Source organism: Helianthus annuus, chromosome 13 (genome assembly GCF_002127325.2).
Source record: "Helianthus annuus cultivar XRQ/B chromosome 13, HanXRQr2.0-SUNRISE, whole genome shotgun sequence".
In the NCBI taxonomy this organism is placed as follows: Eukaryota; Viridiplantae; Streptophyta; class Magnoliopsida; order Asterales; family Asteraceae; genus Helianthus; species Helianthus annuus.
In genome coordinates this window covers 73,112,131-73,184,219 of record NC_035445.2, presented here as the reverse complement: position 1 = coordinate 73,184,219, position 72,089 = coordinate 73,112,131, and the positions used below count along the sequence as shown (strand labels likewise).

Sequence of the window (72,089 nt, the reverse complement as noted above, 5' to 3'; positions counted from 1 at the left end):
TCGCACCAGGTATGAGATCAATACGAAAATCAACAGATCTAGGAGAAGGAAGACCAGGAAGATCTTCAGGAAAGACATCAGGGAAATCGCACACTACTGGAACGTCACTTATGTTCTTCCCTTTGCCCTTTTGTTCCACCATGTGGGCCAAGAAGGCAAAGTTATGTTTATGTAAGCATCTGTTCGCTTGAGTGCATGACATCAACTTCAGTCCTTTCGAAGATCGGTCTCCATAAACATGCAAAATATCACCAGACGGCAGAGGTAGACGAACAAACTTCTCGTGACAGGAAATCTCAGCATGATTCTTACGCAACCAATCCATACCGATAATGACATTAAAACTACCCAATTGCATGGGTATTAGATCAATAGCAAATACGTGGTCGTTAAGAGTCAAGGAACAACCACAGAGGATAGAATCGACTAGAATAGACTTCCCATCGGCAATCTCCACCGAAAACGACTTAGGTAACTTAGAGCGTGCATAATTTAACAAAGATTCAAATTCAACGGACACAAAGCGTCTGTCGGCACCAGTATCAAATAGAATCGAAGCATAAAGGTTATTCACGAGAAAACGTACCATTAACGACGTCATTTTCGTTCCAAGCCTGATTAGCATTAAGATTAAACGCTCATCCACGAGCGGCTGGCTGTTGGTCCTGGTTCAGCTGAGGACACTGGTTACGAAGATGAGTAGTATCTCCACACTTGTAGCATGCGCGAACATCATTGACTGGCCTCGGATTCTGCTGAGGAGCTGGAAGAGCTGGTAGGGCTGCCTGAGCTGGGGCTTGCTGAGCTGGTTGAGCAGGATTAGCTTGACGACATTAAGGAGTCGTGTGACCATAGCGGTTGCAGTTGGTGCATAAACGACATGCAGAATTAGCAGGATGATGAAAGTTGCAAGTTGTACACTTGGGGTAAGACCCAGAGTAATGCTTTTTGACTTCAGGAGCAGCAGTGATTGGATCAGGAGCAGGTTTAGCAGCAGGGTTTGTAGCAGGAACAATAGCATTACATCCTGAACCCTGTGACTTTCGCCTCTTGTTCTTGCTGCCAATTGGCTGCTGGGTAACTTGATGTGCAGACTTAGAAGTAGAAGAGGTAGCAAACTGCTTATCACGAACACGGTTGTTGTTGAGACTAGCTGCAAGACGGTAGACTTCCTCAATAGTTTCGAGTTGAGCTGCTTCAATAGAATCACGCATAGCAGGAGGTAGACCATTGATGTACTTGGTTATCATTCGCTTAGGAGTAGAAACCAAGTGAGGAACGATCAAGCTGAGCTGCTTGAAACGGGTAGTATAAGCCAGATTATCATCACCAATCTGCTTCAAGTGCCAGAACTCTTCTTCAAGCTTCAATTGTTCGTGGGGAGGACAGAACTCAAGCATCATTAGTTCACGCACCTCGGCCCAAGGAAGAGCATAGGCCTCTTCATTCGAACTAATGTTTCTCTCATTAGACCACCACTCCAACGCTCTGCCTTGAAACATTCCAGTCGCACTCCTAGTCTTTAGATGATCTGGGCACTCGCTGTTAATGAAGGTAACCTCGATGCTTTCAAACCACTCGAGCATGGCGGTCACCCCATCACTGCCCGTGAAAGGCTTAGGGTTGCAAGAGATGAAATGTTTGTAGCTGAACTTTGTAGGCTTTAGCTTCTCGGCCTTTGAGTCCACATAGGATGGAGGAGTGTTTGATCCTTGGATTTCGGAGACGATCTTTGGCACGACTCGAGCAATCTGGTCGGCCATGAAGGACATCATCTTTTTCTGAGACTTTTCCCTGGATCTCTTGAGAGTGTCAGATAGCTTACGAGAAGACATCTAAAGATCCAACAAGAGGATCATATAAGTCTAAGGTCTCACAGTATAGATTCACACACGATAGTTTAAGACTCAAGATGCAATAAGATTCACATAGATTAGGATTCAAATTTCACATGGATTCCAATAGACTCAACACCACAAACCCACGACCTTCGCATGGCACGTTGTACGAAGTTTGGCAACAATGTCAGAAATGCTTATATATAGGAAGTACCAGCGGCATATCCACCACGCTTCGGGCACATCGCTTCCGCCTCGTACTCGGTGTCATGTTACGTGTCGCAAACACACTCATCATCATCATCATAGATTCACATAGATTCTAATAGATTCCAATAGTTTCCCATAGATTTAATAGTTTCACATGGATTCTCATAGATTAGCGTTAACAATCCATAAACAACGAAACCCCGCATGGCACGTGCTATGAAAGTTCAGCAACATGACGAAAGCACTTATATATAGGAAGTACCAGCGGCGTATCCACCATGCTTCAATCATGCCACGTCCGTCTAGTCATCGGTGTCATGCTTCGTTAACCACAACATTAGATTTCACCACTTCTCAGAACATAGATTAACCAAATAGATTCAACCACATAGATTAACCAGATAGATTCCACAACTCCAACTCGAGCCTACAAAACTACAAACTTCACTTAGCACGTGGTACGAATGTTCGGTAACATGCCAGAAACACTTATATATAGGAAGTACCAGCGGCGTATCCACCATGTTTCGGACATGCCACGTCCGCCTCGTCTTTGGCGCCAGGCTACGTTTCGTATTTTGTTTCTCAAACAACACATACTTAGATTACACGTAGATTATGCTAAAGTACACATAGATCACGTTTAGATTTCACTTAGATTACACAAGTAGTTTCCCATTGTTTAAGAATTCAACCACCTCATAACCGGTCTGCAAAACACTAAGTTTCGCATGGCACTTTGTACGAAAGTTAGTAACATGCATGAAACACTTATATATAGGAAGTACCAGCGGTGTATCCACCATGTTTCGGACACGTCACTTTTCCCTCGTATTCTATGCCATGTTACATTTAGTGTCTTACCACCACAATAACACATAGATTCATTAGATAGATTCACATAGTATCATAGTCGATCAAGATTCCCACATAGATTAGCATGATAGAATAAAGCTTCATAAATTTAGTTTGATCATGAGATTAGAGTTAACGTTTTAGATTGCGGACAAACGTGCAAAATTTGTGTAAAAAGCCTCAAAATAAACAAAGGATCAAGATAAGCGAAGAATCGAGTTTAAAACCACACATGAAAATCGAGATAACATAAAAGATAGGCTCATAAAAGATAGGATTGTTCCGGGTAGAGGAACGGTGACTAACCAAAGTGATTCGAACCCCTTTCGAATTGAGGTAACGTGTCTTGACTTACTTAGACAAATACGTCATCAATGTTAGGCCTACTATATTCGTCCTTTTGGTCATTTCACGTTCCTAATTGAATGGAAGTTTCGAGACTTTGGCGAGACATAAAACGTTAGAGAGTGGGACTAGTTATCAAGGTCTGAGTTATCAAGGTCTGAGCTTCACCTCTAACTTGACAACATCGTACCCTAATAGTGTCGGTACTTATCCGTAGATAAGACCAACTAGAATAATATGGAGGTTTTTCATCAAGGTTCGGATGTCACTCCTGACTTGAGGGTAAACCTTGTGCAAAATACAGACACTGATTAATAGTGTTTTCAAAGTATCAAGTGTATATTGTATCAGCCTTAGGAAAGGCATGTAAGTTTAACAGGAAAATGTGCTGCTAGGAAGCAGATACGGTAGAATGCATAAGTCTTAAACAACAAATAAGAATCAAGATTCCTAGAACTATAGACTAGGGCAAGTATTCCTACTTATCCTAATTCCCTATAGTTATGGCTCTGATACCAATCTGTCACACCCCAACCGATGGCGGAAACATCGGGGTGCGGCACTAAGCGTTTAGATTGCTCATGCGATTCCATAACACTAGATAGTTTCATTATAAATTAGATTGATTCAAACATTGTCTAAAACCAAACAACCATCACAAAGTATCAAAGTACGTCAAGTCTCAAATATTGTTCAAAAACTTAATTATCTAGATGAGTTTCTAAGCATCATCCTAGCTTGATTCCAAGAATCCTAACATCCTGTCAGCCTGCAACATGTATTAAAATATAGTCAGTACAAATGTACTGGCGAGTATACAAGTTTGAGTAATAGTATAATAGATTAAAATAACTCATATCCATCGTGTAAATGTTAACAAAATAGTTTCAGCCATGCTAGTGTTCGTAGTCCAACAAGTGATAGCCCAAGTATCCCGATGCTTTGTTGTTTTCCCAAGTCTCAAGGAAAACTAGAATCATCCTAACAATACCCCCGAGAATAATGGGGAGGTGCATCTCCTATAGCGCTACTATTGTTAAGGCGGAACTACACACCCTGGATTAAACGTCCACATAGCACAAATAGATACAAGAATCACAAGTTTCACATACACATAGGATAGAGTTTAGTTTCAAAAAGTCTCAAGTATCATAGTCTAATAGAATACATGTTGCATCCCAAAGTTTAAAACAAAACGGGGATCGAGTATACTCACAGGGATTGCTTAACAAATTAACTGTTATTGGATCAAAGGGAGCTCTTTAGGTTTAGCCTGTTTAGATTACAACAGATGAGAGTCGGGCAAAACAACGAGATTACGCGAAGCGTTGAGTCCGTCACTGGATCGGATGGCAATTCGATCGGATGGCTATCCGATCGGATTGCCATTCGATTAATGTGACTGTTGTGTGAGAGACGAATTACCATCCGATCGATGTGTAGATAAAAGTTGTACAAGAATCTAGTATAAAACGTACCAAAATCGCCGAGAAATGAAGGAAAAGTGGAGTGCGTGCTTCTGGATCGAGTGAGGCTGTCACATCAGTGAGAATGATGTGACAGGCCTATTTATAATGTGAGTGGAATGGAGTGAGGCGGTGTGCACGGATCAGGTGGTGCTTCGATCGAGTGGCCATCCGATCGGTTGGCCATCCGATCGGATGGTCATCCGATCAGATTGCCACTCGGCCAATCCCATCCTTTCCGTGTTCCCGTCTTTGATTTGATTTGCGGGTTAGATTAAACGTTGCGTTGCGTATTATTGGCTAATAGTATCACATAACTAGATTATATTATTAACACAAAAGTTTCTGTAGTTTCCATAGTTTCCGCCAGTGACAAGACCCCAGTCCCTCGTTCAATGTAACACCTCGAAATTTTGCATCCAATAATGTATTGACACGTGTCTTGAGTTTACACGTGGTATTAAATACAGAATAAAGGATTAAAGTTGACAAACAAGGAAAGTATGTAAATTCGAGGGTTAAAAATGTCAACGAGGGATAAATACATTGTACAGTAACCCTAAATGATGCTCGTACCTTCAAACGGATAAATCATGGATCGTACGGAATGAAATACGGAAGAAAGTGAGAGATTACAAACTACAGGGGTTAATTGTGCCAACATGTTTAAGTGATACCTCTGAGTGACCCTTTAACATACCCGAGGTTTTGTAACAGTAAATTACGCTCACTAGAGTATACGATATAAATTTCGCGAAGTTCCGTTTTAAAACGAGAAAGTTATGATCAATTTCGTATGCAAGGGGTTAGAAGCGTCAACAATGAAAGATAAGGCTTTTCGGATAGTAATTAAACTAACCGGGGACTTAACGGCGCGGGTAAAAGTCACGAGGCCCTTATTCGTAAATAAACGAGGCCCAAAACGCAAAGTTACCCCTTCGAAACCGAAAGGCCAGGGCATTTATGGCAAAAGATTTGAAAATCTTGAAAATCAGGTCTCAGGCGACCCGCATTAGAGAAACAAGGAAGCTCACGCGGGCCGCGAGCCATGTAAAGATCCGGTGCCTGACATTGGGATTCAGGCGACCCGCATAAGCCTTAGGTGAACTCTTATGCGGGCCGCGTCAAGGCACCAGATGCAAAATTCGGGGACAGGTTCACTGTTTGCTATTTTAACCGCCTTAGAACGCAATTATGGCAGCATGGGCGCCCCCTACACGTCCCCTAGCACTCAGGGATAGCTGCTGATCATCCATGAGCAATTATAGACTTAGTTGTGATGATCTTGTGCTCAAATTTTCACTATAAAAGGCCATGTAGTGCACACATTTGAAACACACCTCAAACCTGCTTTCTTGATCACTTCTGGAGCTCAAGAGCATTCTTCTAACATCTCTGGTCGTGCACCAAGCTTCTGTAAGTTTGCCTAACCCTTTGTGGTTTAGTTTTTACATAGTTTTAGCTTAAAAGTCAATCCGTCGTAATTAACGATTGACTTTACGATATATCACAAATGGTCCAGTGGTTTGTCGAATAAAAGGTAGTTATATGTTGGTAATCATGTGGGCTTTAAACCCCTAAAAGGGCAGGCTCAGATTCCCAATCTAACTAGTCCGATGGTCGAGTCAAACTTGCTTAGAAAAAGTCAACAGAATGCTATTTTGCGATTTTATGCATAATCAGTAATGTAGATGACGTGTAACTTGTTTTAACACTCATATAACATGATAATAAGTATATTAACTAGTCTAAGCTTGTTTGATCCGACCATTTACTGTTTTGACCTGGTTCGGAACCGAAAGTCGCAAAACTTTGACTTTTGCTTTGACTTCAGTTCTGACCCGTTATGGTATGTTTTAGATATGCCTTAGGACTCTCTTAGGACCAGGTTACATGATGGTATAACCCTCTATGACCGGTTCGTTGTTTGTCCAAGTCTTTAACACATTTCCGTTAAATGCTTAAAAGTTGACCGTAACGCCCTTCTCACTTTAAAACGAGAATTTTGGACATGTGAAAGGACAATAATCTTAGTTACTGATTTCTAAGCATGTCCCTAAAATTTCACGTCAATCTGAGGTCTAGAATGGGAGTTATGCTAAATAGCGCAATTACGAAAACTTTAGTAATTAAATGGCGCAATTAGCATAACGCCTATCTAAACCCAAATTTCGACACCAAACCTTTTACCCACTGATGTAAAATAATATTTTGAGATTTTTAAAGATTTTTAGTGATTTTTAACCTGCTCATAACCTGCAGTTATGGCATCGGTTCGGTAAATACCGAATATACCCTTTTCGAACATAACTTGAGTTCTACAAGGTATTTTGACCCGATTCCAGTTGCTACTGATTTTAAATAATAAATAGAGTATTTTGGACTTTATAAACTGTTCAGAAAACTCAGATTTCCTGTAGAACTCAGAAACCTCTTTTATAATCTTTAAAAATGACCGAAATACCCCTACGGGGCATATAATGGATTTAAACTCGTTACGGGCATTATGGAAGGTATCCTACTGATACCACAACCTCTTTAAAGCATATTGACTTAGGAAACTTGTGTAGGACTCTTACAGTTACCCGTTACGCCTTTGCGCGCACGGTTCGGTTTATGTAACTAGTTTACATAAACTAGCCGAAACGGGTCAAACATTATTGTTTTGACCTCAAAATCCAGAGTGTGGTTATATTACCCATATAAAACAAGTCTTCAAACTTGTTGGGTCCAAACCACATTCCATTCCCGGTTTTCGCCTTTCACGCGATTAAACCGTAATTATCCTTTGAAACTTACCGGTCTAAGCTAAGGCTAAATTAAAGACCCGTTAGGATTCTAATAGGTTATTTTTAAACCTTCGTTCCAGAATAGAAGACCAGTAAAAGAAACTTGCATTTGTTTATTAAGGATTATTAGTTGCTCAGGTAAATACTTTTAACTTATTTTCCGTTATACGGGCTTGGGTTACGGTATATAAAATACCGCTTGGTCGGGCATCAAATCTTCCATCATTTGGTGGTTAATTGAATAATTTGATCGGCTCGTTTAAACAGTTTTGTTTACTTAAACGCCTTTGGGGGGTTAATGACCATGTCCCGGATATCCTTGGCAGCATTTTACGAAATGGCCACGACCTAAGCGCGGAGTGTAGGCGTACACTCGTCAGTGCATATATAGTTGATGTGGTGTGTCTATTGATCTTTAACCCGGTACGTCCGGGCTACTGAACGCATAAGGAACATGTAATTCGTTCACAAGATTATAAAATTAAATAATTCTCCCAAGTTATAAAGAGTTTGCGCCTTGTGCATTCAAATCAATTTTTATTAAACCTTTTACAAAAAGTGTCGGTTGAATGTATTTACCAGTGTAAACTGACGTATTTTTCCAAAAAGATTAAATGCAGGTTCTAAGCGTAATTGGCTGGATATTTCTCCTTAGCATCAATAAAGAGTCTCGCAAGCTTAAGATGCCTACGTCTGTTGAACAATACTTATATTTTATTTTGATCCTTTGTGGATTATATTTCGACGATTGTGATACTTTGATATTACATTCAATGGTTGAAATATATTTATCTTTATGTTTCCGTTGTGCATTTATATATTGTGTGGTTTGACTATATTGTTGCCAACTACGTCACGGTAATCACCCACCGGGCCCACCGGTGATACATGTGGAAATCGGGGTGTGACATTCAACCAAGTCTCAAGTTTCACGAGCCTCAAGAGTCAAGCACCAAAGTATCAAGAGTCAAGAATCTAGATTCCAAGCATCAAGAATCATAGCTTCCAAGTATCAAGTATCAAGAATCATAGTTTCCCAAGTATCAAGTATCATAGAATCATAGCTTCCCAAGTATCAAGTATCGTAGAAGCATAGTTTAATAGCATAAGTTTTATCAAGTATCAAAAGTATCAAGTATCACATAGTATAGGGGCTAAAAGTGACAATTAGCTAAAAGTCTAGGGACGCAGGCGTTACAAACGCCACCCTTCGAATCCTTACACTCGAACCCTCATCCCCAAGACCCCAACTTTGTTGGTTGGAGTGATAAGTATGGGAGAAGGATAGATATGAGTATGGGTTTCTTTTGGCGCTGACCCGTCTCGCGGCGTTATGTCTTTCGCTCGTTTCAAACATTCATTTTCTTGCTCTGGAAGATCTATAACCTCTTCCACCACATCACCATCAACCATGGTACCATTAGCCAAAACATCCCGCTCGCGTTTAATTTGCGCTATTTCCTCCGTTAATTGACCCACTTGCATCACCAATACTTCATGGGCTTTATCTCTCACTTCATTCGCTTTCTTCATATCTTTTATATCCTCGTGATATCCTTTCGCCATGTTTATGAGAGCATCAAGCTTGGAGTGCATCGAATCTTGAGGTTCTTCGAATGTCGGTTGAGGGTATTCATTATAATAATCATCATACTACTCCCGGTAACTTGAGAAATGTGGCAATTCGGGTTCATAGTTGTTATAACCCCGCTCTTGCTCATAATGGTAATCGATCTCTGAATAGTAATATTCTTGATAATTTGGTGGTGGTGGCGGTCTATCGTATGGATAATGTGAGGATGGACCATTGAAATCTTCATAATTCACTCTCTCATATCCGTACAATCCGCTGAGGTAGTCTTCCCGATCCTTGTATGCTTGAACCTTCTCGTAGAAAACAGAGCAATCCTCTAATAGATGCTCCCCGCTTCCGTAACACTCACACGGGTCATCATCTACCCAATTCATATTTAAAGATGGTGCCTGGAAAACATGTACCTGCATAGACAAGCTCGACCACCCAAAGTAAAATCACAAAAATACAAGAAAGAAAGAAAACTAACACTAAAATCGAACAAGTAATGAAATACTAAGCGCACTAGCTCCCCGGTAGCGGCGCCATTTTGACGTGACCATGTCGTCCCGATCAGTCAAAAACCCAATTAAACCTAGGTAGCTAGGGTAAGTCAGGATTGTATCCACGAAGAGCATGTGGTAAGTATCGCACGACCTGTTCGACTAGTTAGACTATTTACAAAAATGTACAATTTGATTATGAAGTTTGCTAATTTTTATAAGCTTGTTTGATTTTTAAAAGAACTCGGAGTGAACTGACAAATTGATATTATCTAACACAACTGCTTACTAACTAATATTGCAAACTAATTTATTTAACTGAAAACAAGCATTGGGAATACGGATCACACCCGGTTCGATAAATGTAAGACCTAGGGTTCCTACATGTTTTAACTTGATTCAATTGCAGATAGTGATTAACGGGTTTCTATCACGAAGCTTAGGTTCCAATTGCTATCAACGTCATAGACAACGGACCATAATGCACTTTATTACCTCGGACATGTAAATCCTAACCTAAGATAAGACATAAGTGCACAAATTCTTTTCGCAAAGTCAAATTTTATAATCATTCGACAATTCACAAATTCAATTCAAATGCACGATAGTTATCAAAGGGTTCAAATACTAAACAATTTGTCACAAAATCAAATCAAAATACAAATGCATAAACCCTAGTAAATTTTACAAAAATCTACACCGGGGTGAAACCGAAGAGACTAGCCGCTCATGGTTGAATGGACGCGATCACCGGGCGAGGAGCGCGAACACCGAGCCATGATCTTTGAGTCTTTGAGGAGTGGTGGAGGTTAAGGTTTGAAGGTAAAGGTGGAAGAATGTAGATGATGGTGTTGGTGATGGTGGGATTGATTAGGGTTAGGGGTGATGGAGAATTGGTTTGGGTTTTGGTTAGATGCGAAGGTTAGGGATGGATTAGATGATACGGAATGTGTTAGATGATCCCCCAAGGTGTTTTTATCATTCCTAACTCGTAACCCCCGAATCTTGGTCAAAACAAAACATATAACCCGTCCCCAATCATTAAAAAACAAGTTTCAGCGTCTTGTATATAGAGGAGGTGTCGCCGACGGCCTTTTGGGGCATCCCCAACGGCCTCTGGTTGTTCCCAATTTATCCGACAGCTTAACCCGCTGCCTACGGAGGTTTTTCAGCAACGGAGGGTTCTGGTTGGCGTTGCCGACGGCCATTTAAGGCGTCGTCGACGTTGCCTAGTTTTGTCAGTTTCGTCCGAAACTGTTTTTTTCGTACTTCTTCGTTATAGCTCCGTTTTACTCACCGTTTTCGCCCACTTACTCGTAATTCAGCCCTCTATCATGCCATCTTTCAATATATTCATTTTAAATCCATTAACATTCCCCAAAAGACATCCAATCTTCGTGATTAACCTAGTTTTGTTCATTTCACATCCCTGGTTGATCCCGTTCGCTCCCGGTGCTTCGTAAAGCTCCCAAATAGCTCCTTAAACTCCGTAAGACCTGCAAAACACAAATTCCATTAAAAGTAGGCTATTCGAGATTAAAAATTAAGCAAATACATGAATTTAAACATTAACGAACATCGGTTTTCGATCACGTATCACATTGTCAATGAAACAACCACATATGGTGTATTGAAAGCTTTGTCCAACATGTATGAAAAACCATCCGCGTCAAACAAAGTATTCCACATCCGATAATTGGTTAACACCAAGATAAAGGAAGGCATGTCGGTTACCGCTCACATAAATGAGTTTAACTCGATTATCTCTTGTTTAGCCTCAGTTGAAATAAAGTTTGAAGATGAAGTACAAGCGCTACTCCTTTTATCATCGTTGCCCGACAGTTGGTCAGGCACAGTTACAGCTTTTAGTAGTGCATCTGGCACTACCAAACTCACTTTCGAGAGTATTCGTGACTTCATAGTAAATGAAGATATCAGAAGGAGAAGCAATGGTGAGACTTCTAATGCTAGTTCTTTATTGCATACAGAAAGTAGTGGAAGAAGAAACGAAAGAGGACATAGTCGAGGCAGGTCCAAGTCCTGAAAAAGGGGACAGTAAAAGAACAGAAAAGACATTGAATGTTAGAATTGCAAAGAAAAAGGTCACTTTAGAAGCCAATGTACAAAACCAGCTGCAAAGAAAGAAGTAAACAGTGTATTCTCGGAAGAATTAGGTGATGCTCTCATCTGTTCTATTGAAGATTCAGTTGGATCTTGGATTATGGATTCAGGAGCTTCTTTCCATGCTATCTCATGCCCAGATATGGTCAAGAATCTATGAACTGGTAACTTTGGTAAAGTTCGTTTAGCAGATGATCAAATGCTTGATATCACAGGTATTGGAGATGTAGACTTGAAGACCTCATTAGGAACTATATGGACATTGAAAAATGACAGGGATATTCCTGAGTAGAAAGTTGATTTCAGTTGGTAAACTGGATGATGAAGGGTTTAATGTTCATTTTAGGGGTGGACAATGAAAAGTGATCAAAGGCAATTTAGTGATTTCCAAAGGAAAGAAGAGAGGCACTCTATACTTGGTAGAAGTTTCTGCTGAAGGTGTTCATGCAATGACCACCGGTCCGAGTCCATCAAATTTATGGCACAACTGACTCGGACACATGAGCGAGAAGGGATTGAAGATGTTGGCTTAGAAAGGAAAGTTTCTAGACTTGAAGAAAGTGGAAACTGAATTTTATGAACCTTGTGTTTTTGGAAAACAAAAGAGGGTTACTTTTGTGAAGACAGGGAGAACACCGAAAGCTCAGAAATTGGAGCTTGTTCACTCCGATGTATATGGACCAACTTCAGTTTCATCTCTAGGAGGCTCGAGGTATTATGTTACCTTCATCGATGATTCAACACGCAAGGTATGGGTATATTTTCTTAAACATAAATCTGGTGTATTTGTTACTTTTAAGATATGAAAATCTGCTGTTGAAAATGAAACTAATTTGAAGGTAAAGTGCTTAAAGTCGGACAATGGTGGTGAATACATAAGCAAGCAGTTCACTGACTATTGTGCCAAGGAAGGGATAAAGATGATCAGGACAGTTCTCGGAACTCCTCAGCAGAATAGAGTAGCTGAGAGAATGAATAGAACTCTAAATGAGAGGGCTAGAAGCATGAGGCTAAATGTCGGGATGCCCAAGACATTCTGGGCCGATGTAGTTAACACTGCAGCCTACTTGATCAACCGTTCACCAACCGTTCCCTAAGATTTCAAGTTGCCAGAAGAAATGTGGTAAGGAAATGAGGTAAGTCTCGAACACTGTCGCAACCCCCGTCCCCTAACAGTCCCGGGAACGGGCGGCCGCGGCCAGTTTCAGTGGTGTCTTGTTTTTGTCTAATTTGGCAGCGGAATTTACATCAGGACCGTAGTTAGGAAATATTTTATCAGAGTAAAATACCACATTTTCATAGTATTAAACACATGGGATAAAACCCAAGTCTTCAATACACACATTTTTATAGGAATAAATCCTATTTTTATTTAGTAAAAACATCTATTTCTTTTAGGTAACTTTATTGCCACTTTTCCAAGCCTTCAGTGCTGTCCAGCTGGCTTCTAATTGGCTTTCATATTTTGTTACCTGAAACGCGTTTAAAAACATTTTGTCAGTGGGAAATCTGGTGAGTGAATCCCAGTTCAATCAAGTTTTAATAAAAACCATTGTACAGTATTGAGAGCGATTCCGCAATTACATTTGTTTCCAAGTCATATCAATTACCACCCACGGTACTATCGTTCTAACTTATGGTCATGTTACTCCTCGCAAGGCAGTAACAAATTTTTAATACAAAACCCCAAATTTACCGACTGTAATTGTATCCTTACAAATACTCAATAACTGTTTAATATATAATTAATTAAGTGAGGTTTTGTAAAAACAATTTGCAAAAAGGAGATTACTCACATTGCTGTCTTAGATTATCCTTTAGGGTTTCCTGGTGACAATCTATAAGTTACACAAATGCACGCGTGTTAGTATAATAACCCAATTTAACATTAGCAATACCCTCCCCGAGACGGCATTCCAACGACTACGTCGGGCAGAACCACGACAGCCGTTACGGAACCCTAGATCAATCAGGCAGAGTATCTAATACGTATCCAGGGGTTATGATACTTACAACGGATTAGAACCTCGCTATTTAGGGGGGTATTATACCCGTGTATAATGCCTACTGTGAGAGATTTTCGCTTAGAAAGAAAGAAATGAACGAGTTTTGATGAAACCCGATGCCTGCTACTTATAGTGCCACATTTCGAATTTTACGCGGCCTGCGTAAACATAAAGAAAGGGCTACGCGGCCTGCGTCAACTCTGGTCAACGGCGTAGGTGATCCGGGTCAGCTAGTAGGTTCAACACGAGTCGGACACGTGTCAGCACCGGGCTGCGCCACACTTTTGATCTCTAGCGGCCCGCGTAAGATCCCTAAGGGGTTTACGCGGCCCGCGACAAACCCAAAAATTGATTTTTTATTTATTTTTAATAATATTTAAGTTATTTGGGGTCCGTTTTCACGTATGGGGTGTTTTTAGGGACGTATTGGGATATTTTAAATATTTTTAGGGTGTCGGTTTAGGGTTATTATATCCTCCCCACCTTGTTTTAGAGCTCGTCCTCGAGGTCTACTGGAACAAGTGTGGATATTTCCTTTGCATTTCTGATTCAAGCTCCCATGTGCATTCGGGTCCTCTTTTGGAGTCCCACTTTACTTTGACCAAAACTAATCTCTTGTGCTTGAGATTCTTAATCTTTCTATCTTCAATCTGTAGAGGCCTTTCTACAAATTTGAGTTGTTCATTTACCTCTATATCCTTAAGAGGTACCATTAATGATTCATCAGCTAAGCATTTCTTGAGATTAGATACATGGAATACATCATGTATTCCTGCCATTTCCTCTGGCAGTTGTAGCTGATAGGCTACAGGTCCTATTCTTTTAATAATCTCAAAAGGTCCAACATACCTGGGACTTAGCTTTCCTCGTTTGATGAATCTTACCACTCCTTTCCAAGGAGAAACTTTTAACAATACTTTATCTCCTACCTGGAATTCCAATGGCTTACGTCTATTATCAGCGTAGCTCTTCTGTCGATCACGTGCTGCTTTAGTCGTTCCTTGACTTGAGTGATCTTATCAGTTGTTTCTTGTATTATCTCAGGTCCAGATAGTTGTTTTTCCCCAATTTCTGCCCAACAGACCGGGGTTCGGCACTTTCGTCCATAAAGTGCTTCGAATGGTGCAGCATTGATACTTGTGTGATAACTGTTATTATAAGAAAATTCTATTAAAGGTAAGTGATCGTCCCAATTACCTCCGAAATCAATTACACAAGCTCTAAGCATGTCTTCCATTGTTTGGATTGTCCTTTCACTTTGCCCGTCCGTTTGAGGATGGTAAGCTGTGCTTAGATTCAACTTAGTTCCCATTGCTTTTTGGAAACTTGACCAAAAAATGAGAGGTAAAACAGCTATCTCTATCAGAAACAATTGATAAAGGAATTCCATGTAATGAAACTATTTCATTTACATACAATTTAGCTAGCTGTTCCATGCTGAAAGTTTCCTTCATTGGTAAGAAATGAGCTGACTTGGTTAGCCTATCTACAATTACCCAGATTGTGTCATTACCTTTTCTTGTTTTGGGTAATTTGGTAACAAAATCCATTGTTATCAATTCCCATTTCCACACGGGCATTTCTAGTTGTTGCAGCAATCCTGAGGGTTTCTGATGTTCAGCTTTAACTTGGGAACAAGTTAAACATTTAGAAACATAAGCTGCTATATCCTTTTTCATCCCTATCCACCAGAAATTTTTCCTTAAATCCTGATACATCTGATCACTTCCTGGATGCATCGTATATTTAGACTTATGGGCTTCTTCTAATATATGATGACGTAGGTTTCCTAATTTAGGTATCCACATTCTCTTTTTATGGAATCTCCAAATTCCATCAGTTCCTTGTTCTAATTCCTTAATCATTCCTTTTAATTTTTCAGTATCATCCTGGATTACTGATTCTTGTGCTCTTCTAATCTAATCATTTAAATCTACTTGTAGATTTAATTTAAGAGAACGTACCCTTTTTGGCTTTTCGTGATACTTTTGGCTTAACGCGTCCGCCACTACATTGGCTTTCCCTGCATGATACTGGATATTACAATCATAATCACTAAGTATCTCCATCCAGCGTCTTTGTCTCATATTCAGCTCTTTTTGCCCAAAAACGTACCTTAAACTCTTATGATCAGTGAATATGGTAAACTTACTACCATAAAGGTAATGTCTCCAAATCTTAAGAGCAAAAATTATGGCTCCTAATTCTATATCATGGGTTGAATAATTCTCTTCATGATTCTTAAGTTGTCTAGATGTGTAAGCTATAACCTTTTGGCGTTGCATTAATACACATCCATAACCTAACTTAGAAGCGTCACAATAGACTACAAAATCTTCAGTTCCTTCTAGTAATGCTAGTATAGGTGCATGGGTTAGTCTTTGCTTAAGAATTCTAAAAGCTTCTTCCTGTTTTGGTCCCCATTCAAACTTAATGGATTTACAGGTTAACTTGGTTAAGGGAATGGCTATTCTAGAAAAATCTCGAATAAATCGTCTATAATAATCGGCCAATCCTAAGAAACTTCTAACCTCGGTTGGTGATTTAGGGGTTTTCCATTTGGTAATCGCCTCGATCTTTGTTGGATCCACTTGAATTCCTTCATGGTTAACTAAGTGTCCAAGAAATTGTACCTGTTCTAACCAAAACTCGCAGTTTGAAAACTTAGCATAAAGCTTTTCTTTTCTTAATAGACTTAAAAGTGCATGCAAATGCCTTGCATGATCCTTTTTACTCTTAGAGTAAATGAGAATATCATCAATAAAATCAATTATGAATTTATCCAAATATGGCTTACATATTCGGTTCATCATGTCCATAAATGCGGCTGGGGCATTGGTTAAACCAAATGGCATGACAGTAAATTCATAATGGTCATACCTTGTTCTAAATGCGGTTTTAGGAATGTCCTCTTCCTGTACCTTTAGTTGATGATATCCTGATCTTAGATCGATTTTAGAGAAAAATCGAGCTCCTTACAGTTGATCGAACAGATCATCGATCCTTAGTAATGGGTATCGATTCTTAATCGTGACCTTGTTCAATTCACGGTAGTCAATGCACATACGCATTGATCCGTCCTTCTTTTTGACGAACAGTATCGGTGCTCCCCATGGCGATGAGCTTGGCTGTATGAATCCTTTCTCCAACAATTCGTCTAACTGTTTCTTCAGTTCCTGCATTTCGGCAGGTGCCAAACGATAAGGTGCTTTAGCAATCGGTGCCGTTCCTGGTAGCAGATAGATTCTGAATTCAACTTCTCTGTCTGGTGGTAGCCCTGGCAATTCTTCTGGAAATATATCTGAAAACTGAGACACTACTGGAATGTCTTTTAGTTCTTTTTCTTTAGTGTTAGTGATTATAGTAATCAAATACACTATAGATCCTTTTCTTATATAACTTGCAGTTTTCATCACAGAGATGAATTTAGTGGATCTAGATGGTTTATCTCCCTTAATTGTGATCTTTTCACCCCTTGGTGAATTTACTTGAATTGACTTTTGATTACATAAAATACTGGCTTTATTGGCTATTAACCAATCCATTCCTAAGTCCTAACACAATATCAAATCCTGCCAGATTCATCGGGTAAAGGTTTGCAATAAACTTTTGGTTTAAAATTTCTATTCTTGCCTCCTGTAAGATTTCAGAAATTCTAACGGTTTCTCCATTTGTTGTCTCTACTAGACATTCTTGTGGAAGTTTAGTTAATGATTGATATAGAAGTTTGCAAAACAAAGTATTAATAAAACTTTGGTTTGCACCAGAGTCAAATAATACTTTAGCAAAAATATCATTAACTAAAAACGTACCGGCTATCACGTCCGGAATCATCTTGGCTTCATCTGCAGTCAGAACGAATGCTCTAGCATTTTTAGTATTCTTGTTGTTTTCAGCTGGAGCCAATTTCAGACAATTTGGCTTAATGTGACCTTTTTCCCCACAATTGAAGCACAGTCCATTAGTAGGTTTCCTTCTGCAGGTTTCTTCCTTGTGTCCTGGTACTTTGCAGAAATTGCAGTAAGTGGAGCATTTTCCAGAATGCTTCTTTCTGCAGGCTTTGCAGTATAGTGCAGAGGTAGAACCTATGTTCCTACGGTTGGAATTTCCAGAACAGAATTCTTGAGTAAGCCTTTGGGTTAGGTTTCTCCTTTGGTCTTCTTCTCTAGTACGGATTAATTCATCTGTCAAGGTGTTTGCTAGTTCTACAACTTCTTCTATAGTTTGGGGTCTAGCTGCCTTGACTACATGTCTAATTTCTCCAATTAATCCCCAGATATAACGAGAGATTAATACCGGTTCAGGTGATGCAAGGGTTGGTACTATTCTAGCATATTCAAAAAACGTGGTAGTATAACCCTTACTATCTACTCCGATCATCCTAAGGTTCAGAAACTTATTTGCTATCTGTTCCTTTTCATTGGGAGGGCAGAATTTCCTTTCTACCATATTTTTAAATTCTTCCCATTCCATGTTGTAAATCCTATCATTTCCTCTTGACTGGAGGATAGTGTTCCACGACTCTAATGCTGAGTTCTTAAACAGATTAGAAGCAAACATTATCTTGTCTTCTTCAGCACATTTGCTTATTTTTAAAACAGCCTCAGTCTTTTCTATCTAGCGTTGAGCTGCAATGGGTCCTTCATTGCCCGAGAATTCTATTGGTTTGCAGGACTAGAATTCTTTATAAGAACAACCATAAGGCATGGTTCTTCTTCTTTTGGGAATGGGCACTTGAAGTACGGGTCCATTGTCTACGCTGTGTTCTGGTTCAGTTGGTCGCTTACTGCTATGCTTACTTTTATTTTCTGCTGCCTTAACAGTTTGGATAATAAATGGCATTGCATCTATGATTCCTTGTGCCACTATATGTTGGAGGGCACTATTATCCACTTGGTTTCCATTGTTATTGTTGTTCGGATTCTCATTATTCAGATTATCATTATTTGGGTTGTTATCATTCTGGTTTTCGTTGTTCAGGTTTTCCTGGTTCACTCCATTGTACATCTGAATTTTAAACATTTACCACGAATTAATATCACAAATAATATTTAACATAGCCAATCACATGACACGCACTTTGGTCAAAAGCGTCGATCATTGCGACTTTACTCTATTCATATAATATGCATCTATTACACACCAGTACTGAAATTAAAAATTACAATACCAACTGAAATTTAAAGCTACACTACTAGTAATAGGCATCCGTAGTTTTTTTTATACAGATACACACATATATTATATTATTATTATTATAACCTTCTTTACCATTACTTCTATGGATATGGATTCATCCAGAAATCCATATTGCGCTCGTCGTACTTCCAAACGAGTCGTTCTCCCACCCGTCTCATTCGCTCACTATTCTCTAGAATTTCCTCACCAGATTTCCTAAGTTCTTGTATGTTTTCTGCACTCATTGGGGGTGCAGGTTCTAGGACTGGGTTCGGAATGTGGGGTGCAGGTTCCTGGTATGGGGCCTGGTATGGGTAAGGATTTTCTAGAATCTCCCTAATGAATACATCATTATCGTAATAGGGATCTAGAGGATCTAACCCTGGGTAGGCTCCTAGGTTCGGTATGGGCATGTCTTCATGTATCGGGTAACGTTGCACATAGTCCCTATTGTCGTCCCACCATGGGTAGTAATTTGGGTCTAGGGGATTTGGTGCGGGTATCCTAGGTATTTCTTCCGGATTGAAATCATGCATTTCTACTTGATTTTCAGGGTTTTCTATCTCCATTGGTTGGTCAGGAATTGGTGGTTGTGGTTAGGGTGCTAATAGAGGTGTACAATAAAACTGATTATCCAACCGAAACCGGAAAAAAAACCGTAACCGGTTTTTTTAAAAACCGTTTTTTTTTTGTAACCGGTTTGACCGGTTATAAAACGGTTAGTATATTTTTCAAAAAAAATCAATTTTAAAACCGGTTATTAACCGAATGAAGTAAAAAACCGGTTAGAAAAGCAGGTTAACCGATAACGTTATAAAAAAAACCGGTTAAACCGGTTTTTTGTGCCTAGCTATAAAAAACGGTCATATGACCGTTAGAGGCTGCATATAGCCGTTTTTTTGTTTTTTTTTTTTTACCAAAACTCATCTCAAACTTAGTATAAAAGGGTGGTGGGTGTTTAGGTTCAATCACAACACTTGAGAATCTTCAAAAACTCAAAAAAGTCTCTTATTCTTGTTCGATAACTCTCAAAACGCTATGGCAACGTCTAGTGCCCATGATTCGGTCAATGTTGGCGAGTCTACAACCGAAACGGTGATTCGTGTTGTTCCAATGAAACGCAACCCCGAGGTTTGGTCACATTTTGATTTGTGCGAGATGGCAAACGGTAAAAGAAAAGCGCGTTGTCATCATTGTCAAGGTTTTTACGCCGAAACCGCAAACTCCACGTTGAAGCAACACATCGAAAAACCGTTTTGCAAGGCGTTGAAACAACAACACGTTAGTGGTCAAGCTTCCATGGCAAGTGATGGCGCTAATATTTTCAACTACAATTTCAATATGGTTAGGGATGAAATGGCGAAGTTTGTAATCCAAGAAAGTTTGCCGTTCAACCACTTCGACAACCAACGCTATACAAAGATGGTTCAACGAACTCTCCAACCACGATACACCCATGTAAGTCGTGCTACTCTTAGAAGGGATTGTTTAAAATTGTGGAAAAAAGCTAAACTAGAATTAATTTCTTATTTTGAAAAATTAGAAACCGGTGTTAACTTGACTAGCAACGTTTGGTCCGCACCGCACGGTTCACCCGAATCGTATATTTGTGTCACCGCCCATTGGATTGAACCGGCGACGTGGCAAATGATGAAATGCACGATTTTGTTTAAATTATTCGATTACCCTCACACCAGTGAAGCTATATATAAAGTAATCGACAAATGTATTACAACATACAAATTGGAAAATAAAGTGTTTTCAGTATCTTTTGATAACGCCTCAAACAACACGAGCGCGGTTATGCGTTTAAAATTAAAATACAATCCGATTGTGAGGGTACTTTTTTCCATAGCCGATGCGTTGCACACATCATAAATTTGGCCGTTCAAGACGGTTTAAAGGTTATTGAAACACAAAAAGAAGCTTTCAAAAGAATGTTACGAAGTATATTTAGTAACACTCAAAGACATTCAAAATATATTAAAACTTGTAAGGAAGCGGGTCGAATATGCTTAGGACCCAATTAGGACGTTGCTCATAGCTGGAACTCGACTTGCATTATGTTTGAAAAAGCTATTTTGCAAAAGGAAAGTTTAATAGAATTTCATAACCTTTTGGCTAGTCGTGGAAAGTGTTCGCCTTACCACCCATCGGGTTGGGATACTATTGAAACTGTTACACAAGTGCTTCAAGTTTTCAAAACATCAACAAAGACTTTGCCGGGGGTTTATTATCCAACAAGTTCATTGATTGAAACTGTTACACAAGTACTTCACAATTTGTTTAAAATGTGTTTGAAAGTAAACGAGTTGTCGGTTAGAGGTAGACCATATTGTGACATGGCGGATACAATGAAGGAAAAATTAAGAAAATATTTTAAAGAAATACCGACGGTTTTCACTTGTGCCTCCGCTCTAAACCCTTGTTTTAATATTTTTGGAACCGGGTCTTTGATTGAAAAAATTGCACACCAATTGAATTTAAACACCACTCAAGAACCAAACTTTGGTGAAGTCGCAAAATCTCTTTTCAACGATCAACTTTCAAAATTGTTTGATGTTTATGTAACAAAATATGGTTCAACCTCGTAACACATTCACGCGTCAATGAGAAACGCCGCTTTCGGTAAAGGTTCAAGTCAAATGGAAGATACCGATTTGTATGTTTATAACCAATTGTATGATGAGTCGAGTCAAATGCATTGTGGTAACACTAGTAGTAGTGAACTCGGTCGGTATGGTGGGTCGAACTTTCTACAAATGATGAGTTCACAAGAGTTTAAAAATTTTGATTTGTTGGCTTGCTGGAAAAGTAAGGAAGATCAATTTCCGATCTTAGCCACAATGGCCCGAGATTTACTAACGGTCCAATCTTCCATGGTAGCTTCGGAAAGTGCTTTTTCTATTAGTGGTAGGGTGATTTCGATAAGGAGGACTCGACTAACACCTAAGGCGGTTGAGATGTCGATTTGCTTAAAAGATTACTTGGATGCGACGGAGAGAGTTCAAGACAAACGTTCACTCGAGGAAGAATTAGGCCCTGTTTGTTTGCATCTTATTAGCCTCTTAATACCCCATGTCTGACTGAGTCAGATGTCAGATTGTTTGTTTCATCCCTCTTAAAACTTACACAGCCTCTTATTGGTCTCTGACCCAGTCATACATTGAAAGGAGTCTGACCGCCAAACTTTCCACCAAATACCTAAAAACCCCACACCACTTTTTCTCCCCTTTTCTACTCATCATGCGCCTCCTTCCCTAGGGTTTTTTTTCCTTTGCAAATCTACAACAATCTGTTACAAAGGAAGCATCAAAGGTATGTTCTAATCACTTTAACAACTGATTTTGTTGATGTTGTTGATGTATGTAATCTTTGTTCTTCGATTTCGTATACGCCCTGTTGGTTGTGTGAGTTCATCTGTGATTTTAACAGCTGATTTGTGGTTTGGTTGTGTGAGTTCAGTTGATTGCAAGTTCATCTCTCACCCTCTTACCCACCAGCCACCACCGAAACCCCCCTCTTCGGAGCTGGAAAAAGATCCCAACCATCACCATCCTTCAAACTCGCACAACCAAACAACAAATCGAACCAGTTGATAACTCGCTGATTGTAATAATATGAGCACATTAGGGCCTGTACTAGGAGAATGAGATTTGAGTCACATCGTTTTTTTTTCAATTTGGGGTTTTTTTTTGCTGTTAGTATTGTTTCAATTAATTGCACTTTGGTCTTGCACAAAGTCTTGAAACCGGTGGTGGTTGAATAAATAAACCAATGGGAAAGTGCAGCATTTAATGGCATTAAAGTTTTTTTTTTCTTTCATTAAAAATATCAATTTCTCAATGCTTTAACGTTATTCATTTATATCAATAATTTATTACAATTATGTTTTCATTTTCTACTCATTTATTATTTGGTGTATAGACAGTTTGCTTTTTTTTTTCAAAATGATAACACAGTTTGATGTATAGACAGTTTGATCACCAAAGAGTTTATTATTTGATGTATAGATAGTTTGATTTATTATTTGATGTAAGACAGTTTGATTTATTATTTGATGTATAGGCAGTTTGATCACCAAAGAGTCTTGATTTTTAGTAGTTGTTTAATTAGAATTGATCAATATTGATGTTCAGTGTTTAGTTATTTAATTAGAGTTGTTTTTTTAGCAAATGGTAGATTCTACTAAAGAAATGGCTGACAAAAAGATTAGGATTAATTGGAAGCAAGAAGGAGTCGGTAAAACCTTTCTCGAATCATGTATTCATGAAATTGCACTTCATGGACGTGAGGGTAGTAGCCTGAAAGCAATTTCATGGAAGAGAGTTGCTGAAAATTGAAAATAGAACATGATTTTATAGTGGATCAAAAACAAATGAAGAATCGCTATGATTACTTGAAATCAAAATTTGCAGCTTGGTCAAAGCTTAAGAACAAAACTGGAAATGTTTATAACCCTCAAACAAACACCTTTAACTTAACGGAAGAGGAATGGCAACTTGAGATCAAGGTATTTCTTTATATATACATATATATATATATATACACACACATTTCAATAACCTCATAGTAATTCTTAGTTTTTTTTTCCACATAGTCCAACAAATTCGTAGAAAAGTTGAGAAGAGTGCCACTTGATTATCCCGACTTGTGTATTCAATTGTTTGAAGGATCTACTTCAAATGGTTTTGATAGTTGGGGGACCATCTTCTACAATTCCTCATCCTTCTATGGAAATGATTGATCAAATTGCTCCCGTGGACATTGATGGCACTCAAATGGAACATGGGGCTAGTGAAGAGTCTTCTAATCGGTCTAAACAAAAACGAAAATCATCAAATGAAGATGTTAGTTATGAGTCATCGGGTCGGTCTAAAAAAGGGAAACAAACATTCAATGCACATCTCATGGAAGTTGGGGAGGATATAAGGAAGGTGGCACACATGTTGCTTGAGAAACACAACCAGTCTAATGATATACATGCATGCATGGAGAAGCTTGAGACTTTGGGATGGGAAGAATTTGATGCGAAACATCAAACGACGCTTTTGCTTTTTGGTGAAAGTGCTGATTTGAGGAAAGTGTGGTTAGAACTTAAGCCGCACACTTGTGAAATGTGGGTTAAGAACGCAGGAGCGAAGTATGGATTATTTTAATGTTGTGTTCTAGTTGCCTTTTGATAGCTAAACTTTGAGCTATGGTAGTATGTGTTTTTTATAGCTAAACTTTAAGCTATGTTTGTATTTGTCTTGTTGAATGCTAAAGTCTGTATTAGATGCTAAACTTTGTATGCTATGTTTTGGAATGTTATTTGAATTATATGTTCATGCAATGTTATTTTGGATTCTATTGTCTTGATTATTTTGGGTGATAGGTAGCCTATGGACTCGGATGAGGAGATTATGCTTTTCTTGATGCTTTGTTGGCATTGGCTACAATTAGCCTCGGTATTGACCAATCATGAAAGGATAAGAGATCTGAATTCGGCATTGACCGGTCATGATTACACACAAGAATTGTTGCATGGCACTTCTACACAATGTCATGAGATGATGCGCATGTCACGTGAAGCGTATGTACTATTGTGCAATCATTTTAAGCAAAGAAATTGGTTGCAGAGTAGTAGGTCAATAACCTTTGAAGAAAAGATGGCTATGTTTTTTATTGTCATAGGACATAATGAGCGATTTCGAATGGTTAAGCGAAGGTTTCAACACTCAACAGAAACAATTCATAGATGTTTTCATGAGGTCTTAATTGCGATGATGAATTTCGCAAGAGAACTTATAGTTCCGACATCTTCTAATCCAATCGCGAATGCTTCAGAAAACCATAGAAGGCTAAAACAAATATTTCCTGGAGCAATAGGTGCGTTAGATGGAACTCTTGTACATGCAGTCGTACCTGGTGATCAACAGACTCGTTACAGGGGAAGAGGAAAGGGTGAATGCTTTCAAAATGTATTAGGAATCTGTAATTTTGATATGATATTCACGTTCGTATGGGCCGGATGGGAGGGTATTGCACATGATTCACGTGTTTTGAAAGAAGTTGCATTTAATCCGAGTTCCGGCTTTTATTTCCCCCCACCAGGTTTTTAACCTTTCCTTAAATTTGATGTAATTGTTTATCTGAGTAGGAGTTGGGTGGAAAGTGTGTTTTTCCTAGAAAGTCTAGGAAGCAATAAGAACGCGACATGTGGCATTGAAGGATTTTATCTAAAAGGGCATTTATGTACTTTCACAATCTATTTTTATTTTAGGAAATTATCTTCAATAACTAACTATCCATAAATTTCGGAATTTTTTGTTTTCGATTTTTTATCTCACTTAATATCAATCATTCCTTCGTTTTCTTGCTGGAATCTATCAGCATGTTCTTGGTACTGTGTTTTAACATTCAGATTCATACAGCTGTGTTTTAACAGCAAGCAGATTAATACAGTTGTGTTTTAGCATTCAGATTCAAACAGTTGTGTTTTAACAGCTAGCAGATGCATACAGTTGTGTTTTAGCATTCAGATTCATACAGTTGTGTTTTAATAGCAAGCAGATTCATACAGTTGTGTTTTAGTATTCAGATTCATACAACTGTGTTTTAACAGCAAGCAGATTCATACAAATGTGTTTTATCATTCAGATTCATACAACTGTGTTTTAACAGCAATTCAGATTCATACAGTTGTGTTTTAACAGCAAGCAGACTCATACAAATGTGTTTTATCATTCAGATTCATACAGCTGTGTTTTAACAGCAAGCAGATTCTTGATGCTGTGTTTTAACAGCAAGCAGATTCTTGACGATGTGTTTTAACAGCAAGCAGATTCTTGACGCTGTGTTTTAACAGCAAGCAGATTCTTGACTCTGTGTTTTAACAGCAAGCAGATTCTTGACGCTGTGTTTTACATGCCTCTCTACAATCATCAATTAAAACAGAAAAAACACAGCCAAGTTACAAGCAGATTAAGACCGAAAACGTATATGCACTTCAAGAACGTTAATCACAACACAAGATATGAATACCTAGTGAAGAAAAAGGGTATCAACAAGCCTTGGAACCGAAATCTGAATGCTTTTGGGGTCCTCTTTTGCGTCACCAACAGCAAGGGGGAGTAGAGATCGCAGGTTTTATTATGTTTAGGGTTGGATTGGAGAGAGAAAGAGAGAAAATCAAATCAATAATGGAGAGAGAGAGGGAAAATCCCATGAAAGTAGGGATTGCAGTTATCTAATTGATTTAAAAAAAACGGTCATTTGACAAAATTGCCCCTATTCATTTAAAACAATCAATTAATTAAACTCAAATATTACAAGATTGCCATTGATTTAATCTCAACCCTTAAACACACCAATCGGATGGACCAGATCGCTTCCTAGACTTTCTAGGAAAAACACACTTTCCGTGCGAACCCTACTAGTTTTTTATTTAATAGTTTTGATACTAACATTTGCAGAAAAATATTACCTTTGCGATGCCGCATACACCAACACTCGTGGGTTTATGACTCCCTACCGTAATACGAGGTATTGGTTAGCCGATTTTCGACGACAACGTGCATTGACTAAGGAAGAAAAGTTCAACCATGCTCACGCACAACTCAGAAATGTGATTGAACGCACATATGGTGTTTTGAAGGCAAGATTCCCAATCCTAAAACAAATGGCCCCCTTTTCATTTCCAATACAAAGAGACATAGTGATTGTGTGTTTCGCCATCCATAACTTTATAAGGAAATGGAATATTCATGATCAGTTATTTGTGGAGTACAACGAGAACACTTTTTTTGGAGAAATGCAACAGGAGGAAAGTGATGGCCAGTCTGTTCACGACATGGAATGGGGCTCACAAGGCATTGAATATATGACTACTTTGCGTGACGAGATAGCTACTCAATTAATGTCAAATGCTTAAAACCCAAATTATACGCGAGTTATTAATTTCTACTTGGATTAGTATGTTTTCAAGAAGGATTTATGTGTAATTTGGATTTTCTATGATGGTTTGTATTTTTTTTTTCTTTAATAATTTTTCATTATTAGGAGTTATGACCAAACAGATACATTATACCCAGCAAGAAATAATTCAGAAGGGTAAAATCGTCATTGTACACAGTCATTCATAGACCCAACCAAACAGACTTAAACTGTTTCAGCACTTACTGGTTCAGACCTCTTACTGGTTCAGACCTCTTATTCATTCAACACTTATTCATTCAGAAGTTGCCAAACATCCCCTTAGAATACGAAGAAGAAGTTTACGAGGACGAGGTCAAAGCCGAATTGACAACCCCAATGACCGACGAAGAAGCCAAATTAGATGAATTCCTTCGCAATAGTTCGGGTTTGGGTTCGGCCGAAGAAGATTAAACGACGCTTCTCAAGATATATTTTAGTATTGTAGTTCCACTAAAATATATATATATATATATTAGTGGACGTTCTTGCGGATTAATAGTTTAAGTTTGCGTATTTCGTTTGTTATGTTTATCGTTCGTATTTCATTGTTATGTACAACCGTTTGTTCCAAGACTAATGATATTATTATGTGTTTAACTTTTTATGAGTTTATTGTTAATTTTTGTATAAAAAAAAACTGCATTTACACTTAAAAAATAACAAAACTAGCTGAATTGTGAACAAAACAGCCCAAATAGCTGAAAAAAATGAAAAAAATAGCATTCTGTGAAGTTCCTGCATGTCATAACAGAACCGGTTATTTTTCCGGTTTTTTTTCCGGTTTTTGTTAACCGGTTATTTTAACCGGTTTCGCTCCTATCGGTTATTAATCGACACAAAAACCGGTTTTTTTATAACCGGTTACAACCGGTTAGGACCGGTTACAATTTATCCCTGTTAAAACCGGTTATTAACCGTAACCGGTTAATAAAAAACCGGTTTTTTTTGGCTGAAAATAACCGAACCGGTTATTAACCGTAACCGGTTTTTCAAAAAAACCGATTTGTACACCTCTAGGTGCTAACATTTGCTCCAGGTTTGGGTCAGCTGCAGTGGTTGCGAAGATGTGAATATTGGCTATACCCCTATTAAGCATATCCTGGGCATATGCATCAGTTTCTCTTTTAGCTGCGGCTAATGCTCTCTGGTCTTGTAACTTTCTCATACTCTTTCTACGCTCGTGTGCTCCCCTACTGAACCATCCTCTCTTTTTCTGAGGAAATGGCTCTTCAGATTGAGCCTTAATACGAATATTCCTTCTTCCGTATCAGCAGAGTACCCCGAGAGGGCAGGCTGAGAAGAGGCACCTTCGCTTCTAGGCGAACCAGACAATTGACGGTACGCGTCAGATGGTCCTTGGTCGCTCATATTGAAAACTAACAAATAGTCAAATAACACATAACAAATAATTACAATTATGCACGTATTTCCGTAATTTATGTCCTAACACTTTGAATTTTGGCGTCAGCAGAACACTTCTGTGGCTAAATCAGTGGCTTAGCCCTGATACCACCTTCTGTCGCAACCCCCATCCCCTAACAGTCTCGGGAACGGGCGGCCGCGGCCAGTTTTGGTGGTATGTTGTTTTTGTCTAATTTGGCAGCGGAATTTACATCAGGACCGTAGTTAGGAAATATTTTATCAGAGTAAAATACCACATTTTCATAGTATTAAACACATGGGATAAAACCCAAGTCTTCAGTACACACATTTTTATAGGAATAAATCCTATTTTTATTTAGTAAAAACATCTATTTCTTTTAGGTAACTTTATTGCCACTTTTCCAAGCCTTCAGTGCTATCCAGCTGGCTTCTAATTGGCTTTCATATTTTGTTACATGAAACGCGTTTAAAAACATTTTGTCAGTGGGAAATACTGGTGAGTGAATCCCAATTCAATCAAGTTTTAATAAAAACCATTGTACAGTATTGAGGGCGATTTCGCAATTACATTTGTTTCCAAGTCATATCAATTACCACCCACGGTACTATCGTTCCGACTTATGGTCATGTTACTCCTCGCAAGGCATTAACAAATTTTGTATACAAAACCCCAAATTTACCGACTGTAATTGTATCCTTACAAATACTCAATAACTGTTTAATATATAATTAATTAAGTGAGGTTTTGTAAAAACAATTTGCAAAAAGGAGATTACTCACATTGCTGTCTTAGATTATCCTTTAGGGTTTCCTGGTGACAATCTATAAATTACACAAATGCACGCGTGTTAGTATAATAACCCATTTTAACATTAGCAATACCCTCCCCGAGACGGCATTCCAACGACTACGTCGGGCAGAACCACGACAGCCGTTACAGAACCCTAGATCAATCGGGCAGAGTATCTAATACGTATCCAGGGGTTATGATACTTACAACGAAGTAGAACCTCGCTATTTAGGGGGGTATTATACCCTTGTATAATGCCTAATGTGAGAGATTTTCGCTTAGAAAGAAAGAAATGAACGAGTTTTGATGAAACCCGATGCCTGCTACTTATAGTGCCACATTTCGAATTTTACGCGGCCTGCGTAAACATAAAGAAAGGGCTACGCGGCCCGCGTCAACTCTGGTCAACGGCGTAGGTGATCCGGGTCAGCTAGTAGGTTCAACACGAGTCGGACACGTGTCAGCACCGGGCTGCGCCACACTTTTGATCTCTAGCGGCCCGCGTAAGATCCCTAAGGGGTTTATGTGGCCCGCGACAAACCCAAAAATTGATTTTTTAATTATTTTTATTAGTATTTAAGTTATTCGGGGTCCGTTTTCACGTATGGGGTGTTTTTAGGGACGTATTGGGATATTTTAAATATTTATAGGGTGTCAGTTTAGGGTTGTTATAAACACTTACGAGTCTTTGATTGTAGTGCTTACGATTTTTTAGAAGCTGGTGGCAGGGATAAGTTAGACTCAAAATCCAAGAAGTGCACATTCATTGGTTATGGGTCAGAAGAAATGGGTTACAGGCTTTGGGATAATGAAGGCAGAAAAGTAATCAGAAGCAAGAATGTCGTCTTCAATGAAAACGAATTGTACAAACAGAAACGCCGAAGGACCAGAAATTCAAAAAGAATATGTTGAATTTGAAAGTGGTGAAACAAGAAAAGAAGCTTCAGTCGACATTCCAGAAAATGGGAATGAGTCAAGCGACAGTGGGAGCTCAGGGGATGATTCTAGTAATGATTCTGAAGTAGAAGAAGAAGAAGTTGCTCCTCAAACTCCAGAATCCCCAGAAACTCCTCAATTTCAACCAAGAAGATCCTCCAGAGTCATTAGACCACCATACAGATATTCACCATCTGTCAATTACATACTTCTGACAGAAAATGGTGAGCCCCAGTGTTACTCAGAAGCCATGGGGTTGAAAGATTCATTGCGGTGGGAGCTAGCAATGAAAGATGAAATGAAGTCGCTTGAGAAGAACAAGACCTGGCACTTAACAAAGCTTCCAGCTGGGAAGAATGCTCTTCAGAACAAATGGGTTTTCAGGATCAAAGATGAACATGATGGTACCAAACGATACAAAGCAAGATTAGTAGTCAAGGGATTTCAACAGAAAGAGGGAATTGATTTTAATGAAATATTTTCTCCAGTGGTGATGATGACTACTATCAGACTTGTTCTCAGTATTGTAGCAGCAGAAGGCTTGCATCTAGAGCAGCTAGATGTCAAGATAGCTTTTCTACATCGTGACCTAGAAGAAGACGTCTACATGACACAACCAGAAAGTTTTCAGGTTAAAGGCAAAGAAAACTTTGTGTGTAAATTGAAGAAGAGTTTGTATGGTCTGAAACAAGCGCCCAGACAATGGTATTTGAAGTTTGATAACTTTATGGGAAGAGTTGGTTACAAGAGATGTGACGATGACCATTGTTGTTACATCAAGAAGTTCAAGGGTTCTTATATCATTCTACTACTATATGTGGATGATATGTTGATTGCAGCTTCAGACATGACAGGAATCAAGAAGTTAAAGAAGCAAATGTCTGAAGAATTTGAAATGAAACACTTGGGAGCTGCAAACCAAATACTCGGATGAGTATTTTCAGAAACAAAGAATATGGTTCTTTGACACTCTCTCAAGAGAAGTACATTGAGAAAGTGTTAGAGAGATTCAGCCTTAAAGATGCCAAGATCAGAATCACACCTTTGGGAAGTCACTTTAAGCTTTCTAAAGTTCAGTCACCCAAATCAGATGAAGACAAAGCAGAAATGGCTAAAGTTCCGTATGCATCCGCATTTGGTAGCCTCATGTATGCAATGGTATGCACGAGACCAGATATAGCTTATGCAGTGGGAGTTGTTATTCGGTTTATGTCCAATCCGGGAAGAGAACATTGAGAAGCAGTTAAATTGTTGCTGAGATACTTGAAAGGAACTTCAAAGATGACATTGCATTTTAAGAGGAAAGATGTTATTCTGAAGGGTTTTGCAGATGCAGACCTTAGTGGTTGTAAAGAATCTTACAAAAGCACCACCGGATATGTCTTTACAGTGGGAGGCACTGCGTAAGTTGGATGTCCAGACTACAGAAAAGTGTTGCCTTTTCAACCACTGAAGCAGAGTATATGGCAGTTGCTGAAGCAAACAAAGAGCTTATATGGTTGAAGAATTTTCTCAACGAACTTAGCAAAGAACAAGATGATTGTGCATTATTCTGTGACAAATCAAAGTGCAATTCATCTTGCAAAGAATCCTGTCTTCCATTCGAAGACGAAACACATACAGCTGAGATATCACTTCATCAGAGAGCAAGTTAGTGAAGACACTCTGAAGTTGAAGAAGATCAAAGGAAGTGAAAATCCATCTGATATGTTGACTAAGGTTGTCACCTTAGAGAAGTTGAAGCTTTGCATAGCTTCAACTGCCCTTCAGCATAATTGAAGAGAAGGTCGGGTAACTAGGAATGTGCTAAGATCAAAAGTTTTTACAGAAATACTAATGCACAGGTGAAGATTATTCCGTGGCTTCAAGTGGGAGATTGTTGAGTGTGAATCCACTTGATCAAGTTGATGTCAGAAAAGCTGGTCAAAAGGATAAGAGGATAAAAAGGCAGGGGTGATCCAGTCTTGACTGTAATCCAGAATTCACGGATCTTGTTTTTGACTTTCTTCTTTCATTCAATCCTATATATGAGATTGTTTTGTATCTGTAATTTCTTGTAGCTAGCCAATAAAAACCTCCTAGTTACCGAGAGTGGACGTAGGTCAGAGCCGGACCGAACCACTATAAATCTTTGTGTTCTTGATTGTGAGCTGAGTGTGTGTGTTGACTGTGTTCGTGTGACCCGTTTGATCCTAACACCACTTAGTAAGGTGAACGTTAAAGGCTCTCTCTCAGCATCCTTTCTTGCAGTAGCAGACTTGTGACAGTTTTAATTTAACCATCTTCATTTTTGTGGATAGGAATGGGCGCTTAGTAATCGTTGAATATCACTATAGCCTGGATTATTTGAATGTCTATCTAAAGAAATTTAACAACACATCAGTAGAACTTTTGTAAACATTTGACAAAAGTAGTCTCACCAATGTAGTCGTTTGGCTTGTAGTTGTTGGGTAGCTTGAAGTTTATAAATGTATATAACTAGTGGGTTATAGTCGTGCATTGTGGTGGCTCAACTAACTCATATCGAAATAAAAAACCATAAAAATTAATAGTGGCAAAAAAGTTGTGATATGACCATAAGGATATCAACATGTGCTTAACATCGATCGAAGACATAGAATTGAATACCGACAACGATTTCGATAATACCGATGTTGTTCGGTCGATATCGGTTTAGTGTGTTACGGTAGCGATACGGCTCGATGTAGTCTACAATACTAGAAAAACTTTTATCTTAAATACAACTCATTTTTAATAAAATCTATACCGACTATGTAAATAGGTTTTTTTATTTACAAACATAGATTATTTTATAAAAATTAAAATTAGTAGAAATTAAACGGATCAATGACGTATATTATATATAGTATAAGAGTAAAACTGAAAAAAAAAACCCCTTAAAATGTCATGTAATAAGTTTTGGCCAGCAATAACACTATTCATCGAACCAAATTGTGTGTGTGTATGTATCCATCGATTGGCTGACCCACACCCCATTGCTTTGAGAGTGTTCTTGCACACGGATCCAGGGGCGAATTTAAGTACAAGGGGTCTCGGGTCGCACAGGGTGAAGAGACGAAGGAGAAAGGGAAAACGGGTTCGGGTTGGGTATTCAGATTCAACGTGGTCTAGTGGTGTGCGCGTGTGTTGTTGTGCGGGGGTGTTCGGGCTCGAGTCCCAACCCACACATTTTTTTGTTTCATTCTTTTAAACAACTTTCACTATTGACAAAACAGCCCCTCCACTTTATCAAACCTTGCTAACCCGATTAGCTATTTAAAATCACTTAGTTAATAATTCCTTTATAACTAACTAACGAAACTAACTGTAATGCTTATATAATTAACATTTTTAGTTCGGGTTTAATCCATCGCGATACGTAACCATAATAGTTGATGTTTCAATTAGGGTTTTGATAGGTGTTTTGCGAATGAAATCAGGCTGTGGAAAAAGAGCGGAATACGTCCTTTGATTTTAGCGCTCAAAATCAATAAACTTGAAGTAATACTCTTCCACGTGGCAATAATTGGTGTAAGGTATAAATGAGATGATGATTAGCATTTACACAAAAGCTCCTTCAACTTCTATTCATGATGCAAGTTAAACTTAGACTTATATTACGACCACAAGTACACTTTAGTCCCTCAAGTTCCTCCATGTTTCCATACGCCTCCTATAATTAATTTGTTCCCAAAGCTACTAAACCCACTTCCTATAACGACAACCGGGTCCCCGTAGTTCTGTTTCATGCATTTAAACAATACATGGAATCATTTGAATCCATGAAACAAGTTCTTGCACACTAATGTCTGCTACCGTCCCATTTGGTTAAAATTCGGACAGTCGATTCTTCCAAATAATTACTTGGCGAATTTTCAGGATGTACATACGAAGATGTCGATTAGTTTTTAAAGGAGCCAGCCTCGATAAACAATTAATAAAATAATAAACGGGCTGAGTTGTAGCTTGAAAAATTACTCCCGAGTTGAGCTTGAGCTTTACATATAGAGCTCTAAATGAGCTGGACTTGAGCTCCGTTTTACACAGTTCTTCCTTATTCAAGCTTTAAAAATAAAATATAAACAACCCGAGTTTGAGCTCGGTTTAAGCTTTTCATTAAACAATTTTTTAAAGATCGCTTTCATTTTTCTTAACATACGTTTTTATAGCGACATGCCTTTTTCGTGATATACAAACATACTGTCACGAGTTATTTATTATCTACCTTTTGATGTTCAGAATCGAGTCATCGCAACATATAATTTACCTAAATTACGGATATATTTACGGACCCAACGCAATGCAAGATCCTAGATACTAGTTACATGTACATTCACTTGTGCGTATATTGTCACCTAACCCCACATAACGTGGTCGAAATAAAGTACAACTCTGTTAAAGGAAGCTTCAAGGATCTTTTTTTATATGTTTGACTAAGTTTAAATGATTTATTAAAGACCGGAATAATGCTAAAAACTGTTACATATTTTTTAAAATATAACATAATAAATCAAATTTACATTGAAAATCATTCTAGTTTTTATTAAATATTTCAATCTTCTGAAATTTTGTATAACTTTTTTCAAAAGATATTTATATGAACATGTATGAATCCTAGTTACTAATTTGTATTTTTTTTTTTTTTAATTTCACTTAAGGTAGGAAGTAATAGTAAACAAAAGGTATTCGCTAAAACAATGTTTCATAATTGTTTAATTTAAGTCAAATTGATATAAAAAATCACTAAACCTCATATTTTTTAAAGAAAGATAATAATCACTGATGAGTGACTGAGATTTATACATGTTACAATGAGATCAGTTAATTTTTTTTATCTTTTAACATTTATAATTTTTTTTCACACAATTGAAATACTTAAAAAAAGTTAAGTTACTATAGAAAAAAAAAATCTTTATGTGTTTTTATATGGACGTTTGACAAACTTTCTTACTAAGAGAAACAAAAATTCTTGTTGTAGTTCAAATTCTGGAAATTCGAGTTGGTTAGGTTTGAAAAACATAAATCTGAATTAACTTCAAATATTGAGATCGAGATTTGAAGCAGTAATCAACTGCATTTGAAAATTTGGAATCCAAATTCTAAGGCTAGGTGTAGTAGCTTGGCGTCCCATGCCTAGTCACCCTCAAAAGGTGTTAAACATCGACACCGGGGAGCCAAAGAGGGCCGCCAAGAGCTTGAGCATGAGTTGGATAACGGGCGTGAAGAAGAAAGACATGAGAGTGTGTGGATTAATTTTAATGGTAATGAAAATCCTTCATTTGAAGAGGTATCAAACGTAACGAGTACACATACTCCAATATCTAGTTTGGATTATGTTTTTTTGACTGAAATTTAAATAATGGACAACCAGATCAAATTTATTGCGTTTAATATTTTCAAATATATACTTGTAATAAAAACAATTATTATTTATTGCAATTTTTGTTCTTTGTCGTTTTATTTCTTGTGTATTACAGTATTTTTTTATGGGTTTTTACACCATATGATAAAGAAAAATTGTTGCAAAGTATACTAAACTAAAAAGTTAACCATTTGATTTACAAAATACGTAGTAAATAAGAAAAAAAAACACGACTTATTCTCCCATACACACGGAAAGATTTAAAAGCAAAATTTCCAACTTTGAATTGCCAATTTGGACCCAAAAAAGCCTTCGAGAACCTTTAACTTTTGTATATAAACCAACCATCCCTAGAGGCATATCTCACCAACTCTTCACTTTCTTTCATTAGCAATATTCCATAATGGCTACTTATGCATCAAAAAATGCCCTTATTATTTTCACTATTCTTCTTATATCTTTTCTTGCAACCGTTGAATCCCAACAATTTTCAAGAAAACTATCACAACGCTCTTTCGGGTTGCGAAAGGAAAAACTAAGTCATTTCCGCTTCTACTTTCACGACATAGTGGCTGGCCCCAATGCCACCGCGATCAGGATCGTGGAAGCCACCAGAACCAACCGCACTGCGGCCACTGGTTTTGGTGACATTACCATGATTGACAACCCATTAACCATGGGTCCAGAACGAACATCCAAGCTTGTGGGAAGAGCACAAGGGATGTATACATCGGCGAGTTTGAATGAAATGGGATTGTTGATGGCTATGAACTATGTTTTTGTTGAAGGGAAGTATAATGGTAGTAGTTTGAGTATTTTGGGCCGAAATCCGGTTATGTCAACGGTTAGAGAGATGCCGATCGTTGGAGGAAGTGGGCTTTTTCGATTTGCACGCGGATATGCCGAAGCAAGAACTCATACATTTAACATGAACAATGGTGATGCTGTTGTGGAGTTTAATCTTTATGTTCTTCATTATTGATCATTTCTAGTACTTTTTGAAGTTTCATTTTGTTTTCATATGTATTGTTGAAATTTTGATATATAGTTTATTTTGTTTGAGATATGTGACGCATTTTTAAATAAATAAGATTTAAATTTTGTTTATATTGACATTTATATATTTATATATTATTAATTTAAAACATTGTAGTGCATTATGTGGTTGTATTGCCTGCTGTATTGTTAATATGTGCATATATATGTAGTACCAGTTGTATAAGTTGTTGTAAATAGAGTAGGATTGTCAGCTGTTGTATGTAGATCTCCAGTCGTTCTATAGCGTGTCTATTTGATGTAGGGGTGTTCATGAGCATATCCGATCCGAGCGAGGGTTTGCTCGTGCTCAGATTGAATTACAACCGATCCGATCGGATCAAATTTACAAAACCGAGCACAAAAATAATGCTCGTTCTCATTTAATTTAAGAGTTGATAAAACATTCATTATTATAAATCACAAATGAATTAATAGAAAGTGTTTTTTTTTTCAAGCGGTACGTACCAAAATTTTGGATACAGCTTTATCTATGTAAGTCAGTAAGTGATGAGGGTTCAATGCCTGTGGTAGTTTTGGTGGAAAAAATGTAGTTTAGTAAGTACATCTAAATAGTGCGTGTTGCCGACCTAGAAAAACATAAGTTGTACAAAATCGCCATCACCTTCTTATGCTATTATCATATTAAAAAAAAAAAAAAAATCTTGAAAGTAGTCATCTATCTAAGGCCATGGGTATGGGGTAGGAGTTTGGGCGTGGGTTGGGGAAAAAAGGCCCAAGCCACCACCCCGGGTGGGCTTGGGTTGTGGCGTGGCCCCTTGGGGCTTGGCTTTCAAGCCCGGCGTAGGGCGGTATGGCCAAGCGAGCGGGCTGAATCCCATTGGTTCACCCGCCACGTCAGGCGGTTGATTTTGAATTTTAAAATTCAAACGGTCCCCCCATCCCCCCGTCTTCTCTAACCGCCACCCGGGTCACCCAAAGGCCTATATATTGTAACCCCAACCCCACTGGTCCCCCCATCCCACGAACCAAAACCCCACCGGCTACCCACTGTCTTGAACCCGCTACCCCACTGGTCCCCCCATCCCACGAACCCAACATCACTGTCTTGAACCCGCTACACCACTATGGCATCCTGGACCCGTGAAGAAGAAATGCCACTCGTAACTAGCGTCGTCGACGCTATGAAGGGGCGGCCACCGGGCCAAACAAAATACTGGGCGGAAGCATTCGTGGCCTACTGACATAACGTCGGTAACGACCGCCACAACCTCAACGCGTGCCAACATAAATGGCGCGAGCTACGGCCCAAGCTCGAGCCTTTCAAGGCTTACTACGAAGCGTTCCCGGTGGCGAGTTAAGCCACGAGGACCGGGTGGCGGTGGCGAACATAGAGTTTCGAGGCAAGGAAAACAAGGCGTTCGACAAGATCGACCTTTTTGAAATTTTTTTAACACTCTAGGTTTTTTTATTTTGTAATTTTTAGAAATTATGTAATTTTTAGGATTATGTAATTTTTAAAATTTTAATGAAGTTGTAGGTTTTTTTTAAAAATGTTGTGTAATTTTTTATAAATTTTTTGTATTTTTTTTTTAAAAACATTTATGCCACGCGGTGCACCCAACGCAAGCCCAACCCACGCCCCGGTTGGCTCCCTTTACACGTGTCACCAAATGCCCAACCCAAGCCCCAACCCAAGCCCCACCATACCCCATGGTCTAAGTCCATGTCAAAATAATTTTATGCATGTACCCGTGAAATAAAACATCATTTTTTACGTTGAACGAATTTAGTAGGGCTGTAAACGAACCGAACGTTCAGCGAACAGTTCGTGAACTGTTCGGCGGGAAGTTCGTTTATGTTCGTTCGATTAGCTTAACAAACGAACACGAACAAAAAATTTCGTTCGGTTAGCTTAGCGAACGAACACGAACACGTGTCTCGTTCGTTCAACTGCGTTCGTGAACGTGCGGTAATATGTTCGGTTATGTTCGTTCGTTTACGTTAGTTCATGTTAGTTTGATTATATTAAAAATATAATAAATAATAAACCTTTTATCTAAACATGTTGAAAATATGAAACCCTATTTTTTCTAAGTTAGCTAAAATTTGAACATTTTAAGACATTTTTTTTGGGATAATTGTGTCTAAGTTAGTTAAGCTTGATTCGATGTTTGGTGGTGTATTGAATTATCATTTGATAGTTGTATTTAACTACTTACATCCAATTTTTAAGGATAACAATGTTTTTATTTTTTATTTTCAGTTTAATTTTTTATTTTCAAGTTAAATGCTCATTTATGTTCGAGACCAGTGTTCACGAACTGTTCGTGAACAACTGAATTTTCTTAACGAACGAACACGAACATAAACTTAATTATGTTCGGTATGCGTTCGTGAACAGTTCACGAACATGTTAATTTCCTTAACGAACGAACACGAACATGATCTTGTTCGTGTTCGTTTGGTTCGTTTACAGCCAATTTAGATTTGGTCTCCATCTCTCTTAGACAATAACAAACCGCACATACCGAAGGGTTTACATATTATACGTTAATAATAATAATAATACATATATAGATCTACAAATGATATCATGTAATTTATCATGTTAGTTTAAGTCATTGATGATTAAAAAGAAGTCTCATGCGTAAGTTAATAACATATACACGAGTCTACATTAATTTTTTTTTACCATAAAGGTATGATACACACTAAAACAATATATTTTTTGTTAAATTCACTCTTCTTATCTATATTTAAAGATATTCGTTGGTAAAAAAAAGGTTATAATCAAAATGTATTGACTAGCTTAGGCGATATAAGTTGACTCTATAAAACTCTTAAAAAGGAAAATAATACGAACAAAATGAGAAATTTAGTGTGAAAACATGACAAATTTCACTATCTACTTATTTTATTTTGTATGCCAATGAGCCAACAACTTGACCGTTGACCATCAAATCTTCCACTATCCACCCACCCGAGTGGAAATAAGGTACGGCACAACGCCCGCCATTGTTGATACTTTCAAATTTAGTACATTTTGAGCATCTAAATGTAATTGCATCTTTATGGCATATTTAAAAAAAATATATCTTGTATTTTTCGATTTTGAACTTTTATTGTTCATGAAGATGAAAGCATTATAACAAGTGAAATTTCGACTAGGGCTGCTTAGTGAACGAGTTGGAAAACTTCAAATCGTGTTTGGGCTCTAGACGAGTCAAGTTGACTCATTTATTTGAACAAGCTGAAAGTTTGGAGTCAACTCGTTTGTTTTTTAGCTTGACTATAATATTAAATGTTACAATAACTAGTGAAATTCCCCGCGCTGCGCGGCGGGAAATTCAAACGTTATCGATTCGTTTTGTTTTGTAACGGGATAAGCACGATACCCGTTCAGTTCGTTACCTACCGGTGTTTTACCCGTAAATACCGGTACCATACCAGTTGGCTATAAAAATAACAAATTTAGAAGTAGAGAAAAGACGTAAAAGTGAAAAAAGAACGAATAAATCACGGAAAATATTATTAAGAATAATAGATACTTAAACTTTTATTTAGCAGCAGATAATAAAAAAGTTTCTTTCTCATAAAGGGCTTCGAACCCGAGACACTCACTATATTTGAATGTTCATACAACCAACTGAATTGCGAAAGTTTTTCTTAATAGTTTCACACAATAATAACTATAATATATACATAAAGCGGAAAAGGACAAAAAAAGAAAAGACACAGCAAAGCAAGCAAAGAAAAACGATGGCAAAAATAAATTTAAAATCAGGGCAAATATGTAATTTGGCTGGAAGGAAAAAAACAAAACTAACTGCAAAACTGTAAATTTAAACGGGGCAAAATCGTAATTTTGAACTGAGAGCAAAAATGTAATTTTTAGATATGGGCAAAAGCATAATTTTATTTTGAACTGGGGGTAAAAACATAATTTTGAACTGATGACAAAATCGTAATTTTAAAGCGGGGAAAAATCGCAAATTGGTTGGGCCATTGGGGAAGTTTCAGGCAGTTGCCTCGCACTATGCCCCCATCTTGTGTCTGTACTTATACACTTGGGGCAAAATCGTAATTTGTCTGGGAAAGCAAACAAAACCGATGACAAAGATGTAAATTTAAATTGAGGGCAAAAGCGTAATTTACCTGGGAGAATGGAAACAAAACTAATGGCAAAGCTGTAAATTTAAATGGGGCAAAATCTTTATTTCGAATCGAGGGTAAAATTGTAATTTTCCATCAGGGTAAAAGCGTAACTTTATTTTGAATGGTAGGTAAGAACGTAATTTTAAACTGATGGCTAAATCGTAATTTTAAAGCGGGGCAAAATCGTAAATTGGGTTCAAAGAGCCCAAAAAGTCAGAAAGCAAAAAAAAAAAAAAAACATTGTTCATGCGAGTTGGCAAATGTTATATAGATAATAATAGTATAGGCCAAACGAGCGAGCCAGCAATCTTAGATCGATGTAAAACTTGGGCTTAGAAGCATTTAGGTCAGCTACTTTTTGATTAGCTACGTGATACGTTTTAACTTTTTGTTATGGCCAGTACAGGCCTTATGTTTAAAATTTTGACTACCATTGTTTTTTTTATAAGCTAGACACATTAGATACAATAGAAAAGTCTGGGTCCATCCAAACCATAAATCGATTATCAGTTAGACACTGCGGTTGTGGTGACATCCGATTATGATGGGTCACTCCGGTTTAAGCAATGATGCAAACGAAAAACAGAACAAAAGTAACTGGATTTCACCACTGGCTGTCGGAAAAGAGCCATCACAGTCACGAGATTACCGATGTCTACTGTTCCATTGTCGCCGCCTGCTGCTCCAGTCCTCTCGACTTCTTTTCCGTTCGGCAATGGTGGTGGGTGTGGTAGAGAGAGAGAGAGAGAGAGAGAGAAAGAGATAAGGGCTTTTCTCAGGGTTTGTAAGAGAGGATGGGGGGGTTTTAATTTTTATGATCCATGATTTCTGATGAACTTAATTTGGGGGTAGAGAGGGAGGACAATGGGGGTGTTTAGGGTTCCTTATTTTGAGGGTCAAAGGACTTTTGAAGGGCAAAAGTCCTTTTGAAAGTGTTTGGCTTTTCTTCTTATGTGAGAAGAATTTGCCAAAAGTCAGGAATTCCTGACTTATTTTGGCCAAAAGAACTTTTCAAAAGTTGAAAATAAGCTAAGCCAAACATGCCCAATACCGATTAATATTGGGTGTGGGTTTGTTTTCTCTATGGTGGAGTTTCTTGCAGTTTATCTGTTGTGAATATGAAATGGGAGAATAATCATATAATTAATTTTTTTCTAGAAATGGTGAAGGTTATGAGTGTGTACAATATACAAGTATTCTACTTTTCTAAACATTTAATTAAACTTTTTTTTTTAATTAGGTATCTTAAAATTTCTCAGGTGTACTAAAATATGTACGTAATATAAGTTGTTAAACTTGAAAGGTTAATTTTTAGACCGTTTGACATACGCACGGGGATTTAAACATGTGGTTTTCAATCGGTAAAAAAATGTGTCGATTATCATGTTGAGTGTCGATATCATACCGGTACAGTACTGAACCGAATCGAACCGGTACCGATCGAAAGTCCGTCGCAAAGCGTTGGGGAATCACACTAATAAACATTAAAATTTGGTCTAAATTTAAATGAGTCAAACGAGCGAGCTTACCTTGACTCGAGCTTGGTTTGTTTACAAACGAGTCAATTTCAAACGTTATTTTTAAAGCAAGCTATGAGTCATGAGGTTTTTGAACAACCATCCTTTACACACTTCTAATTTATTTTTGAGAAATAAAACGAAGTAAACAAAAATATTACTTGTAGATTATGCATTACCCTATATATTAAAAAACCAAATGAATGAACAGTAACATAACATATTAAATTTAAAAATATAATTTAATAGTAACATTACTAAGTGATTAGCAAATGTTATCGGGTACCGATATAAAAAACCAAATGAATGAACAATAACATAACATATTAAATTTAAAAATATAATTTAATAGTAACATTACTAAGTGATTAGAAAATAGTATTGGGTACCGATACCGGTATTAAATTTATTAAACCGGGTGTATTTTCGGTACCGTTTCGGCACCGGTATTCACCGGTTTTTACCCTCAAAAATCCTGTAGCAATGCAAGTAATTGCACCGTTTAGTTTACTTTTCATGAATGAACAGTAACATAACATATTAAATTTAAAAATATAATTTAATAGTAACATTACTAAGTGATTAGCAAATAGTATCGGGTACCGATACCGGTATTAAATTTATTAAACCGGGTGTATTTTCGGTACCGGTTCGGCACCGGTATTCACCGGTTTTTACCCTCAAAAATCCTGTAGCAATACAAGTAGTTGCACCGTTTAGTTTACTTTTCATACACACGGTAAGTAAACTGTATTTCGTTTGAATGAGGTTTTACCGAACTGTACCGTACCCTGTAGTCCTGTACCCACTTTTGGGGATTTTGGTAAAGGTATTTTCGGTACCGGTTGGTACCGAGCTCATCAAATCCTGTAGCAATGCAAGTAATTGCACCGTTTAGATTACTTTTCATACACACGATAACTAAACTGTATTTCGTTTGAATGAGGTTTTATATACACAACAACTTATTTTGCTTTCTTTTTTGTTCTTTTTTTTAATGAATGAATCGTAGCATGTAAAATTAACTTGGATATTTAGATTATAGATGAGCAAATCGTATCAAATCCTGTAATCAAACCGGTATCGTATCGGTACCAAATTTACTATACCAAATCATTTTCGGTACTAATTTGGTATCCACCTTTTGGCGTTTTCAGAATCGTTACTTTCGGTTCGACACCGGTCTAGATACATACCTGTATTTATTGATCTTACCTTTCAAATACCATACCGTATTGTACCGAGTAATTTCGGTGTCGGTACCTAATTTCAAGATTTTCCGGATCGTTAATTTCGGTGCCGTTATCGATACCGAGCTCATCCATATTTTAACGTGTTAGCACCGTAATAACTGAACGGAAAACAACCGAAATTCCAACGTGTAAGACGTGTGAGTCCTATTATTATATATTAGGTTATTTAAAATCGTTTTTTAGGACGGAGTGACTATCCTTACCACGTTATTTTTATTTATATTTTGATATTCGGTATTTGCTTGCCGTTGTTTACACGCATTTTGCAGTTATTGGGTCCCCGCCGTAACACGCGAATGGAGAATAAACTAGTGTAGATCAAAAAGTATAATAAATCTAAAGTTGTGTTGATTTTGTAAATATACAAATACCTACGTACTCATATACTATGAGTTATCAATTACTCTATATCTTAATTCCGTTTTTAAACCTTCAACTTTTGAGAAATGATAAATCTTGCCTCTATGCTTCAAAATCGTTTCAATTTTCATAAATTAGAACTCTAACCCCCCTACACTTTTAATTCTTTCACTTCACACCATTATACGTTCACTTTTAACTTTTGGTAATTAACAAGTTTAACTCGCCAACCTTTACTACTTAATAGCTTGACGTCTCATTTTATTTGAATTATTTTTACAACTTTAAACCGTAGCGTGTCATACATTAATATATTTTTTATCTATGCCTAACCATGTTAATGCTAAATTACTTTTACGACTTTACACGGTTGTCTAAATTAATGTTACAACTTTACACCGGAATGATCGAGACATACTATTATTTTCTATGCCTAATAACGTTAATATCACGAACGTGGCGTGTGTATCAAAGTCAAAAACGTGTAATGTCACGTGCGGGCATCAAACATTAATGTCATCATCGTACACTGTAACCGCAATGCTTATATAGGCTACACTGAGTTAGATCGGATACGTCGAAACACGTATTTTTATATGGTTAACGAATCACATAACATGTCGCCGGCTATAAACAACTACGGTGTCGTTGTCGGAACGCGCCGTGTATGACAATTTTCACGTAAGTTGGTTTAAATTCATGTTTTAACGTAAACTACTTATGTTTTGACATAAACTTTTTTCTTAAACGAGTCTGATAAAATATAATACGTTTTTATACTTATATTGTGTACGTTTGTAAACTGTGTTTGAAAGCGAGTCGGGGCAAATATAATATATTTTCATTCAGCGGCGTATTATTTTTCGGAAACGAGACGGATCAAATATACGGTATAAATTCGAGTTACTTTAACTTTCGACACCGCCGCCGCAACAAACAGCGGGTCAAAATCCTAGTTATCTATGTATACAAAGTTCATGGGATTGTGAACAATATAAAGATTCGATAAAACTGGGGTTTATTTACGGTATTGCCATAAGGCTTTATTCACCACCACCTTATCGGCTTATCATAAGTGTTTATTTTGGTATCGTTAGTTGTATCGACTAGCGAGTGCCAGTGATTTGACGAACCAAACCGAATTGACTCTGATCCCAATATTGCTATTAGTGTTGAATTTATCGAAACTGATACCGGTATTCATTTACTAGTGCTTTATTTAATTTTATATTATTTTCTTTTTGTATTTCTCTTCTTCTCAATGGTGGTAACCGTTCCCGCAATGAAAGTCGAAAGCATCCATCCATTGCAGAAGGAAGGAGCATTGTTGTGTGTGATGACCGATTGAGATTCGAGAGGTTTACGAACAGAATGAGGAACCTGTAGTACCATCAATCATTCCACCATTAATCCAACTCAACTCGGTACGTTGTTTGTTTTTCGTCGATTCGATTAATCATTCACTTTCTATGATTCTAGGTTTTCATCAGACGATTCTCATCGTCAACAAACGCTCCACTGATTATTCATTTGTTCTCTTAATTTTATGATACAGTTTTTATACATTTGTGTTATCTTGTTGTTGAGGATATATAGGTGATTTGATGAAGTTAAGCTGGTGTAGTACATGTTTAAGGGGTTTGTGAGTGATTCTCTGCTGATTGTTGGCAAAGTTACTAATTGCTATTTACATGCCAGATAGATTTCTGGAATTGAAAACTATTACAATAGGATTTCAACTCTCAAGTTCTTAATTACAAGTTCAAATTTGAGCAATAGAGATAGTGTTTCTAGGAAAAAAATGTTTGGTTAATTTTCCATATTTCTATATCTGTAGTAGTTGGTCCTGAGGGGCAGGATGCCACGAGCTGAGGTGGAAGGTGACATGGCAGTTCAGTACGCTGCGGGATCGGTCTCCTTGCCGTGTCATCCCTTATCCACTACCACCGGCCTCAGTGTTCGTAGACTGTGTACTAAGTGGAAGTTGTTTCCTACGTGGCCTTTTTAAAAGTGTCCTCTTGACCACTCCAAGGGTTATTAAGTTGAATTGAAGCATGAAGCACATGATCCGTTTGAAAAAGCGAGCTTGAAGCGCCCGAAGCGTTTGGGATGGCGCTTTTTTGGCCTGAAGCGACAATTTACGTGAAGCGTTTTGAAGTGCCACTTTAAGCCCGAAACACAAAGTGTTTGAACTTTGAAGCGACGCTCCAGCCCAATCAGGTCAGATTTGGGTTTTTATTTGGGCCCAATAGTCTAAATCAGATCCAATAGGCTTTAACTGGGGCCCAACAACTTTTTATTGATATACCAGTTAGTTCCTTATCCTAAAAAACGAAAGTTGCTTTATTCAGCCGCTTCCTCCCTGTTCTCCATGGATTGAGTGATGTTGATGGAGAAGAATACGTACTTGATTATGATGATTATTGATTAAAGACTATCTTTTATGTTTATGTTTTAAGTGTGTTTCAACTTTAATGTATGTTTTAACTATGTTTTTTATGTGTTTAAGTGTGTTTTATAATCATGTTTTTGTGTTTATTATTGATTAACAAGTAGAATATGTCATATTGATATGTACAAATATTTTTATATTTGTTTTAATTTTGAGTGCCTCACTTACGTGAAGCTTCGCTTAAAGCTTTGGGAACCAAAGCGCTTCGGAGCGCCTCACGTTTTTTTAAACCAAGCGCGTGATAACCCATCGATCTTTAATTGACAATGACCCGAACCTAGGATTTTACAAAGATAATCCACTAGTTCAGTACAAAGCATCTGACACAGGTTATGTGAATAACTGTTTGTAAACTCTTTCATGTGTATCATACCATCAATTAGTAACTAACCACTGGCCAGTTTTAGTTTTCCTCTACTTAGTGTAGTGAGTATGTTACCTTATTTACTGGTTAGAAGAAACATGATTGCGGATTACTGTCCTTATTATCGTACTGGCGGTTTTAGATTTCATCCTGCTCATACTTCCAGTCTTAATGGATTTAGAAGTTGACACGGTATTTGCACGGTTGAACTTTCATTTAAACTTTAAAGTAATAACTAGCAGGGCTTATTATGCTAGAGGAAGATAAATCTGTAGGTTAGTTACATTGTATTAATCTGTAGGAATATGCTAGACCCGGAAGATCTTGTTTCTGTCCATAAAAGAGGCAAAATAGATACAAATGTTGTTGTACTTCAACATGTTTTCAGTTTTGCACCCACATATTTTTATTCCTCAGCATACTTAGACACTCATTATTATGTTGATTACATCATCTTTTTCCTAAACTTTAATTGATTTATCTTCCAAGAATCATCAACAATGATTGAGATGATGTGTATATTTTGTCTGCCACATTAATCTTCATCTCATCCTCTTATTGCCAATTGACTATATATCTTCTTTCCTTTGGTTATAATTAGACGAAAACAAATGTATTATGAGAATACAAGTACGGCATGCACTTTTGTCCAAATGACTAGTTTTATTCGCTTTGTGTATATAAATAGGCTGGCTGTGGTTTAGGTGGAATGCTAAGTGCCTTTTAGAAGTTGATATAAAGCTTAACTTGTGTCTGATTATTCATATCGAGAATACTGTCTGTATATTCAAAAGCATGTCAAAGGACCAAAGTGGCTTCGGTTCGGTATGTCATAAGGGCGCTCTTACAAATGTTTATGTTCTATCACCTTCAGTATGTTTTAACTTTATATTTGTAATTCGGTTGTGTTTCAAAATTAATCTTCACCACTTTTCATAAATCTCCTGTTTTGCTAGATTTCTTCGTTGCTTATGTATAGGCCATCAATTGCTGAATTATTTGATTTAGCTGCTACTACAGTATAGTTAAGTATCCAGTTACTTACTATTTACCATTTTTCAATTAGCTTATAAGGAATAAGAGGTGTGTGTGGGTCGGTTTTGGCTGAATATCATAACCATAACAGATCAGTTATGGCGATCTCGGTTAATTGGTTTTGAAGGTTATAGTGGGCCGGTTATGGATCGGTTAACCATGAAGTTGGGCCTAGCTAAAAATAGCTCAAAACAATATAATTGTGCATTATTTGGGTCTCAAAGTTGGGGCTTGAAATTTTTTACCATGGAATAAATTGGTATTACACATTTATGTATATTAGTATGTGTATAATCTATAATATTAATACCAAATATTCAAACACAACGATAAGATATAATTCAAAAATATAAACAAGAGGTCAATTAAAACGCTATGATATAACCCATTAACTCAAACAAACATTCAATAAAAACATCAAACGTTGAAAAAATGCTGAAAAGTCCAAAATCCAACAAAGATTTTATTTACTATATGTTAGTTCGGTTATGGCAGGTTTGGAAACATTGATAACCATAACCAACCAGCTACTTTCGGTTTTCAAAGGAAAAAAGTTAAACGACCCACCGGTTTTTGATCTGGTTCGGTTTTGTCGGTTTATTTGGTTACGGGTAACCTTTAAGGAACTGCAAATAGATTCCTAACTTCCATTGAAATATGGTCAACTAACTGGCTTAAGTGATTTTTTTTTACTATTTTGAAATGAAGATAACATTTCCATTCTCTAGAAATTACTAAGGGGAATTCTGATAGTGGAACAGTTAGAGAACAGTTTTATGTCACACTGGCGTAAATTTCGTTTTTTAATATTTCTTTTTAGTTAATACTTAATACTTAACACTACTCAAGTTCAGTTCAACAGCTAGCCTGGTTGAATCGGTAGTTATGAAATTAAATTTTGTAAAGTGTTTTAGCTTGAACTCACATTTTGAAAGATTAATTTGTTTAATCTGCATCTACAACTACCACTAGTCAACAATCGTGTAATCTTTCATGACTACATGTGAGCATGTCAGCTGATCATCAATATTCGTTTATAAAGTCAATGTCATATAGTCTTCTTAAAGTTCAAATTTCATATATGCACTTATAGTGATATATTTACCCTTTCAAAACACTGAAATCATCATATTATATGTATTGTGTACTAAATAAAATACAAACAGTTACTTCTAACAATCTGTTTCACTGAAACATTATGCTCTTCGATGATTCACAATAAAAATGTTTCTTTCTTAATTTGTTTATTTAGTGAAACAGACTGTTATAAGTAACTGATTTTATTTTATTTATCATGCAACAGGTAAATAGGTAATATGGTATTTCTAGTGTTTTAAAAGCATAAATATGATAGTATGAATTTAGATACATAAATATGAAAATGTGAACTTTTAAAAGGATATAATGGAAATTATTCTTTGTTTCTAACCATGGGAATGATCCAAAATGATCATTAAATATATCTACTGTATTTGGAGAGTAATACGCGCTAAATTTACAGGATACGGGCTCCTGAACTTTACTCATTACATTGAAGACACCTACACTTTCCGTATAGTTTAATGTTTCTTGATGATTCATATAGTTACTTTGATAGACAGTTTTAACGGATTGTTTAATATGTTATTTTATTGGTCATGTCCAATAAACTTACGGGTACATTTATTAGTTGGTTAGCTGGGCTGACCCGCTATTTTCACTAGTCGACAGAGGGTTATGACATTATGTAAAGTTGCATTAAAGTTCTCATGCACATTATTTCTTTGTTTGCCCTTTTCATATCAATCACATTATTGCAGACATTATTTAGAAAATACTTTCTAACATTACTAGTTTGTTAAACATTCCATGCTTAAATTGTACTTCATTCAATGGAAGTTCTATTAGATATCAAAGATACAATTGCTTCATCGGTCATATACGACAAAAACGATACCTCAAAGGTTTAGAACTTTAGAATTTAGATCAATTAAATCTCATAGATCATATTGTTGATATTCAATTTTTTCGGTAACAACAAAAACTTAGCGCAATGTAGACGCGTAATCGGTCAAATTTACAAACTGTGAAAATGTGAAACATTGAGCTGCCACATTTAATGCAGGGCATGGAACTCTCTAGTTCTCGGGTAATGGTAATTTCGTATTTTTTTTAACTGAAACGTTGTAGGGGCCGGGCCGTATGCAAGTGTACCGTACTTTCACATATATGTATTTTGTTTGTAGTAGTGGTTATTAGTTATTACCTACCCTCAAATTCATTTCTTCAAATGTTTATATTCACATTATTCACACACTAAGAAATATCAGTACTATGTGGGGGCTGAACTCATATCTACTGCAAATTTAATAATATCAAACTGACCAAAACCTTGCTGGATCTACATATACATATATGTGTATATATTTTTTGGAAAATAGACCAATCATTAAACTTTCCTTATTATTTGATTCTAATACAAAAGTAGTTGAACAGGCCCATGTACCATTGTAGCCATGTATAACTGGCAATTAATCAGTTATCACATGATATAGGCTTCTTGTACTTGTTGTCTAAAACCCTCATAATTGATCACATGTAGAATGATGTATGATAAATTGATAATTAATCACTGTGTTTTCAGTGTAAATGAATATTGATTTCAGGTAGTAGCATGCATGCTTTCACTATTGTTTTGAGCATTTACACTAATTGGTTAAATTTCTTTAATGACAGAATGATGCAGATCTGAAAAGATAACTATATAATTAATTAATAAGTAATAACTGCCAGGTCAGTTTCCTCTCATTATGGTAATTAATTCTAATATGCTTTAAACTGTACTCCCTGTTGCCATTGGTTTTAGTTTAGTGTAGTTTAGTTTTTATTACTCTTGCTGTGACTGTTATTATCAAACATTTTCATTTAATTAAGTGCCAAAGTCAAATGTTGCATGTCTTTGTGACAAATATGTAATTTTACATTTTTTTTTATGTAAACCTTAATTTCCAGCTTTTGAGAGATTCTAGTTATACCCATGCTCAATTTAAATAGAATAAATTACAAAAATCGTCCTTTATGTATGTCACTTTCACTTATTGCAAACTGTGTCCTTTGTCTTCAATAATTACAGAAAACATACTCGATGTTTGCAAACCCTTGCAAGTTATGTCCTTTAGCCCTAACTCAATTAATTTTTGTGGTTAAATCTGACCAAATGGACCCCACATGAGGGTATTTTTGTGGTTAATCTGACTAAATGGACCTCACATGAGAGTAAAATGACCAAAATACCCTCATGTGGGTCCATTTGGTCAGATTTAACCATAAAAAATTAACTGAGTTAGGGCTAAAGGACATAACTTGCAAGGGTTTGCAAACATCGAGTATGTTTTCTGTCAGTTTGCAATAAGTGACATACATAAAGGACAATTTTTGTAATTTACTCATTTAAATAAGTTCAAAGAATTAAATTTAAGGTTCCCTACAATTTGAAACCCGTGATGATTCTTATGCACATTATCTTGTTGCCTGAACGTGTAGTCGTGTACTTGTTCTATACCTAACACGTAGAACTTAAAATCGCAACACTTTCATTTTCACCGGGACCATGGATAGAAATGGTAATATTTTGATGTCATTTTTTTTGATAAATGCTGAACATATTAATCGGCACCACTCGTTGGATGTTACCATGTAGTCTGTACTTACTGTGCATGTAGTTTCTCTACACGAGGGTTCTGTTAGCACTTCATCTTAGACATGGGTAACTTGGTAATTTCACATAACGTTCATTTAACCTCAGTTACTTTTGAAATCTTGATCATGGAAAATATATAATCTAACATCCTGCAGTGTTATCATGGGATTCTTTAGAGGACCTTAAAAGATCCGTATAGTCATCGTTCACGTTCATATACATATAACATATCTACCGACACATAGTACAATCTTCAATGCTTCAGGTACACATTTGTGGGGGAAGGGCTGGGGGAGACAGTACCACAAGTTCATATTGATTAGTCTTGAAAGTGACAACTTTTTGCTATTTTTTTAAGCCAAATGTTTTTCATTCACAAACTAGGTAATCTTGCCCAACCATTTCATGATGGGTACATAGAGAAAGTTTAATTTTATTCAACCTACCTTTGTATAACCATATTTATTCAATGTCCTACCTTAAATAATAACCATTTTTGTCCATGAATTCGGTTATTTTATTTTGAGTTAAGTGTCATTTACGTCCTTGTGGTTTGTCCACTTTCGCCATTTTAGACCAAATTTCAAAATTATACCATTTTCCTCCTTGACATTCTCGAAACATGCCATGTTAGTCCCAAAAGCTAACCCCGGTTAAAAAATCAGTTAGCTTAGGGGTAAAATGGTCATTTAACATAGTGGTTAGGAGGTTTTACATACCCTCCACCACGCACCAACCTCCGAACCACTCCAAATCACAATGTAAAATAACCATTTTACCACTGAGCTAACTGAGGTTTTTTTTTTTTTTTTTTTTTTTTTAAACTAGGCTTAGTTTTTTGGACTGAAATGACACGTTTCGAGAATGTTAGGGAGGAAAATGGTACAATTTTGAAATTTGGAAGGAAATGGCATAAGTGAACAAACTACAGGGACGTAATTGGCACTTAACTCTTTTCTTTTTAATTTTTTTATTAAATTACCTCGTATTAAAACCTTCAAGGAGTGTCGCAGCGTTAGGCCCTCGAGTCCCTCTAGTAGAGGTCTTAGGTTCGAATCCAACTTCCACTGCTATCAACCTGCAGCGGAAGCTGCATTTTACCTGATCTCATTGGTTAGCGGGGGGAAAGTTATATAAAATCTCAAATACATTAGTTAGTTTTTAAAGAAGTTTTAAAAGATCAAATTTGTAATTATTTTTAGTAAAAAAAATAATAAAAAAAAGAAAAGAAAATTGAATGAGGAAAGGAAGTCTGTCTGGGAATAGGTGGGGGCTAGGTTCCTTAAATTCGAGTGAAAAAAGAAAGTGGTCCAGATCAAAATGTGTGTACTCTTCGTCTGTCTTTATGGTTCCCCTCCTTTTGTTGTACTCTCCCTCTCTGTGCAGTTAGACCCCACCTGACCTGATATATAATTCATTCATTGTACTTGTGGACCTTCCCTTCAATTCTCACATATCTAACTCATCAACTAAGCTTGCTTCTGTCATCTATGTTTAATTTGTAGACCACAAAACTCAACTCCAACAACCATTTTCCATCTAGTTACGGGTTTTCGATATTGGGTTCAGTCCCTGCACAAGTCCAAAACCAGTTTGTTTAGTGACATTTTGGTTTGGGTCGTAACCACGGTCTGGTTTTTGGTTTCGTTGTTTGAAAAATTTTGGTTGTCCGGTCTAGTTTGATTTTGTACTTGTCCAGTGATTTTTACGCGTTTTATCATATTTTAAGCACTATCATCTTATGTATAAACATATTTGTTTTAGCCGGATTAGAAGTAGTTATGCGGTTAATTTTCTTTATGACATGTAAAGCAATTAATAAATATATTGGATACAAATGTTTATGTTGTTTTCACAATTTTTGATTTAAATTTTTGGTTAGGAATCATAGACTCGAATTTGTTTTGGGAACCGAATCCGATCTTACTTGAAATCGAAAACAAATTTATATTCGTAATTTGGTTTGGTTTGAAAAACCTTTTATTTTTCCTAGTTCCATGATCTAGGAGACATCCTTAGTTTTGCGATGCATCAGAAATCTAGGTACTTATGTACAAACAAAGAACTAGACAAATACTTGCAGTGGCGAAGCTTGAGATTTCCGACCGGGGAGGCGGAAGTCAATGGACCTAAAAATTTCTATAAAACCGGGGGGTCGAAAACGTATATACCCAAAAATTTCTATACAAAAACTACATACTCTCCACTACTGAGCGAAAAGTTCGGGGGTTCGGCCGCCCCCTCCCGCCCCTTAAAAGCTTCGCCCATGGATACTTGTACTATGGTTGTCCAAAAAGCTCGCAGCTCGAAGCTCGCTCAAAGCTCACTTGGATTTAGCTCGCTTGATATGGCTTGGTTTGAAAGTGAGTCGAGCCGGCTCGGTTAGAAAGTGAGTCGAGCCGGCTCGGTTAGAAAGTGAGTCTGGCTAGGCTCAGTTAGAAAGTGAGCCTAGCTCGGCTCGGCTCGTAACAGGCCGGATTGGCTCGCTTGGTAGCTCGGCTCGGCTTAGCTTGGATTATTTTACTTATAATATATTTTATTCTATATACATTATAATTTATTACAAAAAAACTCATTATTATTTATATGCATTTAGGCTTGTAATTTGATATATGTGGCATATTTGAAGGTTGATTATCATGTCAATGAACTCGTTGAAATTTAAGCTTATTTTGCGCTGTTGAACTTGATTTGGCTTGTAATGTATAGGTTAAACTTATTTTGAATATGTTCTTTTGAAGTATTGAATAATATTTTAGGCTACTAAATTTTAATAGTTATATATTAATTCTTCTTTTTAAAATCGAGCCAAAACAAGCCGGGCCGAGGCAGCTCAGTTTAAAACCAAGCCAAGCCTAGATTTTCAGCTCAATTTCAAATCCGAGCCGAGCCGGCTCAGCTCATGAATAAACCCTAACTTGTACTCATATTCATATTAGTTATATTTATGACTATTTATATTGAAATTGTCAAGAAAGCACTAATGAGAAATAAAATGACTTTAATTAGTTTTCTTTAAAGTTATTTTTTGATTTTTTTTATTATTTCATTGATATATAAAATTAAATAAAAGGTATAGAATTAGTTAATTTAATAAATATAAAGAAGTTGGATAACCTTGGAGATTACCAAAGATAGGTGATAGTACATGTTGGCGAATTTTTATGTGGTTTGCCAGTTTGCCGATATGATCAAAGATGCTCAAATTTATAATTGCAACGTAGCCCCTAGCTTTATGTTTTTCTTTTCATTAAGACCCTTCATATATCTTTCACATGTCATACTATACAAAAAAGACATTAATCATTGTATTTTATAGTCTTCGATGTGTTTAAACTGAACAAGATTAGTGATTTTATAAAAAAACAATCATAAAGATCGACATGCGTTGGATAGAAAAACGAAGTTAAAAGCGATGTATTTGTAACCAAGGTTGTAAGAATCGCTAGGCGCTAGTTGGCCGGTGAGGTACCGACTAACGATTAATCGGGATTAATTGGATTGGAAATTTATATGTAATTTTTAGTTTTATATGTATATGCACGCATTTTTTTATGTATTTTTAAGCAGACATGTTTTAACACCTTATTCGACCTATATTTTCAAGTAGATATGATGAATTACTAGAATTTACAGGTTTTGGTCAAGAATCAGGCCTACATTTGGTCGGAACCGCTAGACCACCACCGATTTTTGGCAAATTAGGATTTGATTTGACCACTGTTGACTAGCTACTGATTAATTGAGCGACTAGATAAAAATTATTCGGTGAACCTGAGACTAGCGATTAAATGACGACTAATTGGAGGCTAGTCGGGATTTTTACAACCATGTCTGTAACCAACTAGTCATTGAACTGGTTATCGTATTGGTCCAACAATCAGATCAGATATAAAAAATGGCATCATATACATAAAATTAAATTTATACGTGTGTATGTCTAATTTAATAGATGAAACTACATTATCTTTTGGTATGAGTTTTGTATATCAAGAAAATACAAAATATGAAATAACAAAAGTGGAGTTGAAAATGAGATTTGGAAATCCAATCCCAATCGATCCGTTGTTCGTCCCATAACAGGCTGGTTTGTTCAAACGAAGACGGTTTAAGAGGTATTCAACCAGACCTGTTATTTGAATGGTTCCCTTTCCGAACGCGCAAATGTTGGCTAGAAGTTTTAGTAAAATAGGAGGATTTCATATTTTACACAATGTAAGAACCCAAGTAGGTCCAAAAAACACAGACAGCTTCAAGTGAGTTGTATCTCAGAATTCAACCAATGCCATCTTCTTATATCTACCCTATTTATGCCTTTGTCACCAACCAGTCAAGAAACTGACCTAACCACTTTTGATGATATTCCATAGGTAAAATCTCAATTCTACCCTTTTCCTAAAAGCCATTCACTCTCTTTTTTTCTCTTCTTTATTTAATAAAAGATTTATTTGACTTTATTTTTTTCTGCTTTTGTGCAACTATTCATTTCAAAAACCAACAACTTGTTCGTTAAAGTCACTTGTTAGAAGTTGCAAACATTGTTTGTTCCCAAAAATAAATGCTTCACCCTTGAGATAAAGTGATACGTGTTCGCCTAGTCAGTAAATGGGTTTGAAGTTAAAATGGGTGTAGTGGTATAATGCTCCAACAATAATTACTCAATTATTATCTTTTTAGAAAAATAAAACAAATAATATTATCCTAATTTTTTTTGAACGCCAACATAATCAATCCCGAGCACTCTTGGGGTATCCACTGGACAAACGGAGTACTCCGAGAGTAACCCGAGTCCACCACCAATTCCGGGAAAAACCTAGTAACCCACCCGCCCGTAGGCACAACGCTGAAATTACTAGTAAAACCCGTTTGGCTCAAGGATCTAACCCATGTTTCCCTGGGTCTTCTATCATTGCCTACTAGTGTCTCACTCTACACCAAATGAGAGTTGAACTTGCATCTCTCAAAAGAAATGCAAGCCTTCCACCACTTGATCTAGAGATCATTGGCGACATAAAACAAAAATTGAACACCCGAATTAAAACGGATACTATCTTACCCATAATATGACTAACATGAGAGTTCGTGGCTTGATATAATCTCAATCCATTACATTATTAGAAGAGAAATAAAAAGATTAAAAGTAAATAACATTTCTAGAAAAATGATTTATTCTTTTTATATAGTATTAAGCACCCGTACGTTGCGGCGAGGGTGAACACCAATGGCACACTGCTGTCAGCGACCACTAACACTGAAGTTGTGGCATGTTAATACGAAAAAACTAAACCGAAACGTAAAACATGTAAAAGAATAACTAAGTCGATATAGGACCTGCGCGTTAAGATGGACCTGTCAAACGGGAAAAAATAGACGACGTAAAAAGTTTAACCACACACACACACACACGTTGCGCCGTGTTAACTCACAAAATTTAGAACAGAACGTAAAACGAAAATTTTCCGAAAATGAAAAGTATAGAGGACCAAAGTTGAAACTAAAAAAGTTGTGAGGTTAAATTGCAAAAGATGATAAATTTGGGGTTAAAAGTAAAAAAAATAATAGTTTTGGGTTAAAAATAAAGATAAAAAGTTTTGAGGTTAAAAGTAAAAGAAATCAAATAGCTTTGGGTTAAAAGTAAAAATTCAAATTCTTTTTTGAAAAACCCCAAAAGCATAAGATATAACACTTTTATGCCTAAACATGTTAAAAATTATATTATTGGGTAATGACTGTATGCTTAAATCAAAAGCTAATGGCAAAATTTGGCGTTTTCATATATTCCTTAGTTTTTATAGAAAAGTGTAGAATTTAGAATTTCTTAATTTGTTTGGGGAACAAAGTGTCCATGGAGTTGATAGTGAAGTTGTTCTCCTTGGGTCAAATGTAGTGTCATGGGTCATGGTCTATACTAGGTGTTTCACTTTAATCTTTTATTTAAAGATTTGTAGGATTCAAAATGATTTTTGTGTTTTACTATGAATAGTATTCCTTACATTTGTTTTTTTAGATTGTTTGTCTATAAAAGGTTGTCTTCCACGAAATTTATATGGTCCATATGTTTTTCAAATGGCTTTTTGGATGATAATTAAGGTTCATAAGGGGGGACTTTTTAGTATTTGGGTGTAAACATATTCACATGTATAATGATAGATCTTAAGAGAGGTCAACAAGTGTGCATGGTAACTTTGCCTTGATTGTTTTTTAATAGAGGTGTTTAATTCTTTTATAATTTTGCTAAATTTCTCCTTGGGATATAACTTTTTAATTAATTAGTAACTTTGACTATCAAAAATACTATATTGCAGGTAAATTTTGGGATGCTACTTTATGAATCATGTTATAACTTTTAGAATAAAGTATTTTGATGATCAGCTCGAATCTCAACTGAATAATTTGAAAATATCAAGAACTAGTGTGTATGCAATATTGTATCAATTGTGATCTTGTACATGAAATAAGATGATTGTGAACCGTTGTAATTTTTTGTTGAAATGACACAATGCTTCTAAACAATGCGTCTGTTTGACGATTAACAACAGTAGGCGGTTACTTCTAGTAATCGGTTATTGACACTTCTTACTTTTGGCTTATGTTAGTACGACTTAGTTACTATCCACCATTGAACTGTTGTCTGTAGTAATTGGCTAGCTATTGATAGTTGGTCGTCGACATAAACACTAGTTCCTACTATACGCACATTCCATATTGATAACTCAATTCCTATTGATCACCCAACTCCTACTACATGCTTAGCTACCATGGATGGTCCGTTAATGCTTACCGCGTAGATCATAAGCCATTTAGAGGCTTTGAACTCCATAGTCATTTTTATTTGGATCAGAACCCAACTTCAGAGGTTGTTGCTTGGGGTGTCGTACCTTGACCCCTATTGTGCATCGAAACCATAAATCAGATTAGTCTCCATTAAAACATCTGTTTGTAATTCGGAAAAAGATTTAACTCCGTTAAGTTTTTTTAACGGGGGACCGGTGGAGGAAAAATAGGTGAAATGTTGGACTGGCAGGGGGGAATACTCAAAGTGAGACTGTCAATGGCCAATGGCATTTACTAGGAATTATTACAGGCCAATTTCCCTAGTAAAAATAAGATAAACAAACTAAAACCTAAGCCATGTAAGAATCTTCATCTTTAACATTTTAGCCCTTCACAAGTCGGTCCTTTAAGGTGGTCGGTGTTCAATGCCAAATACTTTTCAATTCTTTCAGTCTTTCGCATCTTTTTAGGTTTCGTTTTTCTATTTTTGACATTTACGTATTTCGTACCAGTAATCTCCAACTATTTCGACACCTCATCCAATTTCTTATGAAAGAAGATGTTGTAGCCCGTTTCGTCTTTACCTTGTGTAACACCCCGAAAATTATGGATCAAATCCTAGCGTGACACTTGTCCAGAAACCTTCCACATAATTCACAATGTTGAAAGGAAGGGTTAAAAATCAAAAAGATATTATGAATTTAAAAAGTTGAGGGGCTAAATCTGCCTTAATGGCAAAATTTTGATCTGCTAGAGGTCCTTACGGACCGTATTACTATACCCTTGCGGTCCGCAAGGGTGTTTTGAAAATAATACGCGCCTGAGGTCCCTTACCAGCCGTAAGGCATACCCCTTACGATCCACAAGGGGTCCCCAGACAACAATTTCTTGGCTGGCAGCAGCCTTGCTGCATCATATGCCACATTTCATCATTTATGCCACCCTTAATCTTGTTATGCCATGTGTTAGGACACTATTCTTTCCATTAGAGCTCTATAGGACACTTATCTTGCTCTCATGAATCTCTAAACACTATAAATACCCACCTAAGTTGAACATTTTCATTCACACCTTCATTATTCACTTATAAACTCTTCTTGTGGAGTTGCTTCTGATTAGGAGCCTCCTATTCTGAGTTCTAAAAGTGTTCTTCAACACTAGCAAGGGTTCTTTCTAGTCTATTTCAATTTATTGACTAGTTATTAGGCGAAAGTCAAGCAAATTGACTTTTGCTTTGACTTTCGATTTTTACCATTTTGGTCAAGTCAAAGTTCAAATTGAACTTTGCAACGTGATCGTAATACTGAGATATTAAGCTCCTGTGATTATACCCTCTGATCATCACGTTTAGTAGGCGAAATGATGAGTCAAACATGTATAAAATAAAAAGTCAAAAACGCAGATTTTTGCATATTACGATGAATGATCTTTTAAGTATCTAAACTATAAGTTTTGACATTATAACAATTTATATAAACTTATAAAACTTATTTTGACATGTCTAACTCTTCATATTCAGTTTAGACTTTAATTCTATATCGAAAGTCATGCAGTTTGACTTTTGCTTTACCTTTCGATTCTGACGCCTTTGGTCTACTTTAGAACCCAATCAAGGCATGTTATGTGACCATATTATTATAGAGAATAACCCTATGAGGTTATACCTTATGGTCATACCATTTGGAGGGTAAATCGACGAGTCAACTTCATATACTTTTAAAAATGTCAAAAACGTCTTTTTGGCGTAGAAATGGTTTTTAAATGTACGAGGCATATAATTTGACCTCAAGACTGATCATGTCATGTTTTAAATTATGTTTTAACATAAAGGACTCGTTATAGACCCATACGACCGCCTGATGCCGTGTTTACGCATATGGCTAGTTTAATACATATAAAATATATAAACTAGTCGAATTGGGTTTAACCCTTTCAAAATCACTCCAATTCAGAATGTTTGGTTAAATAACCCATATCCAATGAGGCTTCGCACTCGGAAGGGTATAAACCACATTCTAACCGGTCAACGCTTAATCTAGCGAAACCGAATAGAATTCTAAGTAACGGGTCAAGTAATATAATTTACCAAATGACTCGTGAACATTCTAACGGATATATAAATCTGTTTTATTCCGGACTATAGAGCCTTCCAGATAATTGTGCCTAGGATATACAACTTGAATTACGACTTTGCTTCAAGAACTTATTTAACAATTTATTTGGGCAAAGGTAAATACTCTTAGCCTATTTTATTTAAAATTTGGGATATGCCTCTTGGAGCGGGTATTATATAAATGTGCAAATGCTTTCATAAATATAAGAACCCAGTTTAATTCGTATTGCTTGATAACTTAAACACTTGGGGGTTAATGGTACCGTGTCGGGGCGTCTCGACTCATCAATGAGGTATGACCATATAAAATACGCGTCGAGGTAGGCATACGCCCGTAAGACGTATTGTTAAAGATGGTGTGTACCATAATCATTATAAAGCAATATTATAGCAAATGAGCGACATATGATTCTGGTTCTCGACTGTATTGACAAGCATGTAAAACTTGTGAGAAGAAAATTTTATCCCAAGTAATACTAAATGATTAACCTACGGGTTATCATAATATGTATCAAATGATTTATAACAATGATTTTCAAAATGAGTCGGTTAATTGTATTTACCAGCGAAAGCTGACGTATATGGTGTCGGGCTGAGTATCAGGTTTAGTTTGAGTTTGGTAGTTCCAAAAACCATACGATTGCATTTGTTAGTATTGTTGGTTCAAATCGTAATGCGATGGAGGCGGAGACGACATCCACCACGGGTTGGGGTTGTTGGAGTCCATGGCTTAAAAATAATATTTTTTCGATCGCTGTCAAATGGTAATTTCTTTTCAGTTACTTTTTTAACATGCCTCAACGCACGTAATCATTTATAACTCCACACCTGTGGAGATATCCACGCCACCACAACCACATCGTGACCACGCTGGCCCAACACGGTGTTCCACGGCGTGGGTTTCATCCATATCGAATCACCTCACTCTTCCACGACACCATACCCCCCAACCTAAATACCACACATAATTTCTCGAGGAAAATTTAGTTCTACATTTTTACGCCTCCTATTTCCCCTTTGGATGCTTCTTCATCTTCTCAATCGTTCATCTTAAAAGCCTTAATGCATATCCATCCTTACAAGATGTATTGATTACTCGGATACTTGAAGGTTCCTTTGTTCTCCATTATTGCTTCATTGACATGTGATACTAATCATCTCGTAATTGTTACAACCCAAAAAAGAGAACTCAAGAGACTAGTCCCTAAGTGGAAACTAATACAAGTGAAAACTGATCATCAATGGTAGTAAGTTACAACCAAGTAGTAGGAACTAATGAAGTTTCTACTCAAGTTTCCATTGATGTAATTGTTGGAGTTTGTACTAATAACACAGTGGAATAATAGTATATAACAACATATCAATATATGTATATATTAATTAGTTATTTTTGTCATAGCTTTTACATATAACAATATTTATTGTGTAATGATATAATTATTATATAAAATAATAATTACTAAAGTCATATGACTAATAGACTCGTTTAGGTTTGTTATCCTAGTCAAATGTAGTATGCATAACTCGTCTTCACAATCACATTTATTAAATGAGCCGAATTGAGGCTCTAGCTCCGCTTAAGCTTGTTTAACCCAATTCAGTTTGAGCTTTTAGGAAGTTGATTTCGAATAACTCCCTAAAGAATCGGTTCATTTATACATGTGTATACATATAAAGGAAACTATTATTTTTAAATATGTGTGTTTGTGTGCATGTAGTAGAAAACTATAAAATATTTAGACATCAGAATTCAGAAACCTTTTTCACTATAAACCTTTTTGTTCATATTATTTTACTTGAACATGTTTCCTGGTAGTTTCTAGTTGATAAAAAGAAAAATACAAGGTCACACACACACACATAAAGGTCCTGTAAAATGTACAAGTATGGAAAGCACACTGAGCAGCTGACAGTTGTACTTTAGACAAATATAGATAACATGGTGAAGTGGGAGTATGCCCTTTGGGATTAGTGTTATAGTCATCAGCCCTCATTTTCCTTCATGAACCCAGCTTCATTTGCTTTTGTGGGTACAATCACTGATTCAACCCAGATGTTGACTTATCATAACTTTTAATTCATTTTTTTCTTCAGAATTTAATAAAATTAATCAATGTCATAATAAATTATCTAGTTCTTATGTTGATTTCTTGTTTCCTCATAACTTTTTCCTAACCCTATTCTTCATCACCATTTTAGGGTTTTCTTTTTCTTTTTTTTTTCTCAATACAACAACAACATAATGTGGGTAAAATTAAAACCATGAAACTGTTTAATATCAACCGAACGAATTTGAATCAAAATTAAAAAATCGATTCAAATTCGTTCGGCTTGATCTGTGTCTTTCAGACACTTTTGAACATTTTTTTCTTGAAACTTGAGTTTAAGAAACAAGTTTCTTGATAGAAATCTAATCTAAACATCTAATTATCTTTACAACTCTAAGAACACACACACATATATATATATATATATATATATATATAAATAAAAGTAATATCTTTGTTAGATTTCAAGACTAATAATTAACATACGTACTTGAGCATAATAAAAAATGAAATGATAGTTCTATAAAACACTTCTAAATAAACCTTAAGAAAAACGAAAATGTCACAGACGTAAGTCGAGACTAACTTGATCTTGAACACTAGGCTTTGAATCAAACATATAACTCGAGCTTGTCGGGATCCTTGACGCGCGTAAACCCTCTTTCGACGACATCATAACGGGTGGCGTGCTGATCAAATGATGATCAGCACGGTTATATGATGTGTTTTGGGCATTAGGGTATCTCCATAACCCTAATGGGCTACCATTAATAGGGGTTTGATGAGATATGTAAGAGGAATTATGGTTAAAAAACCTTTGATGGTAGTTTGTGTTGATGGGGTTGTTGTTTGTGTTTGTGTGGTGGTAGTAGGGTGGTGGGGTGGTGGTGAAACGGTGGTAGTTCATGAGACCATACATTTGTGCTTCTGAAAAGCTGCCGTTGACCATGGTTGACTGGAGATGAGCTCGTTTAGCATGTTGTCTTTCTCTTTTGTGTGCGTTTTGATGTCCACCTAATGCTTGTGAAGTAGGGAAGTTCCGGCAGCAGTAGTGACACTCAAACTTCCGGCTTGTTTCATTACTTTCCTTGAACTCTTCGCGGTCTGTGACCGCGTTGTCGTTCGTGTCAAAGTCTTCGGTGATCAAGGTGGCGGAGTCTGCGCCGCCTGATGCACCGAAGTCTTTGCCGAAAAGGCGGATGCCGCCTTTTTCTTTGAGGGATGAGGGGCGGATGAAGGGGAGTTGAGAGAAGGATTCGACGTTCATGAAGTCGTGTGTTTCGCGGTCGGTTTTGTCCATCGGAGAGCGGTGGCCGGTGGGGTTAGACGGTGGAGGAACAATGGTGATGAGGGAGAGGAGGAGGAGGAGAATGAGGAAGGTGGATTGTAACATTTTTTGAAGGGGTAGGGGACCTATAAAGAAGAAACATGTTGTAGAAAATTATCTTTCAATGCAAATGTTTGTGTTTCTAAATTTTTTGTATTTATTATTATTTTGAAGTAAATAGTGATAAAAATAGTCAAGTATATTTAATTTTAAAAATAATTATTGTAGAAAAAAATAAAATAAGAAATTTATAGAATTATGAATAGGTTTGAAATTTAATATTCAAACGTTTAAAATATTACATAAATTTTTGTATTTGTACAACGTATTGTCATTTTCTGAACTGTAGTTTGATGAGTTTGGAAATTCTATACATAGTTTTAAATTTTATTAGATTTCTTTAAAATGGTTATTTAAATTTTGTTCAAATTCTTATATTTATACATTTGAATACAAAATTTGCTCTACACAAAATATACATTCTATTTTTAAAATTTGCTATGATTATTACCATATATAAATAACCAACATTTTGTTGCTTTTGTTGTTGTACCATATGCATAGGGTGTGTTTCAAAAAAAAATTTAAGTTTTCATTTTTAATCCAACAATGGTTTTTTTCTTTTTATTTTAATCCTTTTAGGTTTTTAACTTTTAACTCAAACTTTTCCATTATTTTCAATTTAATCACAACACTTTTTTTATTTTTTTACTTTCATCCCCTATACTTTTCATCTTTTGCAAGTTTTTCGTTTTACGTTTCGTTTAAAATTTCGCGAGTTAACACGCCGCAACTGTGTGTCTCTGTGGTTCAACATTTTTTGTCTGTTTTTCCCGTTTGACAGACCCGTCGCAACACGTCTATTATTCTACGTTCGAAAAGTTCATTCCAATGCGCGGGACCCTAAATCAACTTAGTTTTTTCTTTCTACGTTTTACGTCTCGGTCTAATTTCTCCCCATTAACACACCGCAACGGGTGTGCGTGATTCAACGATTTTACGTATGTTTTTTCGTTCAGTGTTATTTTTTCTTTTATTTATTTATTTATTTTACGAGCTCTTCTGTTGGTTGTGTGGCATTGGGGATACTTGGCACGATTTTACAAACGTATTTAACCTATTAATTTTTTACTAAAAATAATTACTTTCGAGTTCACCCCTATACCTCCTTTACTTAAAAAAACCTATTTTTACGTGCATATTTTATGTACGTGTTGGTATGAATTTGATTTGCTCTACGTTTTGACGTAAACTTTTTTCTGGAAACGAGTCAGAACAAATATAATACTTTTTGTTTAAAAAACATCTTTTGTGTGCATATTTTATGTACGTTCGGTATAAATTCGAGTTGGCGTATGTTTCAACGTAAACTTTTTGGGAAATGAGTGAGTTCAAGTATAATTTGTTTCGGTGCTTATTTTATGAATGTTTCGTTAATTTTGTTTCGAACCGAGTGGAGTCAAATTGTCACTTCTTTTTTCCAAAAGTTCTAATTAATCTCTTTTGATTATACTTGTCAGCTTTTCCGTTATACCCGTTACGTTTTCTATGTATAAGTCGAACCTATATAATACATTATAACTGTACGGTATAAATTTGATTTACTTTATGTTTTGATCTAATCGCAATGCTTATATAGGTTACATTGAGTTCGATCAGATATGTCGAAATGCACGTTTTCATATGGTTAACGCATCACATAACGTTTAGACTAATCCATTCGACGTTTGCAATGTACCCGCGCCGCAACGCGCGCGGGTGTTATTCCTAGTTATTAAAAAAGATTAACAATGATATGAAAAGCATTATCATCAAAAGAAAAAATATACTGGATACGGTTAAAGAGAGTGGTATAAATCATCTTCGTTTTACGTTTCGTTTAAAATTTCGCGAGTTAACACGCCGCAACTGTGTGTCTCTGTGGTTCAACATTTTTTGTCTGTTTTTCCCGTTTGACAGACCCGTCGCAACACGTCTATTATTCTACGTTCGAAAAGTTCATTCCAATGCGCGGGACCCTAAATCAACTTAGTTTTTTCTTTCTACGTTTTACGTCTCGGTCTAATTTCTCCCCATTAACACACCGCAACGGGTGTGCGTGATTCAACGATTTTACGTATGTTTTTTCGTTCAGTGTTATTTTTTCTTTTATTTATTTATTTATTTTACGAGCTCTTCTGTTGGTTGTGTGGCATTGGGGATACTTGGCACGATTTTACAAACGTATTTAACCTATTAATTTTTTACTAAAAATAATTACTTTCGAGTTCACCCCTATACCTCCTTTACTTAAAAAAACCTATTTTTACGTGCATATTTTATGTACGTGTTGGTATGAATTTGATTTGCTCTACGTTTTGACGTAAACTTTTTTCTGGAAACGAGTCAGAACAAATATAATACTTTTTGTTTAAAAAACATCTTTTGTGTGCATATTTTATGTACGTTCGGTATAAATTCGAGTTGGCGTATGTTTCAACGTAAACTTTTTGGGAAATGAGTGAGTTCAAGTATAATTTGTTTCGGTGCTTATTTTATGAATGTTTCGTTAATTTTGTTTCGAACCGAGTGGAGTCAAATTGTCACTTCTTTTTTCCAAAAGTTCTAATTAATCTCTTTTGATTATACTTGTCAGCTTTTCCGTTATACCCGTTACGTTTTCTATGTATAAGTCGAACCTATATAATACATTATAACTGTACGGTATAAATTTGATTTACTTTATGTTTTGATCTAATCGCAATGCTTATATAGGTTACATTGAGTTCGATCAGATATGTCGAAATGCACGTTTTCATATGGTTAACGCATCACATAACGTTTAGACTAATCCATTCGACGTTTGCAATGTACCCGCGCCGCAACGCGCGCGGGTGTTATTCCTAGTTATTAAAAAAGATTAACAATGATATGAAAAGCATTATCATCAAAAGAAAAAATATACTGGATACGGTTAAAGAGAGTGGTATAAATCATCTCCCATTGCTCTACGTTAGGTTTTTTTATAGTCAAAACAATTAGGATGGAAGTGAAAGTAATTGGGAATGGAAAAAAGGTAGATGCCACAAGCATTTTAGTTATAATTGTTAAAATATAGTATATAGTTGGGGATAATAAATATGTGTGCTAAGCCAAACTTAACAAATTACTATTGAGATAGGATAGGTACATATATATGGTCAATTTTTGTAAGAAAAAATTCATATAAACTAATTATAATATATTTCTTGTGTTGATAACTTTGAGAATTTAGTTTTGTAAAACAATTTTTTTATCATTTCTTCCCGATTTTTCTATTTGTTACTATTTTTTTTTGAAATTAATAAAAAATAAAAATACATATATAGATCCACGAGCTATATATATATATATATATATATATATATATATATATTTATGTTTATTTTTTAAATTTTACATGGGATGATAGTGGTTTTCTAATAAAACCTAACCGTGTGTGTATATATAGAGGTGAAAAAGAACAAATGGTGTAATAGTAAACCAAATAGTTTGTAACTTCTCTCATTACTTATTTTCTCTTTAATTAATTCGACAAAAACACTTTATCATATTAGTTTCAAAATTTATTCTATAGATATCAAAATTTATCATACATATATCTAAATTTGTCCTACACAAATCGAAATCTATCCTATACATATCGAAACTTGTCCTTCACCATAAACTAGAATATCTTGAAAGAGTATATTTTAAAAATGAGTTACAAGTTTAATTAGTTAGTTAATTTAGATAAATATAATAAATTAATGAAAATTGTAAATTTACCTATTTGTTGCGCCGTTGTCGGGGAGTTTATGCGCTTAGTGGTTTGGTTTTAGTTGACTTGTTTTATTTTATTGTCTAAATATTCAACAAAAAAATCCAAAAATATCACAAAGATTGCTACTTTTTATTCACGATTACGCGAGCTGCGTTCATTGTGCAGGGAATATGTATGATGTATGCATACTAGTTTTTCTGGAAGATCATCACCATTAGCATTTGACCCAGAGATAGAAAGACTAGCAAGGCATAACCGAGTTGTCCATAGAGCAAGCTTGACTTCAAGTCCAATTTCATAATACATTTTTTATTCGAAAGAAAATGATACCAAAAACACAAATATGGCAGGTGGTGAAGGTGATCCACCACTACTAGGAGTAGACACCCATTTCAGGCTAACTATCTTTAGAGGTCTATCTCCAATTGTTACACCGGATATAAATGGGAGAATCTTTGAAATTCGACCTCTGGCTATTTTACCAACCTTTAGGGGAATTGCATCAGACGAGCCTTACACACATTTGAATGAATATGCAGCAATATGTAGCACCATTAGGAAGCAAGGCTTTTCACTTGAAGAGGTAAACTTACGTCTTTTTAAATTTTCACTTAAAGATAGAGCTAAACAATGGTTTTCAACTTTACCATTCAATAGTATTTGAATATGGGATAAAACACAACGGACCTTTCTTGAGGAATACTACCCAATGAGTAAAACTAGTGAAGCTCTAAATGCTATCAAATATTTTAGTCAACATGTTGTGTCACACCCCCAAAATACCACCTAGGGAGTGTCCCTGTTAGGCGTGTGACGAACTGATAATGAGCCACTAATTACATTGAACTCACAAGTTTCAAAATAAAATTCTCTATTAAGTGATAAAATTCCAACATGAGTTTATACGAAAACCAATATGTTCAGCGGAAGCGTTATCAAAACCATACGTTAAATATTCTCAAAACAATTGTATGAAAACCAATATTCCAATAAGTGAATCCAATCAACACGACCCATGACCACTCCAGCTACTTCAGACAGCAAGTTTCCAAATCCATATAATCTAACGACCTGCGAGCATGCAACAAGTGTATCAGACAACGCTGGTGAGTTCATAGTTTTACGAAAACGTTGTTTACCAAGTATGTAGTTAATCCATTGAAGTTAATTCCAGAAATAATGATGAAAACAATGTTGATAATAACCCGAATACAAGACGGCTTCTGATTATTTTGCCCTTTCTCCAATGCTCCTATCAAAGCATTGGTCATGACTAGGTCATTAGTTCAACACCCGTTCTCCCAGATACGGGGTGAGGTTGCCAAACCTAAGTAGCGCTACTAACTAATACCATGTTACCTTCCAGGTAACCAAACAACACGGAGGGACTTTAAAGGTGATAGGAAGAGTATATTATCCAACATTCCCGTTTTTACCCAAAAGACTTATCCCTTCCCGGGATACCCACTGACTGTCCCAACCACCGGGACGCATGCTCAAGAAAGATGAACTCACCTTTGGTTTGCTCGGTAAGACTTAGTTAACTGCTTAATAGTTGATCACAAACGTCCTAGCATAATTACCGACAATAATTAATCTCAGTTGCACATAATCCACACGTTACGCGTACAGTTAATTCACGTATTCCATGTTCACATAATACACTGAAAACGTTTGTATAATACGCTCATGCAATTCAAATCATAGCAGTTAATCCAGTACCATCACATAATCACTTAGTACGTACGGCCCACTACACCTATACGGCCCAACGACCAAACAGGCTTGTTTCCATTGTTTATAAACCAGCCGGCCCAACCACATCTAACCCATGCGGCCCAAACAAAGCGAGTTGTCTGGGCTGCCTATGCCTAAACCCAGACCGTGTAAAAAAAAGAATCCCAAACCATATGCCGTTGAACTGATTCATGCGGCCCAGTGCAACCAGGATGTGTGTGCGGCCCAAGATAATTGTTTAATGGACTGGTTTGGTAGCCCACCCCCCATACCTGATTCCCACAACAACCCATGTTAATATATATGAATTTAGCATACATATCCTGTTGTTGATTGAGTTATGAATTTTACAAATTTTTCTTTTTAAATGTATGGACAGTAATTATCTAGCCCTCAATCCTTGTGTTAACCCATTGTCATCGCATAGATATTCATAAGTCAACATACAGTTTGTTCAATTAATGCATTCCTCATCACACTATCAAAATCATAACCCTATTCCATATACATAACTATCTATACGCACATAATAAAATACTTGAGGCATCATATTAGGTTGACCAGTATTCTAGTTTCCATACAGATCTTGTTCAAAATAATCATCCACAATTCATAACCTATCATAGCCTTATTTATTACTCAACACAATTATCTTATAAGTTTTTCATGGCAGTTGATGACTACAAAACACTTATTCAAATATACACATACGCTAATCATCATCCAATCACATATAAGATTTTCGCACATAATTCATTGTTTATCGACCCTAGGTTATTACACATGCCTATTCCACAAAGTTCTACCATTATCATTAGACTGTGCACTAGATAAGCAATTCAATTTTAAAACTAAACAAATAAGATTATACTAACCCGTAACTTGATGGAGCAAGGTTCTGTTTCAGGGTGGTGTGCGTAAAGGATGGGGGAAAGAATAGGGTTTTCTGACTTGTGATATAAGTTTAGTTTAATTAATGCTCCTAGTACGTATCCATATATTTATGAAGTTAGGGGCGGTTTGTTCCTTATCCGATAATGGGCTCAAGCCCATTTACTTGGCTGCCACAAATGGGTATTGACTTGGGGTTTACTTCACTAACCGGGTCACCATGGGCTTCAAACAAACACCCCACATCTTGCGGCCCAATCTTGCACTTTGTTGGGCTGCCAAACAAACCAATGGATTTCCCCTGCTTCGGGTGTGGCCTAATAATATACACGACACCGGGTTCATATATACGACAAAGGTTCGTGCCCGTTTCATACACTTACACATATTCAATTAAACACATAATACACTTGCACCATTTTTTTATCGTTGCAGGGAAACATACGAATGAGAAACATACGAATGAGAAATAACGAGAAATAAGATTACGTGACGAAGAGATATTGACCTTGAAAGTTAGGGTTGTCACATGTTGGGGAAACATTTCATGAAGCTTTCAAACATTTTAATGAAATACTTAGAATGTGTCCTCATCATGACATCCCTACATGGGATTTGGTAAAAAATGGTGGTTTAGTTACAGAGGATTAAAAAGTTGTTTTTCATGTAGTGGTGGAACCTTTTTAACTCATGATGAGATTTTCACACCCCAACCGATGGCGGAAACATCAGAACGAGATGAGATTGCTCGAGACATTATAACATACTATTTGTGACAATAATTAAAACAACAATATTTCATTTCATAATAAACGGAAGTACATTGTCTTGAAATGGAAATACAACAACTTGTTCATAACATAATCAAACAAAAGGAAATACAAAACATAGATATTAAGTGTGTTTCTAATCCACCCTAAGTAGATTCCTTCAAGAATCATCATACATTTCCTGCAATATGTATTAAAGTATATGTCAACACAAAAGGTTGGCGAGCATAAAAGTTGGTTTTACATAGCATATAATAAAAGCTTCTCGAATCCAGCATGGCAATTCGTATACTAAGTTAAATTACATACTAGCATGCACAACCTAAGTGTCAAATCAAATATTCCACAAGCGTAATCTTGTCAACAAGTGAACAAGACCGTATATGATTGAATGACCATGAAACGGGTGGTTTGCTACTCCTATAGTGCTATACATGTTAAGGTAGCCTAGCAAAGTTAATGACAAATAGTTGTATGATTGAATATCTAGCATGAATAACCTAAGCAAAACAAATAGCATGTTTGATGGATTGAGTGATTTCATATGATTGATTGTGTGCGTGAGTGTGTTTGATGATTTTATGCATGTTACACCCCAAAAGTGACTAAAGCGAAAAAAGGGGATTCGAGTATACTCACGGTTTGCAAAGCTTTCACAAACGTGAGTTGAAGAGTCTTGAAGATTAGGACACTGAAGTTACCCTACAATGGGGAAACGAATGTGTGTGAGTTCATGAGATTGTTGATGGATTCGGATTTAGAATGTTAATTACTAGAAAATATGTATACAAGGAAAATTACATCTTATCTAGACACTCAATTTGGACACTATGTTTTAGTGTGTTTTCATGGGTACCAAATCACCCATTAGAATCCAATTTGAGGAATTAAGAACAAAAATAATATCTACCATAACTCAAAACATTCAACCATAATTTGGTTGACATTACGGTTCGGTTTGTATAATATATAAAGTTAGTAGTCCAATGTTAGGTTAATCATGTATGGTTATGTAAAGGTAGGATTAAAATCCCTTAACCTTGTGAATTCACAAATGCGCAAAATCATCACAAGGATGATTTCGGATAGTCATGAATCTAATAACAAGAAATCTTCTAATTCACCAAGACAACCAAGGGAGTTCAACTAGATGAGTGCATTTCAAACATAGATTGTGTTTGAAGACTTGGTGTAGTTTGTTCACTTTGTTTACTTGAAAGTTGTTTTGATGACTTAGGGAGTAAACTAGTAATCAAGTGAGATAGGTGGAATCATAGTCGTAAAAACAAGGGTTATTGGATTTTATCACCCACAACTATTGGTTATTGGCCGCTGTCAGCCCCAACTATCACTTTGACGCCCGCCACCCTTGACTTAACACTTGATGTGTTCTGTAACCACGTCGTTAACTGATTACTAACTTTTGATCTTGTTACTATACATTTGGGATGTCCTAAGATCCCTAAAACCTTCGTAAGATCTCTATGACACCCCCAAAAGTATACTAACATGATCAAAAG

General features: G+C 36.5%; 3 protein-coding genes and 1 long non-coding RNA gene across 4 annotated transcripts; 3 read left to right on the top strand and 1 right to left on the bottom strand.

Annotated features, from left to right (window-relative positions):
* Positions 1-24,438: 24,438 nt before the first annotated feature.
* On the top strand, positions 24,439-26,904 carry LOC110911399. Its single transcript, XM_022156006.2, has 2 exons — positions 24,439-24,980; positions 26,342-26,904. The coding sequence occupies exons 1-2, from the start codon at positions 24,440-24,442 to the stop codon at positions 26,797-26,799; spliced, it is 999 nt and encodes a 332-aa protein (XP_022011698.2). The 5' UTR covers position 24,439; the 3' UTR covers positions 26,800-26,904.
* An 8,768-nt stretch (positions 26,905-35,672) lies between these two features.
* Positions 35,673-36,380, top strand: LOC110911398 (dirigent protein 22). Its single transcript, XM_022156005.2, has one exon. The coding sequence runs from the start codon at positions 35,718-35,720 to the stop codon at positions 36,294-36,296; it is 579 nt and encodes a 192-aa protein (XP_022011697.1). The 5' UTR covers positions 35,673-35,717; the 3' UTR covers positions 36,297-36,380.
* Positions 36,381-44,839: 8,459 nt separating this feature from the next.
* On the top strand, positions 44,840-46,097 carry LOC118485640. Its single transcript, XR_004877203.1, has 2 exons — positions 44,840-45,022; positions 45,436-46,097. It is a non-coding gene; the product is annotated as an uncharacterized LOC118485640 (long non-coding RNA).
* A 16,402-nt stretch (positions 46,098-62,499) lies between these two features.
* Positions 62,500-63,513, bottom strand: LOC110898196 (zinc finger protein 8). The gene has a single exon (XM_022144954.2). It carries the CDS (start codon positions 63,454-63,456, stop codon positions 62,626-62,628), a length of 831 nt encoding a protein of 276 aa, XP_022000646.1. The 5' UTR covers positions 63,457-63,513; the 3' UTR covers positions 62,500-62,625.
* Between the last annotated feature and the right edge of the window lie 8,576 nt (positions 63,514-72,089).

Coding starts and splice junctions, on each gene's coding strand:
- LOC110911399 (XM_022156006.2), top strand. CDS start 24,440: ATGCGCATGTCACGTGAAGCGTATGTACTATTGTGCAATCATTTTAAG. Junction 24,981..26,341: donor CTTTTATTTCCCCCCACCAG/GTTTTTAACCTT, acceptor TAACATTTGCAG/AAAAATATTACCTTTGCGAT.
- LOC110898196 (XM_022144954.2), bottom strand. CDS start 63,456: ATGTTACAATCCACCTTCCTCATTCTCCTCCTCCTCCTCTCCCTCATC.
- LOC110911398 (XM_022156005.2), top strand. CDS start 35,718: ATGGCTACTTATGCATCAAAAAATGCCCTTATTATTTTCACTATTCTT.